The 72,089-nt window shown below is 37.3% G+C and overlaps 1 pseudogene; it reads left to right on the top strand.

Moving 5' to 3' along the window:
• The first annotated feature begins 31,119 nt into the window (after positions 1-31,119).
• Positions 31,120-52,697, top strand: LOC149237098 (uncharacterized; annotated as a pseudogene).
• Positions 52,698-72,089: the final 19,392 nt, after the last annotated feature.

The raw sequence follows: 72,089 nt of genomic DNA, 5'->3' as shown, positions 1-72,089 counted from the left end.
ATTAAAGTATATGTAAATATTTTTAATTAATTTTTTTTGGATTTTTTCAATAGAATCAAATTTAATTTGTTATTAGGATTTGATTTTGTTATATATAAGTTTAATAAATTTATTAAATAATTTTAAATTAGAAAAAATTAATATACTTAATAATAATTATAATTATTATTAATATACCTAGGTGGAAAAAAAATAAATTATAATTATTATTTTTATAAAGTAATTAAAAACAGATTTGTACTTCATTTGTAAAAATTGTCAAACGGTATATTAACATTTGTAAAAATTGTCAAACGGTATATTAACTTAATTAAACATTGTATGTTTACTTATTGATATGCTATGTAGAAATAGATTCGTGGCCTGCGTCATTAAATTAACCCTATTCTGCAATTGTATTATCTACAAATGGACTAGTACTGCAATTGTATTATCTACAAATGGACTAGTAGCCTCCGTGCTTAAATTAATGGTTACTTCACCATGTTTTTGAGAATGGGAATTTTATTTTATTTTATTTTTATTTTTATTTTTATTATATTCATATTCATTTTCAACTAAATCACTTCAATCGACTCCGATCATAATATAATATTTTATTTGATTGGTTGGTTTCTAAAAAATATTGAATTTAAAATTAAAATAAATAATTTTATTTGTTATTGAAAAAATTATTGTTTATTTATAATATTTATATTAATAATTTTTTAAAAGTATTTTATTTAAATTAAAATTATATCTATGTAGATTAAAAAATGGTTTTGAGAAATATTATAAAATATTATTGTTTTTTTTAAATTATTTTTTTGTATAAATCATATTGATATTTTTTTGTTTACTTGTTTCTAACCATCTAGTGTAGTTCATCGTCATAATTAAGATGAAAAGTTTGATTTGAGTTATAGGTTAAATAACAAAAGAGATGTACAAAGAATTGAGTCAAACAGTTGAAATCAAACGGTTCATTAAAAAGAATACATACATGAGGAAAAAAAACTCATCCAAATTAATTCAAAAAATAACAAACTAAAATTATTGAAAAATATAAATATAAAATAAAACAAATAAATAAATAAATAAATAAAAATAAAACAAATAAATAAATTAAACATATAAGTATTGGAAAAATTAATTAAAATAATAAAATAAAAATAAAAGAGGGACCATCAAGGTAAAAGTCAAACATATTAAGAAGAAAAAAAGAAAAAAAGAATTCAAGTTAAGTATAAAATAAAATGAAACTAAAACTTTAAATAACTAATTTATAAAAATACATAAAGATACCAAATATACCAAATAAAGATATTAAATGAAGTATAGTGAAAATAAAATGATAATAGAAATTATGATATAGTAAAATAAAATAAATAAATAAGTAAATACCATATCTATATATATATATAAGCTAGTAAGCTAAAGCCCCTTGGTTGGATACAGTGATTTTTCAAAGACTCTTAATCTTTTGTCAATGAGTTAAAGGGATTAAATTTTGATTCTTAGAATATTCTTATTAGTTTTGACATAGTCTCACTATACACCAATATCCATATTAATGAATCTATTCAGGTTATCAATCACATCACAAGTCCATATACAACTAGGTTGGTTGAGATTTGTCTTACCTCAACTTTCTTTAGCTTTGAAGGGGAATTCTATGAGCAAACTTGTGGCATGGCCATGGGTTCTCCTCTCTCCCCGATCGTGGCTAACCTGTTTATGGAGGAATTTGAATCCAAAGCATTAGCCTCAACCCAGTTGAAGCCAAAGCTTTGCAAAAGCTTTGTGGATGGCACCTCTATCATTTGGCCTCATCGACAGGAAAAGTTGGATCAATTTTTTCAACATCTTAACAACCAATCTAGCTCTATCAAGTTTTGTATGGATTGTGAAATCAATGGTAGCCTTCCATTCTTTGACGGTCTTATATCAAAGAAGGATGATGGTTCTTTCTTGCAGCAAGTGTTTTGAAAGAAGACCCACAGTGAGAAGTATCTTCATGTTAAGTCCCATCATTATCCTGCTAAAAAATTGGGAGTTCCTAACACTTTAATTACTCGTGTTTTAAGAGTTTCTAATGATAATAATTTTGATGATGAGAAGACCCATCTCCTTGAAGTTTAAAAAAACAATGGCTATTGTAGACATTAGTGTCTCAAAGCTTTCCCTAAAGCACGCAAAGGTCCTAGGATATTAAGTTGAACAAAAATGCGATAATCTGGAGTTCACGCTCCCTTTATCTAAGGAACAACTAACAAGATTTCTAGGATCCATAGCAAGCATGATGTTCCTTCAACCTTTAGGCCCCTTAACACAATTAGGAGCTCCCTAACGTCAATGAAATACCCTGTGGACCTTAAGAATATGAAAGGTGTTTATATAATCCCATGTTCCTGTGGGACCCCCTACATTGGTGAAATTGATCACTCAATAAATCAGAGTATCCATGAGCATGTTTCCAACATCAAACATGGGAGGACCGCTCCTCGGCATTGGTGGAACATACATAAAAGATAAAACACCACATTTGTATAGAAGAGACTAAGGTGATTGCTAAGATTGATCATTTTCATCATCGAAAGTTTAGGGAGGCCATAGAGATTGAAGGAAGGTCAGGTAATCTTAGTAAAGACGATGGATGGAAGATCAGTAGTTGTTGGATCCCGACCATTTCTTCTTAATTGTTTTATTTTTCCATCATTTTAGTATTTCTTCCTCTTATATATATATATATATGAAATAATTTTATTTATTTATATTAGGCATGGAAATTTATATTTAATAGTCTACTATTTCTTGTTTATATATATAAATAATGAGTTATTATCATGAAATTGTAACAACTTTCTCACATTGTAAATATGCATTTCAAGATTTTTTAATTCTTTTTTTATTTTCAACATAAAACTGTTCATACTTTTCAGAGTTCAATAATAATTATTAAATATTCATTTTTATTAATTTAATATAAAAAAAAAGAAACATATAAATTAACTCACGTTTTAAATTATGTTGAATTTTTTATAATTACTAATCTAATTCAATATATGATATTTGCTTCATTCAGAAATTCAACATCTCCTTGCCTTGAACCCATATACAACCAATTAACTGCAACATGCTTGCCACGTAAAACCCCGTGCACATCAATGCAATTGAAACTTATGTTTATTCTCCATTATGTTCAATTGGAGCTGTTATTTTCAGATATCTATTTCAAAGCAATGGTCCTACATGCTGACTTTGAAGATGAATCCAAAACCTCCCTCGCCGATCTCGTTCATGGCGTTAAAATTGGAAGTATATTCCCTCAGAATATCGTACTTGAAAATGAATTTTGAATTCGGATTCGATATGGTGAGCGGTATGATATATTCTCCTTTTTCACTTGCACAAATAATTACAAGGCTTCCTTATATCTGGCCAAAGAAATACGTGAACAACTCAGAAGAGACAAGCTAATCATCATATCTGTGATCCTTAACCTGGATATTTAGCTACAAATTCAGGATCCAGGGTTCTATAATTCTTGTCACATCCTCAGGTTCTAAAGTAATTATTGATCATTTTACTGTTATGGACAAAGTAAATTGTTAATAATTAGTTATTGTGTTGGTTGAGATCGTAAAATAGTAACTTTGACAAAGTAATAAATACATTAAACAATGTCCCTAAGGGAGATTTAGGAATTCACAGATGAACCTCAATAACTTTCTTTTTCCACATACAATTATCATTTAGGAGTAGTTATTTTTGGGTTGTGTTATATTCTATCCACGACTAGCCCCAGTATTTAAGCTGGGGGGTTAGAGGGGGGGTGGCAGCCCCCCTGTTGGGGGGGGTGGTAACCCCCCTCTATGGGGTCTCGGGAAACGCCCCGAGATTTCTATTTTTTGGACCCTGTAATAGGTGGGAAGACCTACCTATGGTTTTGTGCATGGATTTCACACATGGTTTTGGGTGCGATGGTTTTCGGTCCATGGTATTTTGTAGATACGATCAAGGGAACTACAATTATGTTCCAATCCAGGGTTAATGGATTGGGGTTTATGGATGCTTCAGTATGTATATATATGTATTGTAGCATTGAAAGAAACATAATGAAAAATCAATTTGGTAGTCACAGTTTTGGGATCCAGGGGAAAATCTCTGTGTATATTTGTTTTATGTGTTATGCTCTCGCCATTGATTATTTTCTATTTTTAGAATTTGTATGTAGGTAGTTTTTGTACAGAGAAAAACCTACATGTATCATAGTTTTTTTGGCTTCATGGGGACATCTTTGCTGCTGAGGGGTTTTACTGGGGCCTGTGGTAGACCCCGTTCAGTGGGAGATCTGCAGGATCAGTTCTTGTGGTGAAAGAAGATGACGAGCAGTGGAAATATAGAGATCAAGAAATTTAATGGTTAGAGTTTTGAGTTGTGTAAACTCAAGATGGAGGATCTGTTGGTGGATAAAGATTAGTGGATCACAATAGATCCGGGTACTAAACCAGCAACAATGTTCGATAAAGACTGGAATAAGTTGGATCGAAAGGCAAAAAACACAATACGATTGTGTGTCTCAGATTCAGTATTGCTAAATGTATCAGGGGAAGCTATGACGAAGGCTTTGTGGGGAAAGTTAGCGACTTTGTACCAATCTAAGTCTTTGGTGAATAAACTATTCCTATGGAAAAAGTTGTATAACCTGAGGATGAAATATGGAGACTCGGTGACAGATCATCTGAACGCATTTAATATTGTGGTAAGCTAGTTATTATCTATTGATATTAAAATTTTAGATGAAGATAAGTGCATCAGTTTGTTGTGTTCTCTACTAGATTCATGGGATAGTCTGGTTGTTGCAATAGGTAGCAATGCAACTGCCTTGCAATTTGATGAAACAGTCTCATCCTTACTGACGAAGGAGATGAGATGGAAGAATATGGAGAGCCAGAATGGTGATGCCTTGTCTGTATGTGGATAGTCCCAGAACAGAAACAAAAATAAGTCCTTGACTGGGAGATCTAAATCTCCAGGAAAACATGTAAAGGTGTGCTGGAAACGCGGAAAGGAAGGGCACTACAAAAGGGACTATAAATATAAAGCTCCTAAGAAAGGAAAGGGATCTGATGATTCTCCTTTTGTAAAGGCAAAAACCGCCTAAGATGAAGGTGGGGATGTGTACTTGGCTTCTTGTTCAAGTACACATGTAGATTATGAGGCATGGTTGATTGACTCAGGTGCATCTGGTGAGCTCCAGTATTGTAGCAATAATGCTATAACTCCTGGGGCTTCCTGTCTCTTAATTTTATCAACCCGATAGTTCGTACAAACTTGGAAGCGACGGTGCTGTATGCACAAGTACTAGCTCTTGTCGCAGCTGTCACTTGGTCAGCTGGCACAAGTCCGCTAGGGCTCAAGCCAACTTCTATATGCTCTCAGAAGAAGCTTGCTAAATGATGGACGAAAGCTAGCTCAAAGAAAACTAATCTACTTGGCAAAAATGAACTCGAAACAAACCAAAGCATGGAAACCCTAGGAAACCCTAATCTGACTAGTTTAACCTCTATGATGCAATAATGAGAGTGCGGATGTCTAAGAATGATGCCATTACCTCTAGTTATGTGAAATGCATGAACTCAAACTACTTTCATGAAGAAGGATATTGTTTTTATGTTTTTGCTTTAATGGTTGGATTGATTGTGATTTTGTTCTTATTAGGGTGTGGTTGTGCAGAGGTGGTGCAGAAGGAAGGAAAGCTTGGGAAAGGTTGGGGAGGCTAGGAGAGGTCCCCAGGGATCCTTAGCATCAGTCCACAGAGAGCATCTCAGCAACCGAGTGTGTGGGCTCCTACAGGATGTCTGCAGGGGATCCTACAGGAAACTCAGGGATTTCTACAGGAAGGCTATTAATTTCTACAGGATGTCCTACCGTGGGTGTTTTGGGTGATGGTGAAGTGATGGAATGGTATGGGGAGGTATGTAGGGTGGAGATGAAGCTGGTGAGGGCTCAGGAGTAGATAAATATGGTGGAGGAAGAGTGCATGAAGAGGTTGGTGGATAGAAGGATGGGATCAACGAAAGGTCAAGACAATGAAGCTACGTGGACAATGAAAGAGTTGGAAAGTGAACGAACTGAACAGAGTTCGAGTAGATGGCTTTAGGAGAGGTTAAGAGGAAGAAAAAGGAAGTAGAAGGAGATGGAGCAGTGTTAATGAAACAAATTGCTTATGAATGTCACCAAAAACGAGAACTCATTAACCTATGCTACCTATGATGTAAAATCAATGAACAGCAATGTAACTTGTGAAGGAAACTCGTGCATGGATGTGAAATGAAGAAGTAATGCTTAAGATCAGGGTGCATGGATGGATCTATGATTAAGGTGACTCTGTTGAAGCTTGCAAACAACTAAAAACACTTAAACCATAAACGAATCCTACTTCAATCACATAAAACAAATCAAATCAGCAGGCTGGAAATTCTAAATGCATGACAAAACAGAGGAAATAAAGTGCTGCAAGGAAAAAGAAATAACATTACAAGGAGGAAGAGGTCTATTGCTCTCTTAAAGACTCAGATTTGGATCAAAAGCTGCCTATCTTTATTGAATAGTCATGAATCTAATGACATGCCAAAACTGGCTTACAAGGAGCAAAAACCGAGCTACAACATGACTAACCAAATTGACTAACTAGCTAACCCCAAATTGACTAACTAGCTACACAAAATGACTACCCACTAGCTAACCAAAATGAGGCCCCAAGCCTTCTTATTTATACAATTTGAGGACCCAACAGTCCTCCTAAAAGTTAGGGACTTGGCTGCCCAAGACTTGGAGTTAACAGCAGTCCAACTTGACTTGCTTGGCTGCCCTTGAGCTGATTGATTCGGTGGCCCTTGAACTCCGAGCTGATGGTGGAGAATTCGAGGTAAGGGCCCATAATTGAGGGGGACACCTTCCTACAAATCCTCTAGCTTGTTCTCCCACGAATTTGGCTGCCAAGTACTCATTAAGACCTTCAAATTTGTCTCCAAGTTGACCAAAAAGGCTACACAAAGCACCCATTAGACTTGTTGGCATAATGACTAACCGAATTCACTCTATTAACATAAGAATAATAAAAAACATGCAATAAACAAATGAGAATGGTGGACTAAGCCAAATTAGGAGGTTGAATGAGCCCAAATAATTGTACATTTTTGGGGCTCATCATCACCCCCCTACTGAAAGTGTTGCTCATCCTCTGAGCAACAAAATCTCTCCCCTTGTCTTTGATGGCCCTGGTGACTTCCTTGGCTAGCATCTCAGCCGATTTCTCCTTTGGCTTCCTGCTTTCCAAACTTTCCTGTAGAAACTGTTCGCTGGCTTCCTGTAGAAACTGTCTTCTCTTTTCCTGTAGAAACAGTCCTGTAGCTGAATTTTGGCTTCCTGTAGAAACAGTCAGCACCACTATATCCTGCCAGATGGGCTGTGTCAGCCTTCATCTTCTCCTCCTTTCTGCTCTTCTTTCTTACTTTCTGCTGCTTTTCTTAGTGAATCCTCAGCCTTGTTATGAGTGCACAAGTTTATGCAATCATATGGAAGAAATGGTGCCCTCTTCTCTGTCAAAGACAATTTACCAGCATTTTGTGTGAAAGCAAATATACCATCAAACTATCACCTCTCAGCTCCAAAGTAAGACCTTCACAGAAATCACCAAAGATGAACATCTTGCCAACAATTCCTCAAATGCTAAGTTGGACCAGTTAGCAGAATGAAGCCATCACCAAATCACCCCACTTTTCAAAGGCTTTGGTAAGCAGGTTATTGTGCTTAAGCATATTAGTAAATGGAATAAGTAGCAATATATGAACACACCCAAGTCCCAAGTTGAAAACACCTTCCTCTTTTATAAATTTCACAAACATCAGTGAAATAAGGAGACACAAGACAATCAATCAGAACCAAGCCAAAATAGTGTTTTCAGGACTTCCTGTAGAAAGTCTTGTAGCTGATTTCTGGCTTCCTGTAGAAGCCGTTTTTTACACTTCCTGATTTGGCTTGCATGGCTGGGGGTGTCTTCTTCTTTAATTTTGCTGTGGTTGCCTTGGTTTTGTCTTCACTTGGTTGGCCTTTTTCAGTCTTCTCTGCTCGTGCTTGCAACCATTTCTCCCTTGGTGTTTGCGTTTTTACTCCACCCACAGCTTTGGCCTCAGCAGCTTGTCGTTTTTCTTGCTTTTCCTCTAGCTTTTCTTGTTCCTTTACCTGTGGCTTTTCCTTTGGTGGTCTGTCTGGTTATATTGCTGCTGCTGCCCCAAAACTTGACGGTTAAAATGAAATATGGCTCTCACAAACAGAGTGCAGAGCTTAATTTTCACACCAACCATGTAACAATTGCAAAACAGAGATTGGACATGTGCATAGGTGAGTGTTACAATGGTTTATCGCTTCCAACAGAGGAATTTCTTAATAGGAACCATGGAAGAGAATTTGACGCAGAATCAGTTGAAAATTCCGCGCACACATAGGAGAACTACTATTATGGATTCAAATGCAAGTGCAAATTAATCAGTGGATGGTGAGGGCATTTCACGGTTGCGTTCAATTGGCTGTTTATGGAAGCTTCCACTGATGGAGGGTGAGCTGGCGAAGTGCACGTTGGCCCCATGCAAACTGTAGTTCTACAATGGCATAAGAGTTTTCTGTAGCAATCTTGATGGCGGCTGCTCTTGTGCTAATAAAAATTACCAAAAAAAATCCACACTTCCAGCTGTGTGCAAGTTGACTAACAGCTGAGCGCTCATTCTGCGTGATTTTTGGAGTGAGGTGGCACATACGTGCGTTGGCCCATGCAAACTTTGGATCTCCATTGCAGTGTTTAACTATCTGTTCCCTGTTTGTGATCACATCCATCAATCACGCTGCAGTTTAAACGGTCACCACCACCTGATTTCAATTTTCTTCTTGAGATGGCGGAGCGCACGTGTCTCATTCACCCACCGAGTGCTATTGAACTAGATGTGGGTGGCTAGTTAGCTGGCCACCGATTTTTTAATCCTAACCATCTCATTCATTCATGCAATGCTCAGATTAGATTCATGCAAACAGAGGAATCGGTTTTGTCACGTACCTGAAGCCAAACGGCTGCTTGTGAAGCTTCTTGCTGCATGCATGTGTTGATCTTCATTTGCTGCATGTATGGTAGCTTGATTGATGATTTATGTCTGTTTTCTCTTGTGCAGGTGTCCTTTGGACAGATCTAAGCTCCAGGAGTTCATTTCCACGTTCAACTCTGCCCGTTCAAGCTGTTGTTGCTGCATCTTCACCGAACCAGAACTTGTTTTTGACATTTCTCGCAAACGACAAAGCGGATCGATCTGGAACTTGCTGAGCATGTTTCTATCATCATTATGCATCTCCCATAGCAAATTCGTGATCAATGGATGCACGGATTTCGAAAAAAACGGAAAATGGCTGAAGATTTCAGAGCTCAATTTCTTGGAAACCGTGCATCGGAATCGGCTGAAACTGCTTGGGTAGGTTACCATCACTCACATGCATATCCCCATGAAACAGGTTTCGAAACGGATGCACAGTTATGGAGAAAATGCAAAAATGGCTGATGGTGATGGAGGCTGATTTCTTGGAAACCGTGCACCGGAATTGCATGAAACTGCTCAGGCATGTTCTCATCAACCTTGTACAATTCCCCACAAAACGGTTTGTCAAATGGATGCATGGTTTTCAAGTTATGGAAAAAACAAATTTGGTTCTATGGATTTTTGCCTCAAGGCTTTTTGCATGTGCTTGCATGGGATGACAAAATGAATTTTGTTTGTGATGCAGGTATGGAGATGATGGAGGAGGAGTTGGAAGATTGCATGAGGGCTTCTGAACCCTTGAGGAAGCTACCATGCTTGCCAAACCACTTTTTGAAATGCATGCCTAGTTTCCCACAATTTCTACAGGAAGTTCCTGTAGAAGCACAATGAGAAGCAAAAGGAGGTGGAAAAAGTGATGGATGAAGGCGAGGGATGGACACACAAGTGCTTGCAGGCCTAACCAATAGACTCCCACCATCAGATTCACTTTTGAAATTGGATTTGGCTCGTCCAAAGGTTCTACAGGATGTTTCCTGTAGAAATATAGAGCTTCCTGTAGAAGACACAGTTTTGAGGAAAGAAGCATAATGACATGAAAAAAATGATGGAAAAGGGGTGAGGAATGGAAACATGGATGTGGGTAGGCCTCATGGACATATTCCAAGCCTTCAGGTCCTCCTCGGAGATCAATTTGGCTTTTTTGTAAGCTTCCTGTAGAAGATACGAAACTTCCTGTAGAAGGCACAAAAACTCCTTTGTCTTTGATTTGAGTGCTCCTCCTGTCATGAAACGTCCTTCTTTAACCTGCAATGTCATTGCTGCAACATGAAATTATTCAATGGAGATTAGCTTTTTATTTTTCTTTTTCTTTTTCTCTTTTTTTTTGAAAAAACAACTAGGGCGCCTCATGGAGGTTTTCACCCTAATTGCCTGCCTTGGGCGCCTCCAAGGGAGGTTTTCACCCAAAGATCTTATCCCATTTTTATTTTCTCTTTTTTCCAACCCATTGACCGCCTCATGGAGGTTTTCAATCAATGAGCCAATCTAAGGCGCCTCCAAGGAGGTTTTCACCTTAGATTTTTATTTTTCTCTTATTTTCATTTTTTTTCTTTTTTTTCTTCTTCTACCCTACCCTACTTGAAAAACAAAATCATTTTCAAGTATAAGAATACTTCCAATGGAGCCATGTGCACATCGAGATTAGATACAAAATGATGTGAAGGCTTGGAATGCATGCTTGGACAACTATCCAACTTTCCGAGACAAAATGATTTGACTTTGAGAGTACAAAACATAGCTGAGGAGGAGAGTGCTGCTGCAACTTAGTGACCCTCTGAAACCATATCTCAATATAGCTTTGATATCCTTGGTCATTTTGCTGATTTGGATCATTCTTCATGTCACCTTCTATCATGACCTTCTGATCTTCCTCTTTTTGCTGATCTTTCTCTTGAGTACATGGAGGATTTGATGGTAACCATGAGGAAGCTTTCTCGATCTCTGATTTTGATCTCTTTTCCTCATTAAGTGCAGCCCATGGTTCTTTGATCTCATCTCTTGAATCTTCTTTTGCTTTTGGTCCTTCAATGTTGTCAATAGATTCTCTCTTTTGCAACACTCTACCTGAGCTTGGGTGAAGATCATTGAGCTCACGAGGAATCATTTGCACATGTTGTGCCTCAGATTTGCAATTGGGTTGAGCTGCTCCATGGTATGGCTTTGGAAATGGTACGGGTATTTGAGTGGAGGTGTGAAATTGAGATGGAGATGGATGGCATTGTGGTTGGGTAGGCATTTGGGGTTGCCTTGGTGGAGGAGGAGGCGATGGTTGTGGATGAGCAGGTGGTGGAGGAAAATGAGCAGGATGAGAGTTGTACTGGGGCCTCCACTCTTGATAAGGTGCATTCCACTGAGGCTGTGGCTGAGCATAAAAGTGAAACGAATGAGCAGCTGGTTGGGCATAATATGGATCTGTGAAGGAACAAGGAGGATATGACCAAGGAGGAGGTGTAGACCAGGAAGGATGAGCAGGGGGACCCCAAGAAGGCATGAAGGTGGCTTGGTAAGGGTCATAATAGGTCTCGGGTGTCCCTTGTAGTTCCTGCTGGTAGGGTACGGGTCCATGTGGCCTCCTTTGGTTCATATAACAGAGTGATTCAGTGGCTCCCTTGGCTCTTTGATATGTAGCTTTGATTCTGGGCAAGGAAGGGCACTGATCTGTAGGATGGTATTCTTCACAGATGAAACACACTTCTAGAGAGTGCATTGGACATTCATTCCAAGGATGCTTTCTAGTGCACCTAGGACAAAAAATGGCCAAAGCCCTCTTGGCTTCTTCTTGCTTCTTTTGGATCCGCAAGGTATCCAGTTGCATGGCAAGAAACTGCCTCATATCACTCTTGAAACCTTCGATCTGATTTTCAAATTCATCTTTGGACAAGGGACTGCTCCAATCATTTCTGCTTGTAGCCATTTGCTTCAGAGGAGTGTTTCTTTCTTCTTTCCCCTAGAGGTTCTTCAGATATGTCTTGATGTCCACCCAGGGGTTCTTTCATCACAGCCATCGAAGAAGAACGTTGGCTGTGTGAAGCAGTGGGGGGGTTGTGCAATCATTTTTCTAACTTATCTCTACTCTTACAAAGCATGAAATGCAATCTTTTTGGTTGTTTTTTTTCTTTTTTCCTAGTTCTACTTGCAAAACTGAAATAGATTGAACTGCAACTAACTATCTTGCTGAAATGAAAATGCGGAATTGAAATGAAAGCAGGAAAGGACTAATCTATTTTTCTCAAATGAAATTGCAGGAATGAAATGCTAGGCTACGCTTGCGAAATTGAAATGCTAATCTACGCTTGCAGAAATGAAATTGCGGAATTGAAATGCTAATCTACGCTTGCAGAAATGAAATTGCGGAATTGAAATGCTAATCTAGGAAAGCAGGAAATGCTAATCTATGAAAGCAGGAAAGGCTAATCTATGAAAGCAGGAAATGCTAATCTATGAAAGCAGGAAATGCTAATCTATGAAAGCAGGACATACTAATCTATGAAAGCAAGAAATGCTAATCTACTTTTGCATAAATGAAATTGCATAAGGGAAATGAAATAAACTACTTAGCAGAAGGTTGTAAAGGAAAATAGAAGAATAGCAACAATCACCAATACTCTGCCGCTTCCCCGGCAACGGCGCCAAAAAGATGGTGAGCTCCAGTATTGTAGCAATAATGCTACAACTCCTGGGGCTTCCTGTCTCTTAATTTTATCAACCCGGTAGTTCGTACAAACTTGGAAGCGACGATGCTGTATGCACAAGTACTAGCTCTTGTCGCAGCTATCACTTGGTCAGCTGGCACAAGTCCGCTAGGGCTCAAGCCAACTTCTATATGCTCTCAGAAGAAGCTTGCTAAATGATGGACGAAAGCTAGCTCAAAGAAAACTAATCTACTTGGCAAAAATGAACTGGAAACAAACCAAAGCATGGAAACCCTAGGAAACCCTAATCTGAGTAGTTTAACCTCTATGATGCAATAGTGAGAGTGCAGATGTCTAAGAATGATGCCATTACATCTAGTTATGTGAAATGCATGAACTCAAACTACTTTCATGAAGAAGGATATTGTTTTTATGTTTTTGCTTTAATGGTTGGATTGATTGTGATTTTGTTCTTATTAGGGTGTGGTTGTGCAGAGGTGGTGCAGAAGGAAGGAAAGCTTGGGAAAGGTTGGTGAGGCTAGGAGAGGTCCCCAGGGATCCTTAGCGTCAGTCCACAGAGGTTCCTCACGTTCAGCTGCTCAGCAACCGAGTGTGTGGGCTCCTACAGGATGTCTGCAGGGGATCCTACAGGAAACTCAGGGATTTCTACAGGAAGGCTATTAATTTCTACAGGATGTCCTACCGTGGGTGTTTTGGGTGATGGTGAAGTGATGGAATTGTATGGGGAGGTATGTAGGGTGGAGATGAAGCTGGTGAGGGCTCAGGAGTAGATAAATATGGTGGAGGAAGAGTGCATGAAGAGGTTGGTGGATAGAAGGATGGGATCAACGAAAGGTCAAGACAATGAAGCTACGTGGACAATGAAAGAGTTGGAAAGTGAACGAACTGAACAGAGGTCGAGTAGATGGCTTTAGGAGAGGTTAAGAGGAAGAAAAACGAAGTAGAAGGAGATGGAGCAGTGTTAATGAAACAAATTGCTTATGAATGTCACCAAAAACGAGAACTCATTAACCTATGCTACCTATGATGTAAAATCAATGAACAGCAATGTAACTTGTGAAGGAAACTCGTGCATGGACGTGAAATGAAGAAGTAATGCTTAAGATCAGGGTGCATGGATGGATCTATGATTAAGGTGACTCTGTTGAAGCTTGCAAACCACTAAAAACACTTAAACCATAAACGAATCCTACTTCATCACATAAAACAAATCAAATCAGCAGGCTGGAAATTCTAAATGCATGACAAAACAGAGGAAATAAAGTGCTGCAAGGAAAAAGAAATAACATTACAAGGAGGAAGAGGTCTATTGCTCTCTTAAAGACTCAGATTTGGATCAAAAGCTACCTGTCTTTATTGAATAGTCATGAATCTAATGACATGCCAAAACTGGCTTACAAGGAGCAAAAATCGAGCTACAACATGACTAACCAAATTGACTAACTAGCTAACCCCAAATTGACTAACTAGCTACACAAAATGACTACCCACTAGCTAACCAAAATGAGGCCCCAAGCCTTCTTATTTATACAATTTGAGGACCCAACAGTCCTCCTAAAAGTTAGGGACTTGGCTGCCTAAGACTTGGAGTTAACAGCAGTCCAACTTGACTTGCTTGGCTGCCCTTGAGCTGATTGATTCGGTGGCCCTTGAACTCCGAGCTGATGGTGGAGAATTCGAGGTAAGGGCCCATAATTGAGGGGGACACCTTCCTACAAATCCTCTAGCTTGTTCTCCCACGAATTTGGCTGCCAAGTGCTCATTAAGACCTTCAAATTTGTCTCCAAGTTGACCAAAAAGGCTACACAAAGCACCCATTAGACTTGTTGGCATAATGACTAACCGAATTCACTCTATTAACATAAGAATAATCAAAAACATGCAATAAACAAATGAGAATGGTGGACTAAGCCAAATTAGGAGGTTGAATGAGCCCAAATAATTGTACATTTTTGGGGCTCATCAGCATCCTTTCACTTCACTCCCCATAGAGAGTGGTTCTACAAGTATGATAAATATGATGGTGGTGATGTCTTCTTAGGGGATGACGGGAAGGCTAGAATCATTGGTTGTGGAAAATTAAAGTTGAAGTTGCAACATGGAAGGATTACAACACTTCTAGGTGTTCAGCATATTCCTACATTAGCCAGAAATCTGATTTCTGTAAGCAAGCTCGATGATGCAGGTGTAAAAACAGTGTTCGAGAAATATACCTACAAGATGGTTCGAGGAGCACTGGTATTGATGCGGGGAGTTCGGATTGGAACTCTATACAAGATTCAAGGTAGCAATGTTATTGATGGGTGCAATAGTTCTATGGTTCCTAAAAGTGGAGAAAAAAATCTAGTGGTCTCTAGAAGAAAGACCATGTTATGGCGTGAAAGGCTTGGACATATGGGAGAGAATGGCCTTCGAATACTTCATGGTAAAGGTATGGTACAAGGTAGGTCTAATATCTCTCTGGATTTTGATTTTTGTGAAAATTGTGTTTATGGGAAGCAGAATCGTGTGAGTTTCCCCTCTGGTGGTAAGAGGGTGAAACATATATTAGAGCTTGTGCACAATGATGTGTTTGGACCTGTGTCGGTTCCATCACTAGGTAAGTTAGTGTACTATGTATCATTTATAGATGACTTCTCAAGGAAAACATAGATATATTTCCTCAAGAAGAAATCTGAAGTCTTTGACAGGTTTAAAGCATTTAAGGCTCTAGTGGAAAACCAAACAAAGCAGAAGATAAAGGTGCTGAGGACAAATAACGGTGGAGAGTTTTGCAAGAATAAATTTGAAGAGTTTTGTAAGAAGTGTGGTATAGAACAATAGAAGACTACTCCATACACACTTGAGAAAAATGGAGTTGCAAAAAGAATGAACAAGATGTCGATGGAAAGGGAAAGAAACATGCTCAGTGGTGTCGGGTTAGGACATGAATTCTGGTCCGAGGCGATGGACACTGCATGTTACCTAGTCATTAGATCACCTTCATTAGCGTTGGAGGATAAGACCCCACAAGAGGTATGGAATGGTAAGAAAACTTCTCTTTCACATCTGAGGGTATTTGGATGTGATGCATATGTACATGTTCCAAAGGAGAAAATAACAAAGTTGGATAGTAAATCTGAAAAGTGCATCTTTATTGGGTATAAGGATGGTTTAAAAGGTTTTAAGCTTTAGAACCGAGTAACAAGGAAGGTTGTGTACATCCGAGATGTGGTATTTAGAGAGGTGAACGATGTTATTAAACATGAAGTCCTACCAAAAGAACCTGAGAAGATAGAGTTTGAGCTAAGGGAGGGAGAATCGGACTCTACAGTAGAAGAGGAATCAGAAGATGAAGAGCCACAAACTTCGGTTGTCAGAAGATCAGTTCGAGAAAGAAGGCAGCTAGAAAGGGATAGTCCATCTGCTTTCTGTTCAGAACTGTGAAGGAAACCATAAATTTAGAGGACGAAAAACTCTGGAAAGAGGCAATGGTTGATGAAATGGAATCTTTGCACAAAAATGAGGCTTGGGATATCGTGGAGTTGCTATTTGGAAGGAAACCCATTGGCAGCAAATGGGTGTTCAAGAAGAATATGAATGCAGAAGGAAAGGTGGAGAAATACAAAGCTCGATTGGTAGCAAAAGGTTATTCCCACGTGGCGAGAATTTATTTTGGTGTTATTTTTTCTCCTGTTGCCAAGGTAACTTCTATTAGATTACTTTTATTTGTTGATGCTGCTTTTGATTTTGAGGTAGAACAAATGGATGTGAAGACAACATTTCTTCACAGGGCTCTGGAATAAGAGATCTACATGAAACAACCTGAAGGCTTTGTGGTGAAGGGTAAGAAAGAACTGGTATGCAAGTTAAAAAGTCTATGTATGGTTTAAAACAATAACCAAGGATGTGTTATCACAAATTTGATACATTTATACGGGGACTGGGCTTCACCAGAAGAAAAGCATATTATTATGTGTATTTTAAATTAATTAGTGATCATGTTATTTATATGGTCTTGTATGTGGACGATATGTTTCTAGTTGGAAATGACAAAGAAATTATCTAGGATTTGAAGACCCAATTGTCCTCCAAATTCGACATGAAAGATCTTGGTGCTGCAAACTATATTTTGGGCACGGAAATTAAATGAGATCAGGCAAAGAGGAAGCTCTGGTTAAACTAGAGGAAGTATATCGAGACAATACTACAGAGGTTTAATATGTAGGATAATAAGCCGGTGAATGTTCCTATTCCTATAGGTGTAAAGTTATTTGTTGAACAGTGTCCCAGGACACAAGAAGAGGAAGAGGACATGTCCCGTGTTCCATATGCAAGTGCAATAGGTAGCTTGATTTATGTGATGGTTTGTACTAGACCAAACATTGCACATGCAATGAGAGAATTGAGAAGGTATATGTCAAAAACAAGGAAGGAGGATTGGACAACAGTGAAGCGGGTTTTTAGTTATTTACGTGGCACTAGTGATTATGGTTTGTGCTACCAAGAAAGACCAGGATTGGACAGAGTTTTGGACATATGTGTCTTTGTTGATGCAGACTAGGCTGGAGATCTAGATTAGAGAATATATACAAGTGGGTATGTGTTTAACCTATTTGGAGGTGCAGTTAGTTGGATGAGTAAGAGACAATCTGTAGTGGCACTTTCAACTATAGAGGCAAAATACATGGCAACAACTCATGTAAGTAAGGACACAGTTTGGTTGTAGAGATTGTGTTCAAGTATGGGGTTAGTACAACAAACTATAAGGATATACTGTGATAGCCAAAGTGCAATTTTCTTGGCAAAGAACCCTGCTTATCATTCAAAGACAAACCATATTGATGTTCAATATCACTTTGTGGGGGATATGGTAGAGGACATAAAGGTGTTGCTAGTAAAGGTGGACACTTTAAAGAATACTGCAGATGCATTGACAAAGTGTGTCAGCATTGAGAAGTTCCCTTCGTGTAGAGAAAAAATGGGCGTTGCAGGGCTGGATCAATGACTAAGCTCTCCTCTGGCCCCTTGTGGAAAGAAAACAATAAGTGGCAGAATGCTAGGTTGTGTTCTATAATTTCCACAACTAGCCCCAGTAGTTAAGTGGGGCATGAAAGGTGGGCCAGAGCCCCTCCTTCGTTGCGCCGAGAGTAGCAGGGGGTAGTAGGCCCCCTCTATGGGGTCTGGGCCAACGCCCCAAGTTTTCTTTTTTGGACCTTGTATTAGGTGGGCGGACCTACTTATGGTTTTGTGAATGGATTTTGCACATAATTTTTGGCGCGATGATTTTCGGTCCATGGCATTTTGTAGATCCGGTCAAGGGAACTACGATTATGTTATAATCCACAGTTAATGGATTGAGATTTATGGATTCTTCAACATGTATATCTATGTATTGTAACATTGAAAGGAACATAATGAAAACTCGATCTGGTAGTCCCAGTTTTCGGATCCAGGGGAAAATCTCTATGTATATTTGTTTTATGTGTTATGCTCATGCCATTGTTTATTTTTTGTTTTTAGAATTCATATGTAGGTAACTTGTGTACGGTGTTAAAACCTACAATTATCTCCTTGCCTCCTCCTTTTTCCAAGAAAAGGAGAGGGAAGGGAGATGAAGCTAGTTAGCCAAAAGGAATTTTTCCTTGAGCTGAAAAAGGTTTAGTGGGAAAAACCTCTGAATGTTATCTTCCCTACTGTAAGAAAAGGGATTGTAGGCTGGACTTGGAGTTCTGAGGCCAGAGCAACCAAAACATTGCTACCTTAGAAACTGCTCTAAAGGAATTGAGGAGCTTTGGGGGAGAATCTTGGACGTAATAACCGACTTCCCATTGGAAGGGTGGAGAGGTTTCACCTATGGGTTCCTGATCTTTCACTTTAACAGATAAGTATCTCAAATATGTATAAAAATGATTTTTTCCTTCTCGTAACTTGGAAGCAGTGAGAAAAATACAATAGAAAACTTTTACTATAGTGAGTTTGAGATCTGACCATTTGGATGGAAATTATTTCTCAATGTTGAAAAATAGTGAGTGAGGAAAACACATTTAGTAGTTTTTGTTGGGTGTAGAGCCTGATTATCTTCTTTATTCAAAGATATCACCACATTGGACCCCAGTTTCTAATGGGGCGGCAACGCCACCCGTAATATTTGTGCTGCCAAGGGGGGGTACAGGGGGAGCGACTGATAAAAATAGATGTAAAATTGCCTTGTAAAATGTTGTAATTTCATAGTCAATCTAGATCGTTCATTAGGCAAAGATATGACGGTAGAATTTATGTTTAATTTACGGTTTTTTCCCTAGAAGGAAACCCCTCGTTATATATGAGGAAATTGTATTGCGTCTATGTAGATCTATATTCTGAGTGAGGAAGGGAGAGGATATTGAGAGCGAATAGGGAATTACAATGAATCTGTTGTAGGTTATATCTCTTCAGTTTGCTGGATAATATAAAAGGAAGGATTTGTTGTTTCTCCATGGACGTAGCCCAAACTGGGTGAACCACGCATATCTATGTCTCTCTTGTTTTATGTGTTTTCTGTGTTTATATTTATCCAATATTTTATGTGTTCCATTGCTCTATAATATATAATTTTCTAACAATTGGTATCAGAGCCGAAAGCCTATTTGGCTGATAAACTCGCAGGAGAGAAGGGTTCCTGGTTCGAGTGGGAGCAATGGGGGAAGATGGTAGCTTCAGGGTCAAAAAATTTAACGGCCAAAACTACTAGTTGTGGAAGATGTAGATGGAAGATTATCTGTATCAGAGATATATGTACCAACCATTGAGTGGAGAGGAAAATAAGCCGACGAGTATGACAGACACAAAATGGGATATTCTTGACAGAAAGGCCCTTGGAAAATTATGGGTGTGCCTAGCGGCGTCGGTAGCATTTAATATTTCAAAGGAGACAACAATAGAGGTTTTAATGTCGACATTGGCCAAACTATATGAAAAACCCTCAGCCTCAAATAAGGTATTTCTTATGAAGTGTTTATTTAATATGAAAATGTTAGAAGGTGGATCTGTTGCTGATCATTTAAATGAATTTAATACAGTTACTAGTCAGTTAAGTTCTGTAGGGGTAACTTTTGATGATGAAGTTAGGGCTCTGTTATTTTTGTGCTCATTGCCAGAAAGTTGGAATAGTTTAGTTATGGCCATTAGTAACTCTGTCTCTAGATCTAGTACTTTAAAGTTTGATGATGTTGTCGGTGCAATCCTTAGCGAGGAAATGTGACATAAAAACTCCGGTGAGACATCAGGTAATGCGTGCAAAGACTAGGGGAAGAAAAATGGAAAGAGGAAAGTTCCCAGGATATCACAGTAAGTCAAGGAAAGGCAGATCCAAGTCCAGATCAGGGATAGTGTGCTCGAAATGCAGGAAGAAAGGACACCTAAACATAGACTGCAAGTCTTAGAAGGGAAAAGAAGGAGACGTGCAACAAGAAAACAATAATGAAGCGAATGTGACAGGTGATGTGTTACAAGATGCTTTGATTCTTTCTTTAAAAAATATTATTGATGCTTGGGTGGTAGATTCAGGGGCCTCATTCCATGCCACACCTACTAGGAAATATTTTCATAATTATGTTTAAGGAGATTTTGGATAGGTTCGATTGGGTGATGATAAATGCTGTAAAATCATTGGAATGGGTACAATTTTCATAAAACATCAGAATGGAAATCAATGGTTATTGAAGGAGGTAAGGCATGTTCCAGATTTTAAGAAAAATCTTATTTCAACAAAGAAGTTTGGAGGTGAAGGATGTGTGACTAATTTTATAGATAAAACTTGGAAGGTCACTAAAGGATCCCTGGTAATAGAAAAAGGAGAAAAGGTTGGTACATTGTATTTAGGCAATGGTATTTCTAATTATGTTAATGTTTTAACCTGTACAGGAGAAGATATGGCATTGTGGCATCATAGGCTCGGGCACATGAGCGGGAAGGGGATGTAGATTCTTCACTCAAGAAATTTGTTGCCAGGTTTGAAGCATGTTGATTTAAAATTATGTGAGAATTGTGTTTTTGGAAAACAGAAGAGAGTCAGATTCCTTAGAGTTGGGAAAGAAAAGAAGAGCAAAAAATTAGAGCTTGTGCATACATATGTATGGGGACTTGCTCATGTATCATCTCTTGGTGGCTCTCATTATTATCTTACCTTTATTGATGATGAAACCAGAAAAACCTGGATTTATTGTATTTGAAATAAATATGATGTATTTGATACTTTCAAGAAATGGAAAGCTTTGGTTGAAAACGAGACAGGAAACACGTTGAAGTGTCTTAGATCAGACAATGGAGGTGAATATTGCAGCAAAGAGTTTGATAGATACTGATCAGAGAATGGAATTCGCAGAGAGAAGACAATTCTAGGAACATCACAAGAAAATGGTGTGTCATAAAGGATGAACATGACAATCATGGAGCATGCAAGGTGCATGAGATTTCATGTAGGATTGCCTTTACAATTTTGGGCAGATTCTGTAATAATGTTGTTTATCTAATAAACATAGGGCCTTCAAGTTCCTTGGATGGTGGTATTCCAGAGGAAGCATGGACAGGTAAAAAGGTAAACTACTCATTTTTAAAAACTTTTGGTTGTGAAGCCTTTGTCCACATTAATAAAGAAAATAGAACAAAGCTTGAGGCAAAATCAAAGAAATGTACTTTTATTGGATATAACATTAATGATTTTGGTTATCGCTTTTATGATTATGAAAAACAAAAATTCATTAGGAGCAGAGATGTCATATTCAAAGAAAAGGTTTTGTATAAGGATCAACTGCAAGAAAAGAAACAAGAAAAAGAAAATAGAGAATGCACAGTTCTTGATGAGATCACAAAAAAAGTGATGGTGCCTGAAAATCATAATGACCAACGGCCAGAACAACAACCACAATAACAACAAGCACCTCAAACACCTGAAAGTGGTGTTAGAAGATCCACCCGCATAAGTAGACCCCCTCAACGATACTCTCCTTCATTATATTATGTACTGTTGACTGATTCTGGTGAACCAGAATGTTATGAAGAAGCAGTGTAGGTAGAAACCAGGAAGAAGTGGGAGTAAGCAATGAAAGAAGAGATGGACTCCTTAGCACATAACCATACTTGGGACTTAGTTAGGTTGCCTGCAGCTAAAACAACATTGAAAAATAAATGGGTTTACAAGTTGAAGGAAGAAGATGGAGGTAGAAAAAGGTATAAACCTAGACTTGCAGTGAAAGGGTTTGGACAGAAAAAGGGTATAGACTTTGATGAGATATTTTCTCGTATGTTAAAATGACTTCAATCAGAACTATTTTAAGTCTAGTAGCGGCTGAAGATTTACATCTTGAGCAGTTAGATGTAAAGGCAACATTTCTCCATGGGGATTTGGAGGAAGAGATATATATGCAGCAGCCACAAGGATATGAGGTAAAAGGGAAGGATATACTAGTGTGTAGGTTGAAGAAGAGCTTGAATGGCTTAAAACAGGCGCCAAGGCAGTGGTATCTAAAATTTGACAGGTTTATGTCTGAACAAGGTTATACTATATGTCACTTTGATCATTGTGTTTATCTCAAAAGGAAAAATGATGGAAGCTATATTATATTGCTATTGTATGTAGATGACATGCTTATTGCGGGTTCTAACATGCAGGAAATAAATGTGCTCAAAATAAAATTGGTGAACTCATTTGCAATGAAGGATTTGGGTGCTGCAAAACAAATCCTTGGTATGAGAATAACTAGAGATAGGAAGAATCACAAATTAACATTGTCTCAAAGTGAGTACATAGAAAAGGTGTTGAAAAGGTTTAATATGAAGAATGAAAAACTAGTTAGTATACCTTTGGCTAGCCATTTCAAATTAAGTAAGGAGGAGTGTCCCAAGACACAGGAAGAAATGGCTCATATGTCTAAAGTTCCATATGCATTAGCAGTTTGAAGCTTAATGTATGCAATGGTCTGCACAAGGCCTGATATTGCACATGCAGTAGGAGTTGTAAGCAGGTATATGAAAAAGATAGGAAAAGAACATTAGATTGCGGTGAAGTGGATTCTCAGGTATTTGAGAGGTACCACAAATCAAGCATTATGCTTTGGTGGTTCAAACATTGCTCTACAAGGATATGTTGATGGAGATATGGTAGGTGATAGAGATAACAGGAGGAGCACCACAGGGTATGTGTTTACTGTAGGTGGAACAACTATTAGTTGGGTCTCAAAACTGTAAAGTGTTGTTGCACTCTCAACAACGGAAGAAAAGTATGTTGCTACTACAAAGGATAGTAAAGAAATGATTTGGTTACAAAGGTTTCTAGATGAATTGGGTAAGAAGCAAGAGTTGGGCAGGTTATACAGTGACAGCCAGAGTGTCATACATCTTGCAAAGAACTCTGCATTTCATTCCAAGAATAAACATATACAGCTCAAGTACCATTTCATACAATCAGCATTAGAAGATTGACAGTTGAAGCTGGAAAAGATACACACTAGCCAGAATCCTGTAGATATGTTAACAAAAGTTGTAACCAAGGAGAAACTGAGAGTCTTCTCAGTCTCAATTGGTCTTCAAGTATGATGAAGAAGATGAGAAAGATCTAGGTCCAGAGTGTAGTCATTGTCTAGCAAATGAAGAAGCGGTGGAGTTGCTATAATCAGTCTCCAAGTGGGAGATTGTTGGGTGTAGAGCCTGATTATCTTCTTTTTTCAGAGGTATCATTGCATTGGACCACAGTTCGTAATGGGGCGGAAACACCGCTCGTAATATTTGCGCTACAAGGGGGGTCCATGGGGGGTGGCTGTGAAAAATAGATGTAAAATTGGCTTGTAAAATGTTCTAATTTCGTAGTCAATCTAGGCCATTCATTAGGCGGAGATTTGATGGTAGAAGTTATGTTTAATTTAGGGTTTTTTCCCTAAAAGGCAACCCCTCGATATATATGAGGGAATTGTATTGCGTCTATGTAGATCTGTATTCTGAGTGAGGAAGAGAGAGGAGATTGAGAGCGAAGAGGGAACTATAGCGGATCTGTTGTAGGTTGTATCTCTTCAGTTTTCTGGATAATATAAAAGGAAGGACTGGTCATTTCTTCGTGGACATAGCCCAAACTAGGTGAACCATGTATATATGTGTCTCTCTTGTTTTATGCGTTTTCTGTGTTTATATTTCTGCAATATTTTATGTGTTTCATTTCTCTGTAATATATAATTTTCTAACAATGTTTTGCTGAAAATCAATGGATATAGGTTATGTATCGCATGGACTAACGCATATAGGTGAATTATACTGATAAAGGAAAATGGTTGATATTGGAATGTTTTTAGAAAAGTAAAAGAAATAAGATTGTGATGAATTCCATAAATATAAATAAGGAAAACAGTAAATTGCACCCCAGTGGTCTAGTTCTAGTCTGTAACCGTGAAATTATAAACACAATATTTGAACTACAAATAAACATAGAAGTGCTTGTAAGAATGGAAAATACTAGGTTCAATGCATCTATATATATATATATATATATATATATCAGATAACAGTTATGCATGAAGAAAATTGCATAATCGTTTCCTAACGGAAACCAAATAAAATGATAGAATAGTCCACAACTTTTCATTTGTAAAACAACAAACCAGATTAAGTCCCACGACCAATCATGAGGTCAGCCGTGGTGACAGTTCTGATATGGACTGTACGTATCTAAACTTGACTACAACCCCTAGAAATTTCCTTCAGAATTAATGACCCTACGAGGGTAATTCGGAAATACTCTGAGCTAAATTACAACATAACAAAAGATTTGAGAGAGGAAGCCAACGCTATCAGTTAGCCACCAAAATATTGATAATATTCAAATAGCGTTCACCATAGAAAACAAAACTGCATTTAGTTATTTAACTCGTTGTTGGTCTGCGTTTGGATAGAAATTGGGGTTGTAATATTATGTTGAACCCTTCTAAAAAGGAAATTACAGTCTTGTGTAAGTTAAAATTAAAAGAAGAGTGAATGCTCAGACCATCAAATGGTTCGTAAGACTGCAACTGGTGGGATGCATAGATACCACCCAACCAAACTATATTATTTAAAAAAAAAACCGCTAGTGGAATGTAGCCATGACCATATAACTTAAGATCTTGTTTTGACTATTTTGGTAATGAAGCAGTACAGGAAAAGAACCTGGGGAAAAAAAGTTATGTGTTAGAGGGAATCCATGACCTAGTCCATTAATGTACCCTGAATTTGAGTATGGTAACCCTTACCTGCAGCAAACAACGAAGATGCATTAAAACTCCTGAACCATGGAATAGAAGGACCAAGCTCAGAAAGAGGGTTTAAGGGTCGAGCCTTACCTGTTGCTGTAAGAGGGAACATGGCTCCCACCCAATGAGGGATGATTGTAGTCAACATCGTTGTAGTTTGTGGGTTGGGTTTCCATTAAGCAGTAGAAGAAATAACAACAAATTCATAATAATTATAAACCCTTACCTTAGCACTTCATAACTGGTGGACATTGCTCTTACCATGTAGTCATGGAGACTGCAGGCAAAGTTGAGGCAAGTGAAACCCCTCTTGCAAAATTAAAACCGTAAGGAACCCCTTTCCAGACTTAATTCCTTCTCCGGATGAGAGGGGAAGTCTGAAAAACCTGATTACACCTTGAACTGAACTGATGGACACACCTTTTAATGGTGTTAAGAGTCACCTGCACCATTAATAAGGGGTGCATCAGGTTGAATGATTATTGTATACCAACAAATTGTAGAAAACAAGAAAAATTTCAAAGTGTTACTTGTTATGAGTTTGGAAAAACATCCTCCCGGCAGGATGACAACCAGAGTCCACGAAGGAAGCTGCGGAGCTTCGGGGAGCAAAAGTCGTAGGCATAATGAAAACCTCGGCTCATGCGAAGCGAGAAGAGTAGTTACGAATTTTCCTCGATCAATCTAAGCAGTCAGATCTAGGGTATGGGAGCACACAATGTAGAAGAGGCCAGATGGTTCTAGATCCGCTAGATCGAGATTTGGAATGGGTGACATTCATTACTGATAGGATTAAATCTCAGAGGAGCACAAATATGAGATAGAAATTCAAGTATATTATAATCAAACAGTATCAAAGAATTTAAAAGTTGAGTATGATGCCTTAGTGGTATATCATGGAGTCGAAACCTAGGGTGGGGTCACCTTGGATTAGGCTAGCCAACCTAAATTGAAGAATAACAACCAGATCCTTTTAAAAACATTCATATTCCATTGACAACAAGAAGAAGGGTAACTTACCCATTAAAGTTTAAATGCACCTGTTTTAACTAAGAAATTTTAGAGGCATATTGTGATGAGTAAATCCTGTTTAACTCTAAGATTTATTGTCCATGAAGATTTATATATATGCGTGTGTACATTTTATTATTATTATTATTATTTATATGGTTAGTGTGGGTTACAAATGGTATGAGAGCACTCAGGTTACTACACTAAGGCCTAAATGGAGGATTATTGAATAACAAACTAATTATGATGCATAGAGGGGAAGTTGTTTCAAAATGAGGCGAGGGGTAGGACTTACAAGATCAGGAGGGACAACAGGACACAACACATAAATGTGGGTACATTTAAGTGAGACAAATCAGAATGCAAATATTGCGTTACTGGAAAGAGTCCAACAACTACGAACAAAGATGTTGAGCTTAAGGGTAGACAATGAAAGATTACGATTGGAACAAGAAAAGATCATAAAGAGTTTGTCGCACAAGCAAAATCAAAGAAAACCTAATCCCAACCAGGGTGACAAAAACATAACAACATCACAGAGACAACAAGAGGAATGTCTGCAATTGGAGGGAGGACAGACATGTTATGAAGAGGAATATGATAATGTCTCTAATAAGAAAGGATTTAAGAGGCAAAAAACTAAATTTAAAGGGAGTTCAAAAAGATCAAGCCACCCATATATAATGGAGAAGTTGAAGAAGTAGCAGAGGCTTGGCTATTTAATATGAAAAAATATTTTCAAATATATGAATATGATGACAATTTTAAAGCAAGATTAGCAATATCACAGTTGCAAGGAAAGACCACCCTATGGTGGGAGGAAATTAAGACAGTCCAGAAAATTGATGAATAAGAAATTACGTGGAAACAATTTCAGAAACATTTGAAGGATAGATATTCGACCAAGAGGTTCTACGATGATAAGGCGAAGGAGTTTCAAGATTTAAAATTGGGCCAAAAGAATATGGATGAATTCCTAGCTAGTTTTGCTTCCCTACTAAGATATGTCCCCTATATTCGCGAGGAGAAGGCTAAAGTTCAACGCTTTATTAGCATTATACCCATCTATATGAAAGAGAAGTTCGAAAGGCTCAGATCTATTATCAGCAAAGTAGAAAAGTGAGAGTACCAAAAATTGGACAAGTAAGCAGGGGAATAAAAATATCCCAACCAGCAAAAACATGAAAAACGCTGACACTAGGTATCCAGGTCGAAAGGGACAAAAAAGATCTACAAATAGGAATCATCAAAAGTACATACCTCCAAATGATGTAAAACAAATTGAAGCATCTAACAAGTTGGAATCTAGTCAAGTTTGTAAACATCCCTTGCAGTGTTGGGGTTGTGGGTAACCCCATTACTATAAAAATTGTCCCCATAGAATAATATCAGAACCAATGAAAAACATTCAAGAAGCTTATACTATCAGAGATATGGTAAGGAATATACCCAGGATTAATGCAACATTGGAGGATCGTCAGGCAAAATATCAACTAGCGATGGTGGAGCTTGAAGGTAAAATATCAAACCACCCTGTTTCCATTTTAATATATCCAAGGGCAAGCTTAAGCTATGTTAGCTCCTCAATAGTTTATTTATGCCACTTGACAAGTGTAAAGTTTAAGAGCCCTTGGCTGGTCCAGTTAGCCACTAGAGCTAAAAGGAGAGTTAGTATAAAGGTAGAAAACTGTGTAATGGAATCAATTGGACAATAGATTAAAACAAATTTAAATATGATGCCACTAGGCTCCTATGACATATTGATAGGGATGGATTGGCTGGAACAACATTGGACCATAGTGAACTATAATAATAAGACAATTAACTTCCTGTCTGATGATGGTAGCAGAATAGAGGTCCACGGTATTAGAAGAGAAGTTAAGCTATGCCCCATTACAACCCACCGGTTAGGGAAGTGTATTCGTAAAGGTTTCCAAATTTATGCAGTTCAAGTGGGATACAATAGCTCTAAGGATTAAATCTCTATCCTGGACCAGATACTAATTGTCCAAGAATTTAAGGTTGCCTTTCCAGAGGATATGCCTAGTTTTCCACCCAAAAGGAACCTTGATTTCACTATAGAATTAATCCCTGGAGCTGTCCCAGTTTCCAAGGCTCCTTATAGAATGAGTGTCCCTGGGCTAAGAGAGTTAAAAATGTAGCTTCAAGCATTGTTGGATAAGGGGTATATTCGACCCAGTGTGTCTCCTTGGGGAACCCTGGTCTTATTTGTGAGGAAAAATGATGGTACCTTGCGGTTGTGCATAGATTATAGACAACAAAATAAGTTAACCATAAAAAATAAGTACCCCTTACCTCAATTGATGATCTATTTGATCAAGTGAAGGGTAGTGTGGTATTTTCAAAAATTGATTTATAGTTGGGATATCACTAGATTCACATTAAAGATGAAGATATATACAAAACAACATTTATAACACGATATGGTCATTATGAGTTCATGGTTTTACCATTTGGACTCACTAATGCTCTGACCACCTTCATGAGTATGATGAATGGGGTTTTTCACCCTTTCCTCGATAAATTCATTTTTATTTTTATTGATGACATCTTGGTGTACTCTGAGAGTGAGGAAGAGCATAAAGAACATATTTGAATAGTATTGCAGACCCTGAGAGAAAATCAGCTTTATGCTAAGTTCAACAAGTGTGACTTTTCAAGGATAAAATTCAGTACTTAGGACATATTATTTCCTCTGTCGATATAGCGGTTGATCTGGAGAAAATCAAAGTCATCATGAATTGGCCTGTCCTAGCTAATGTGGCGGATATACGCTCCTTTATGGGTCTTTCTGGTTATTACATGCGATTCAGAAAGGGGTTTTATAAAGTCACGTAACCAATCACTTCCTTGCAGAAAAAGGGAACAAGTTTTAAATGGTCTAGGGAATGTCAAGAAAGTTTTGAAAAATTGAAGCATTTACTCATCACCACACCTGTATTAAAAATTGTAGAGCCAAAGGAAGATTTTATAGTCTATACTAATGCATGTAATGAAGGTGTAGGTATATTTTTAATGTAGAGGGATAAAGTAATTACTTACGAATCTCGTCAGTTAGAATATCACGAGCAGAAATATGGTAACCCTTACCTGCGACAAAGAACGGAGATGGGTTAAAACTCCTGAACCATGTAATAGAAAGCCCAAGTTTGACAAGAGGGTTTGAGGGTCGAGCCTTACTTGTTGCTGCAAGAGGGATCGTCGCTTTCACCCAAGGAGGGATGACTGTAATCAACATCACCGCAGTTTGTGAGTTGGGTCACCATTACACAGTCAAAGAAATAACAACAAATTCATAATAATGACAAACCCTTACCATAGCACTTCGTAACCAATGGACATTGCTCCGACCATGCAATTCTGGAGATTGCAGGTGAAATTGAGACAAGTGAAATCCCTGTTGCAAAAGTAAAACTATAAGGAACCCCTTTCTAGACTTAATTCCTTCTCTGGACGAGAGGGGAAGTCTGTAAAACCTGAGTACACTTTCAGCTGAATTGATGGTCACACATTTCATGGTGTTAAGAGTCACCTGCGCCATTAAGAAGGGGTGCATTAGGCTTAATGAATATTATGTGCCAACAAATTGTAGAAAAAAAAGATAAATTTCAAAGTGTTACATGTTGCGAGTCTCGAAGAACGCCCTCCCTGTAGAATGATAACCAGAGTCCACCAACGAAGTTGCAGACCTCCGGGGAGCAAAAATCATAGGCGCAATGAAAACCTCGGCTCGCGCGAAGCGATAAGAGTAGTTACGAAACTGCCTTGATCAATCCAAGTCGTGGGATCTAGGGTATGGGATCACATGTGTAGAACAAGCCAGATGGTTCCAGATCCGCCAGATCGAGGTTTGGAATGGGTGACATACATTACTAATACGATTAAAGCTCAGAGGAGGATAACTACGAGACAGACAGTCAAGTATATTGTAATCAAACAGTATCAAGCCATTTAAAAGTTGAGTACGATGCCCTGGTGGTATATCGTAGAGCAAACACGTGGGGTGGGGTCACCTTGGATTATGCTAGCTAACCTGAACCGAAGAATAAGAACCAAATCCTTTTAAAAACATTCGTATGCCATTCACAACAAGAAGAAGGGTAACTTACCCATTAAAGTTTAAATGCACCTATTTTATCTAAGGACATTTAGAGGCATATTGTGATGAAGAAATCATGTTTAACTCTAAATGCACCTATTTTATCTAAGGACATTTAGAGGCATATTGTGAAGAAGAAATCATGTTTAACTCTAAGATTTATTATCCACAAAGATTTATATATATGTGTACATTTTAATTAATTAATTAATTTATATGGTTAGTGTAGGTTGAAATTCTCTTCTGTACATTTGAGACAAGAGAATAAATACAACCTCAAAATCATTTTTTCGCAATCAATCCGCATCCGCATCGCCAACCACTACGCCCACACTTGTTTTTGTTCAGTGTGTTGGTATTGTATTAATAAAAACTAGTACATATGTGCATATTGCGAGCACCATCCAATAATGTGCATCATCCAAATAAAAAAACATATCATAAGTCATCCAACCCCATATCAAGCATGTTCTACCTATTGGCCATACTATACCCATACGTATCACAAACACGGTACTTCTTTTTCGTTTTACAAATTTTCTCAAATATTCTCAGTGGGTTTTTATGTTAGTTCCCCAGGGTTAAACCACTATATTTGTACTTACCATCATAGATCGATCTTATACTTGTCATTATAGATCCATTTTAAATAAGGATTTAACATGACTGGAGAAAAGATCTTATTTTTAGATCGTAATTTTTTTTAATGAGTAGACAATTTTTTTTTTAATTTATTTTGGCCGACCTAACAAAATTTCAAAATAACAAAATTTATTTTAATGAGGCACGTCCCACATTTATATATTTTAGACATATATACATATTTGATAAACCGTATGTCGAACGAAGAAAAAACGATCCATGCGGTTACGAGTAACGGCCAGGGTTTATACATGAACACTGCTTGTAACCCTATGTTTCTGTTTCTCTTCAGATTCTGATATTATTCTCAACTTCCCGGAGTTCGACAGTCCTTGCGAAAGCATCCATGAAGACAGAAAAAATGAAACCAAAAAGAAATCCCAGGGTTTTTATGGATATTTTAGTTGATGGTGAGCCAGCAGGACCCATTGTATTGGAGCTTTTTGCAGATATTGTGCCTAAAACTGCAGAAAATTTTAGAGCACTCTGTACAGGAGAGAAAGGTATTGGTAAAACAACCAAAAAGCCTCTGCATTACAAAGGATCCACTTTTCATCGAATAATTGAAGGATTTGTGGCTCAAGGAGGCGACTTTTCAAAGAAAGATGGTACTGGAGGAGAAAGTATATATGGTGGAAAATTTGCGGATGAAAATTTTCAGTTACGTCATGATGGCCCCGGTATTCTATCTATGGCCAATGCTGGTCCGCACACCAATGCTTCTCAGTTTTTTATTACTTTTGCAGCTGCACCTCATCTTGATGGCAAGCATGTTGTCTTTGGAAGAGTTGTGGAAGGAATGGATGTTATGAAGAAAATTGAGCGGTTACCTACTGCAGATCGAGACAGACCTGTTGTTCCAGTTAAGATTTCCAATTGTGGTGAAGTTTCTCCCCGCAAAGATAATGGTATAGTTTCTATTGATGAAGATAAAAAGAAAGGAGAGAAACTGAAGGCCACAAAAGAAGCAGTGTCAAGTGATGATGATAGTCGGAAAACGCGTAAAAGGAAAAAGCATGGGAGGGTGCGCAAGGACGGAAAAAAGAGGAGGCGTCGCCATTATTCTTCTGATTCAGACACCTCAGTGGACACCGATTCAGATTCAGACACCTCTGACAGTGAGTCTGATTCGTACTCTTCGTCAGATGATACTATCACTTCAAGTAAAGATGACAGGGTGAGAAGAAAGAAGAAATCATGTAGAAAAAGCAAGCATAGACATACAAAGCGACGGACGGATAAGCGGAGAGGGAAAAGACATGGTCGGAAAGTGAAGAGATCAAGACGAAAGTCTAAGGGGAGCTCAGATAGTGATTATAGCAGTAGCAGTGATACTGAGAGTGAGAATTCAAGTGAGAATGATACCGAAAGTGATAGTGAGAGTGATGTAGGTAAGAGAAGTGTGAAATCGAAGCCATACTCTCGTGGAGTTGAGAAGCCTCAAAATTCTGACAAGCAAGGCATTGAGGAAGAAAAAGGTATGGTGGTCAGAGATATTGTGTTAGAAGGTGAATTAGTGAAGGAGAATGAGGAAAAAACCAACGAGATGGATGTTGTTGAAGTTAAGGCAGACAGGAGTCCAAATTCTCGATCTCCTCAGAGTGATGCGCCTAGTGGTTCTAGGTTTGGTGGTTCAAATATTGGCATTAAGAATTATTTGCCAAGTAGCCCTCGGAAGAATTTGAGCAGAAGCCCAAAAAGGAGCTTGAGCAGGAGCCAGAGTGAGAGTCCTCGGAGGATCTTGAGCAGGAGCCTGAGTAGAAGCCCCAGAAGGGTATTGAGTAGAAGTCCTCGAATGAGATTGAGTAGGAGCCCAAGTGTGATAGCTCGCGGGCATTTAAGCAGAAGCCCAAGTGTGATCACTCGTAGGCCTTTAAGCGCGAGTCCACGAAGGAGCTTGAGTAGACATTCACAGCAAAACCTAGCCCAAAGTCCCCTGAAAAGTCGTAGTCCTGTTGTTGATAAGAATACAGTTCCCCCTCCTAATGAAAGTCAGATTACAGCAATAAGTCGTAGCCCAGAGGGCACAACTAAACGTGTGCGAAGAGGTCGTGGGTTTAGCCAGCGTTATTCTTACGCTCGTCGTTATCGTACTCCTTCTCCAGACCGCTCTCCCCCAAGGTCTCATCGCGTCAGTGAAAGGAGTATTTCTGAAAGGGACAGATATTCAAGTTATAGGAGTTACTCTGAGCGCTCTCCACCAAGGCATTACAGAAACCCACCAAGAGGTCGGACTCCTCCAAGGTACAGGAGGAGCAGGAGTCGAAGCATGCGCTATAGCCCTGTAGCCTATCGGAACCGGAGAAGAAATCGAAGTGTCAGCCGAAGTCGTAGTCCTGCAGATGAGCGTCCTCGTTTAAGTGATCAGTTGCGCTCTCGTCTTGGTCCACGAGATTCATTCGAAAGTAGAGGAAGGAGGGGTCGGTCCCCCTGAAGGAGTAGAGCTTTTCTATGTCTATGGCAAGATAGTCCGATAGCTTGCCTCGCGGTAATACAAATATCAGTTCTAACATCTGAATTAGCCACAAGAGCTCCACTTTGTCATGGAAATAAATTTGTACAAGAATCTTAAAGTGTGGCATTAAAAATGATTCTTTTGTTTCCCTCATTACACGGTTTAAAGGGTCATTACACGCTTTAAAGGGTGAGCAACTAAAAACCCTGTATTTCAAGGGATTTTGGCCCTCGTCCTCTTTCTTTAGAGATTAGGTCTATAAAAACGATACCCAAAATTTGGAGACGCTCTAGTCTTTCAGTGAAGCGAAGGTTATACCAAACCTCTTCGAATAGGTGGACATGTCCCTATTAAAAACGATAGGGGCATGTTATCTCAAAAGATATTTTCACCTATGCCCGCATGTATGTTGAAGTTAATCTTCATAATGGTTTGGTTGATAAGATAGAGCTCCAGTCGAGGGGAAATGTGTTTTCATAGCCCTCGGGCTATGAAACGTAGCTTTCTAGTGTAGGTTTTTCTAACAGGTTAGTCACTCTCAAAATGTATGTTCTTTCTATACTTCTATAAATTCTTTTCACATTTATGTAAATTTTTATTACAGATGGGTATGTGTGCCCCTTATACCTTTTTAATGGTTTATGATATTGTTAAGCATTTGTTTGAGTCCAAGAGATGCCATTTTTGTCTTTTTGTTGGAAGGTAATTCTCTATATGTGAATTGCATAGATTGTTCATGTGCATGCTTGTCTGTTTTAGGAACATTATTAGATATTCCATTGAATTTGTTTCTTGTATCATATGAATTGCTTCATTTTTTGATAACTAAGCCTTTGCCGCTTAGTTCGACCAATTTTTTGTAGATTAGATACTATCTCGATTTCAATGTTGTTATTGAAATGTATGTGAGAATATATGTTATCATTTTTTGTGTTTTGGATTATTTGATTCTATGAATGTACCATAAGAAACGGTGTCTTGTTTTTTTTCAATATATATTATATTATTTCATTTGTTTCATTCACGTATTTGTTTTATCAATTTATGATAATTTTATTACAATTTATTATTTTGGTCCTGCGCACACCTCTCTAGAATGGATGTCAAATTTCTCATTAGCAACTGCATATTTTGTCACTAAACCATATTGCATAATGACCTTGTTATTATTTTATTTTCATGTCATTGGCTCATAATGGATGTGTAATGTATGTGTTTTGAATGACATGGCATTAACCACTCTATCACACCTCGAAAGAACAAATCTATAATTGATAAAGTTATTAGTGAGAAAGGACGATTGTTGGATGTTCATTGCCATATTTATGAGGTACTGTTGCTAGTTCTTACTCATTGTATCTTTATGACATCAATTTTGAAACATTGTAATGCTTGTTGATTTCTATGCATAAGTGTATTGCATAAAGATTGGACAATGAATTGAAAGATTGTGCATTGAATTTTGTTGCTACTAAATAGAAAATTACATTGAAAATATTGTCACTGCAATTAGATGTTTTTTTCTATTGTTAACTAATTTAAATGCATATTATGTACAATATGAATCCAATGGTTTTGAATATCATATTGGAAACTTCTAGTAAAGCATGGTTTATAATGACCACTAAAAGGATTTGTGTAATGGAACAAGATGCAATATGGACCAAAACCAAATTGATATATTTATCCATTTAGCTAACCAACATATGTGTAATCGCTACGACAAAGACCCTCCAAAATTTTTCATATACTCAAATTTTGGAGCATACTGTGGATCTTGAGATCAGTCGTTCCATAGTCACTTCTTGGCTAGTTGATGCTTGTGAGCTCCCTGCTTGGATAGAAGTGTCAAAGTCACTTGCTCACACATGCTCAAGTTGCAACATATTCATGAGCACATCCTTTTATGCAAGCCTGAACAATCATAGAATGTTCTATCAAGACTGTGCTAGTGTGATTTCCAATCCATGTCAACACTTATTCTAGTTGTGTTTATTCTTCTATTTTGGTGATTTTTGCAAACTTTCACCTTCGTGCACCTTTGTTTTCGCGAGTGTCATTTTCATGTTTTCGATTTTGACTTTCACTTCCCTTCACTCTAATTAGTGTCATTTTCATGTTATATTTTCTCTGGCATGTGTTACTTTCACTGTCATTCAGAACTTGCAAGAGTCATTCACACTTTAGCAATTGGCGTCTTTTCACATGTTAGTTGTTGCACAATGTATGGATGCTTGTTTGGGTGGTTTCAAGGGGTTATCTTTGTGTGAATGAGGTTGTCTAACCATGTAAACATCAGTCACAATTATTTCCAATGTTTTAAGCACTATCGCACAAGTGTCGTCACGGTCGTCACAAAGTGCATCAAGTGTGTGATCACAATCAAGTCATATCACTATTCACAACATTCTCTTGAGTCCCACACAACGAAATTTCAAAAATATCCTGGAAACCTAGCCTCATCCAACCCTTCAAAACTGCTCATTTTGTAACTTTAATGCTTAAACCCATAACTGCACATTTCGCAACCTCAGTGCTCAAGCCTAGAACTCAACATTTCACAACTTCAGTTCTTAAGCCTAGAACTATGCATTTCACAAATTTAGCGCTCAATCTTGACCTTGCCTCCCAGAATTGAACAATTCATCCCCCTGGCCTGGCCTCAACAATGAATTTCACAATCTCTAGCCTCAAGCTCATCCCTTGAGATCCTAATCTACATAATTTCATAGTGGCCTAACCTCCATTGTCTCTTGAAACTATGTAGTGTGTTCACTCAATGTCCATCCCCTCATCTTACTTCCCTGGCTCCCAGAACTGTGTTTTTTCCTCCCTTATTCTAGCTTAACCTGTGCATTGTGCAGTCTCAAGGCTCAAACCTCATCGTTAAGCTCTTGAAATGTGAAATTTCGCAATCACCTGGGCTCATCTTTCCTCTAGAACTACTTAATAGGCTGATACAATCCCTATCCCATTAACTTGTCATCTTGATCTCATAGACTGTGCAGTTTTCTTCCTCAACCCTGCCTGAACTACGCATTGTGAAGTCTCAAGACTCAAGCCTCACCCCTGACTACCTAAGTGGCACACTTGCGCAGTTACTGAGTCTCTTTCCCAGCCTATCACTCGGTTCTGGCTTAGTTAGTGGATCAATGTGCATGATCTTAGATTAGGGCTTTATCAGACTGATGTCATCTTGTCATGAGTGAATTGACGATACATGAACTCTATCATGTTATGGCGAGATGATGAAGGAGATGGAGAAGGAGAACATTTTAGAAGACACATATGGACATAAAGAGATAAGATTATCAACAGGTGAGAAGATGAAGGAACATAAAACTCTAACAAAATATGAAGATGAAGATCACATGGAAGAATCCTAGTCTTCATGTCATAAGGAGGAGGAGGAAACAGAACATGTACCCTTTGTTCAAGAATACACAAAAAAAGAAGTAGTAAGGACATCTTGGAATTGTCACATCATCATGTAGTCCATGTCATTTGTTTCATGCCATGTCTTGTCACAAGTCATCATATGCCACATCATTATTGTGGATTATGTAACTACCTATTTGAGATATATTGTAAAGTGGAAGTCCAAAGGACACACATGGAATATGAAGAGTCATGTAAGTAAAAAATTCATAGGAAGTCAAACAATCATTAGGGTAGTCAAAGAGTCACAAGGAGGGTGAAGCATCACCCCTTGGTTATATATACACCCTCATTGTCTGAGCAAAGGACTTTTGACCTTGGATCCTCCCAAAAGGAATCAAAGAGATAATATAGTGGTTTTGAGGAGCAAGGAGTGGCTCCAACGCTCCACTATTGGAGGTAGTGGTGTTCATTGTATACATGCATCTTGGAACTTTTACTTAATATCAAAAGCCATATGGGGCAACATGTTCTTCATGCATAGATTATGGATATTTGCAAGACTATTTTGTGAATGTTTGTAATTCATGTTTGCTTTCATCTGTGCTAAAGTAGTTTAACTAATTTGGTTATTTTGGTACTTATCATATTGAGAATGTGTTGTGATTTCTATTAGCGTTGTCAAATCCTTGTGGACTATTCCACTAGATATTAGACAAATCTTCCTCTTTATATTGGTTTCAATGACCGTCACATTTATGTGGACTATTCTTCTTGATGTTGTACAAACCCTTGTTATTCATGTTGGTCTCTACTAGGGTGGTAATACTACCTCTCTTATAGGATCACGTTTCCTCCCCTCCAGAGTAAAAGAATTTTGAAACACATACGATTGAAAACTCACTAGGAACACCCCCCTTGTTTTTCGAAGGCACCACGCATTCCGCTCTTTTGCTGAGAGTTAGAGCTAAGGAAAATCTATAAGAATACATGGCAACTAGCCTGATATTCTATATGGGGCTTCTATTCCAAATGGTGTGAGGTCTAATTGGTACTTTACATCGGAGAGAGCCCTGGGTTAATGGATTTCCAAAACCATCAATAGTGGCACTAGAAGGAGCTCCAAATGACAAGTTGAGCCCATTGAATCTAGTTTGAACCTCTTATCTAAAATGGCTCATCCTCAAATCTTACTCCCTGGTTGTTTCTATGATTTTTCCATTTATTAATTTTTAATCCATGATGAGCCTCTTTATCACTTGTCCCAGTTAAATTTTTATGGTGAGGATAAAACATCCATAATCGAGCACATTTATGGTTTTTTCAAATTTTGTGAATCTTACGAAAATAATGATGAAGAGTTTACTTGTGTGTTTTTCTTCCTCTCCCTTGAAGATCATGTTAATCGATGGTGCCATACCCTGCCACCTGCATCCATTCATTCCCTTCATCATTTCCTCAAGGAGCTTCATCAAGCATTTGATAGGAATAATTATCGAGATGTTTGTAAAAGAATCAATCTCTTAAGAATGAAGCCTAATGAATTAGTTGAGGATTTTTCTAATCGATTTGGAAAAGGACATGAATGAGGATTTCTTGAAACAAGAGTTTGAGCGCTTGGTTCGTATTGTTTACACGATGAACCTGAACCCCATGATTTTCCTACATCCACAACTCTTGTGAATCATGAGACACCTCTAATTTCGGAGGAGTCATTTACTGCTCCTTTTGTTCCTTTTCCTCCTCCTTTTCCAGTTCTGATCAAGGTGCCTTTGTGTGACAGTAATAAAGTTGAAAAATCCACAAATCAAATTCCTAATCCATCTTATCATTCTTCTTCCATTTCTCCTGACTCAGATACTGTTGGGTCCCTATAATAATAGTGATTACCCCATTACTATTGTAGTTATACCCCTCATTTATATTGTTGTGCCCCATTACCCCCATATTGTTATTAATGTGCCCATAGAATCCCTCTATTGTTATTTTTGTGGCTTTATATTATTATTGTTAGGTCGGCTAGATTATATTGTGACTCCATAGACTCCTATATATAGAAAGGAGGTTTTGTCATTTGTATCATCCAAGAATTGTTCATTTATGTAATGTAAAGGAGGTTGCCCCCTCGAAGAGGCTGAATTCTAAGGCGTTGATCTATCTTTTCTATTTTTTCTTGAGCTGGTTTCATAACATTTGGTATCAGAGCTTTGGATTCTAGGGTTTCGCTGCTCCAAACAGGTCATCGTGGAATTTTCGCTATAACTTTTTTTCTGTGACGTTTCAGAAGTCGCAAAAAAAACCCATTTGAGAAGAAATCGCGCTGAACCTTGGGTCTGAATTTAAGAGCTTTTCGCGCGATATTTTTGGAGATATGATCTCAGGAAAATTGTCATAACTTTCTTTCTGGGCATCGAATTGAAATTTTGTAAGAAGGTACAGAAAGAGGACGGACTTTAGTTTTCTTTTATATATTTTTCAAAGTCAAAGGTTGAAACAGTGACACGTGGCACTTCATACAAGTTCGCTCTACTGAACTAGTCTATAATCAGGTCACTGCGGGAGATTGTGCATAACTCTTTCTTGGAGAATCCAATTTGGTTCAGACTAGTGGCATTGGAAAGAGGACATAGAAGGCTACTACAGGTCACAATTTCAGAACTGGATGATTTGAAATTACAGAGATACATCAGATTCAATATCAGGCTTCTACAAAGTAAAAAAGGTGTGTAGTTTTTATTTTTTATTTTTGCATAAGCTTGGTTTGAAGGAATTCAAAGGGCATAGTAAAGCATTATTATCGGTAACTGATGCCCCAAGGAAAGAAAATGCAAACACCTAGTAAGGAACCTGAAAGCTCTAGCATGACTCATGAAGAAGAGGAAGAAATGCTACATGATATATCAAAATTACAAGAACAAGTGCAACAAATGTCACGCTCACAAAAGCTAACAGATGCTAAGATAAATGGCGTGGAATCTAAGATAAAGGGCATGGAAGCTAAGATGGATGATCTGAAGACAGATTTGAGGACAGATTTGAAGACAGACATGGCAGATTTGAAGACAGATTTGACAAATTTTCTACAAGAAATACTTACTAATGGTGAAAAGGTTGTAAAGGAAACTCATGATGTGAACAAAAGAAATGTTAATCATGATTCCATAGATGCTAATGTTGGATCAAAGACCCACCATATTCCAAAAATCGATATGAGGAAGTTTGATGGCAAGGATCCCGCCACATGGATATTACAGATGGAGCAATTCTTCGATCTCAATAATGTGCAAAACACACAAAAGGTACGTATGGCAACTTTATATTTGGAACCAAATCAGTTTGTATGGTATCAATGGCTTTGCTCTCGTAAACAATTTATCACTTGGGCAATTTTTACGGAAGAATTGATAGCACATTATGAGGATACAAAAAGCAACACTTTTTTTAGCCAATTGATAAGTCTCAAACAAAAGGGTTCAATAATGGAGCACATTGAGGAGTTCCAAAAATTGAACATAAGGGTAAAAGATATTCCAGAGGAGCATAGGATTGATGTGTTCATAGGGTCTTTAAAGGATAATATCCAACATGATGTTTGCCTTTGGGAACCTGATTCATTAGAGAAGGCATTCAGGTTAGCAAGAAAAATGGAAAGCAAAATTATGGCAACCAGGAAGCATACCACTCACAACTATAAAGACGGAAGTGTTGTTGCCCCTAGTCTTCCACAACCTATAAGGTTGACACCACAACAATTGGAAGAAAAAAGAGCAAAAGGGCTTTGTTACAGTTGTGATAGCAAATACACTAAAGGTCATAAGTGTGCTGAGAAGAAATTATTCTACATAGATTGTGAAGAGGAAGAAGAAAAGGAGCAAGAAAGGTCAAAAGAAGAGGATATACTCCAGGAACAAAGCCTAGATGAAGAAAAAATAAATCCGACCATATCTTGTAATGCATTGGCGGGAATTACCACTCCTCAAACCATCAAGATAGAAGGATAAATCAAGAAGAATTGAATTTCTTCCTATATCCAGCACCAGAGTGTCAAGTGATGATTGCAAATGGAGGAACAATAAATTGCTCTGGAAAGTGCCATAATATCAAGCTATCCATGGGAGAATATGTATTGACTAGCCCAATGCTTTCCATTCCAATGGGAGGTGCTGATGTTGTACTAGGAGTCCAATGGCTACAATCCTTGGGTACAATAGCTTTTAATTTTCAAGAACTTTTCATCAAATTTTCTGTGGAAGGAAAGGAAGTTGAATTAAGGGGTATTGCAGGGAAACCAGGAAAGATAATCAGCTCTAATGGTATGACAAAGCTTCTAAAAAAGGAGCAAAGAGGTGTAATTGCACAATTATGTTCGCTAGATGTTTCCACATTGGAATCATCTATTTCTCCAGATCTCCAAAAAGTCCTGGACAATCATTCCAAGGTATTTGAGACTCCCAAAGGTCTCCCACCTATGCGTGATCATGATCATGCTATTCATCTGATTCCAGGAAGTGTTCCTCCAAACATCAGGCCGTACAGATATCCCTATGTCCAAAAAAGTGAAATTGAACGTATGGTTGCAGAAATGCTAGAGGCTGGTATAATTCAACCGAGTCAAAGTTCTTTCTCTGCTCCAGTAGTATTGGTGCACAAGAAGGATGGATCATGGCGCATGTGTCCAGATTATAGGGAGCTCAACAAGCTCACTATTAAAGATAAGTTCCCCATTCCTGTCATTGATGAATTACTGGATGAATTGCATGGATCAATTTACTTCACCAAGTTGGATCTTCGTTCAGGATATCATCAAATCAGAATGAAGATTGAAGACATTCCGAAAACGACATTTAGAACTCATGAGGGTCATTATGAATTTTTGGTCATGCCTTTTGGCCTTACCAATGCACCTTCAACATTTCAAGGTTTGATGAATTCAATTTTCAAACCATTCCTTAGAAAATTTGTGTTAGTATTTTTTGATGATATACTAATCTACAGCAAGTCTTGGAAGGATCATGTTGAACATGTTGACAGGGTGCTACAACTATTGGAGGAGAAACAATTATATGCAAAAAGATCCAAATGTTTCTTTGGAGTCCAGGAGGTGGAATATTTGGGTCATATTGTATCTCATGAAGGAGTTAAGGTAGACCCTAGCAAAATTAAAGCCATTAAGGAATGGAAAATCCCCACATCCATAAAGCATCTGCGAGGATTTCTTGGGTTGACAGGGTATTATCGCAAGTTTGTTAAGAATTATGGGAGAATAGCAGCACCTCTAACAACATTATTGAAGAAAGATGCATTTTCATGGACTCCGGAAGCAACAAAGGCCTTTGAACATCTTAAAGAGGCAATGTGCCAAGCACCGGTCTTAGCTACACCGGACTTCACAAAAACCTTTATTGTGGAATGTGATGCTTCAGGAAATGGAATTGGTGCTGTTCTAATGCAAGATGAAAGACCCATTGCTTTTGAAAGTCGTCCAATCAAGGGAAAGTTTTTAAGCAAAGCTATTTATGAGAAGGAAATGTTGGCAATACTCCATGCACTTAAGAAATGGCGACCCTACCTAATGGGAAGACACTTCAAGGTAAAAACGGATCATGATAGCCTTAAATACTTTTTAGAACAAAGATTATCCTCTGAAGAGCAACAAAAGTGGGTCACAAAGATGTTGGGTTATGACTTTGAAATCATCTACAAAAAAGGGAAGCAAAATGTGGTGGCAGATGCACTCTCAAGAAAGGATGAGGATGTGGAAGCATTGTTGTGCGCCATTTCTATTATCCAACCAGATTGGATAAATGAAGCAAGGGAGGAATGGAAGAATGACGAAGAAGTGTGGGCACTTATTCGAAAGCTACAACAAGATTCCAGTACGTCTGATACATTTAGCTGGAAAAATGATTCGTTATGGTACAAAGATCGCTTATACCTCTGTAAGAATTCCCAGCTAAAACAAAAGATTCTTATGGAATTGCACACTTCTCCCTTAGGAGGGCACTCAGGATTTTTAAAAACTTACCACAGGGTTAAGAAGGAATTTTTTTTGGATGGCCTTAAATCAGATATTCAAAAGTTTGTGGCGGAATGTTTGGTTTGCCAACAAAATAAAGTTGAAACAATTAAGACACCGGGTCTATTACAACCTTTATCCATTCCAAGCCAACGTTGGGAGGAGGTTTCAATGGATTTTATCACAGGTTTACCCAAGTCTGAGGGAAAGAGTGTCATCATGGTGGTAGTTGACAGACTTACCAAGTATGCACACTTTTGTGCATTATCACATCCATTTAAAGCCAGTACAGTTTCTACTGCATTTATGGAAACAATTCAAAAGCTACATGGAAACCCAAAGATTATTGTAAGTGACAGAGATCCCATTTTCACTGGAAATTTTTGGACAGAATTATTTTCTTGTCTTGGTACTCAGTTAGCTCATAGCTCATCTTATCATCCTCAATCTGATGGGAAAACTGAGATAGTAAACAAATGTTTGGAAGGATATCTTCGTTGCTTTGTATCTGATAAACAGACACAATGGGTCAAATGGTTGCCTCTGGCTGAATGGTGGTATAACACTTCCTTCCATACAGCAACAAAAATGACCCCATTTATGGCACTTTATGGGTATCAACCACCATCCATCACATCATATTTAAGAGAAAATTCTAAGGTTCAGGCAGTGGAACATCACATCGAACATCAACAACAAGTCCTCCAACTCTTAAAGGATAACCTCGTGTTGGCACAGAATAGAATGAAACAACAGGCAGATCAACATCGCAGTGAAAGAAGTTTTGATGTAGGTGATTGGGTATTCCTACGGCTACAACCATATAAGCAAATGTCCCTCAAGCAAGCTAAGAAGGATAATAAATTATCACCAAAGTATTATGGTCCGTACAAGGTGTTGCAAAAGATTGGTACTATGGCATACAAATTGGAGCTTCCTGCAGCTTCTCGATTGCACCCAGTTTTCCATGTTTCATGTTTAAAGAAGGTTATAGGCGACAAGCTCCCAATTCAAACAATATTGCCAGAACTTGACGAGGAAGGAAAAATTATATTGGAACCGGAAGCAGTCACAGAAACAAGAACTCGACAGCTACGAAATCGATCAATTTCAGAGTATCTTATCAAGTGGAAGAACTTATCCGCTGAAGATTCCACATGGGAGGATGAGAATTTTATGCAGAAGTATCCAGAACTACTCAAGCGTTGAGGACAACACTTTTTTGAAGGAGAGGGGCATGTTGGGTCCCTATAATACTAGTGATTACCCCATTACTATTGTAGTTATACCCCTTATTTATATTGTTGTGCCCCCATTACCCCCATATTGTTATTAATGTGCCCATAGAATCCCTCTATTGTTATTTTTGTGGCTTTATATTATTATTGTTAGGTCGGCTGGATTATATTGTGACTCCATAGACTCCTATATATAGAAAGGAGGTTTTGTCATTTGTATCATCCAAGAATTGTTCATTTATGTAATGTAAAGGAGGTTGCCCCCTCGAAGAGGCTGAATTCTAAGGCGTTGATCTATCTTTTCTATCTTTTCTTGAGCTGGTTACATAACAGATTCAATGGAGGAAATCCTAGAATGGCATATGAAGCCCATGGGCAAGAGTAACTTCCCCATTCTACAACATGATGTTATCATTCATAACTCTAACCTCTAATGTGATCTAAATTTCAGTGATCCTCTATCATCTACATGCCATGGCTCTTTGTATTTTGATCTGCCGATCAATCTGCTCCACCAACTAGTCTTTCACACTCTTTTGATTTTTGCATTGTTGGTTCAAATTTCCATGAGGTACAAGGGATTCAATTTACATAGGCAAAGGAGTAGGAAGGTGAAGATGCTTTCAATCTTTCTTATTTTTTTCAAGATCCTCCATGTCAAGATGACACACTTCCATTCTTGGATGATTATCAATCTGCTAATGTCGGTAGTGAATAAAATGCAGTCAACTCCTTCGATCAATTTGTAGCCTTGGGAAACAATCATTCTGATGATGATGACTCTATTCATGTATGCGATCATGAATTCCCATGTACATTATTTGATTTTTTGGATCCTACAAAAAATGTTGATCTGACCAAATTAGATATGGAATCTGATCCAGCCAAAGAAAATTTCTGTATCGAAACTTCCTCTTCATCTAACAATCCCTTGTGGTCTACCCTTTATGATACGTCTACCTACCATGGAGATACTTCATGCTCTTCAAGTTCTTCATTCGTTGAGTTAACTTCTCAATTGATACAAGGTGGTGAGAAAAAGCATGATGAAAATGAACACAACCAAATCATTGAGTACTCTTTCCATCCCTGATCATCTCTTCTCTTGCATGGAGACAACTCTCCAAACTAGATTTCTCATGACATTTTCCCATTTCATACATTTTGAGATTTTCAATCATATGAATATTTTAACTTGAGTAATCTGGTTGTTGAAGTTGAAAAATCTTATCAACTCAGTGAAAGAGATGGCTGCAACCTGGTTAATAGTGATATCATCAATATCAGAGAAATAAATTATCCTCACACTTTGCACGATCTGGTTCAATCTTTAGGATGCTCTTTTACAATTGTTTAAAGTTCTAGGACTTTCTAGGGAGTCGAGGCACTTCAAATTTCGTTTCATATGGTTATGTCAGGATCTTGCAGCTCTGGTAAGACCCTTGAACTATGATAGCTCTATTTTTCCTCACAAAAATATTCTTTCCCCATGGTTTCACTCGATCTAAATTCTTTCTTGAAATATATTTGGCATTGCAGATATGATCTCTCAAACTTTCAAGATCTGATTCCTGATTGGTTCCAAGATGATTTTTGTTCATGAAAGTATCCTATATCAAACTTGAGTTTGTAATGTGTATCCCTCATAGAATCATCAAATTATGAATTTTATTATTGTAAATATTATCTCTGGCATAAGGAGTCATACCTATGACACTCTTCTGAAAAAAATCAGCTCCTAATCCTTCTTGTGAATATTCTGATGCTAGTCCTTTTCTTCATTGCACCTGAAATCCTTTTGAGCGTCGCTAAATGCATGGATAATTTAATCCATCAAATTCTTCCTCAATTGTTTTACTCTAACTGGTTTCATGTGTTTGTTATACTAGAATTCCCTTTTATCTCTTTCAATGATTACAATGCTAGTGCAATATGTACCCAATAATAAGAAAATATATTGTTACACTCGTCATGCGAGGAAGATGATTCTACTATGTAGAGATTTTCCACAACTATCCAAATTGATTTATCTTTATTGACTACAAACTGGGAATTTAATGCTTTAATCAACCCATCTGATCATTATTTTGTCTCTGATGACTATCATTCAACTTAAAAATTTCCAATCAGCACATCCAATGACATTTTTTTTACATCCTACGATCTTCATCGTTCAACATCTCACTATTCGGATTTTTGTAGAGCGGTTGATGCACTTCAGCCTTGGATGATGGTTATGTCAGGTCCTCACTGTCTTAAAATCACTGTTGAATATGATCATATCAATTTTCCCTCGCAAGTTTCTCATCATAATCCCATGCCTCTAATTGAAAATTCATCTTTTGAAAGAGCTCGAGATTTTCAAGAGGATTGTCACGAATTGTATGATCCAATCAGTGAATGGTTGGGACAGTCTTACCTGGAAAGCTCCGTGATAAATAACAAGTTGCAATCTTTTCTTACGGTTGCTAAGAAGTTTAGTGCAGATGGAGACACATTCAGGAGAAAATTTTGAGGTTTCCCTGATTATGCTTTTCGTTAGAGAGGTAAGAATGTGAATTAGATGAAAGTAGTGGTTTTGACACATCTTTCTACCCACATGAAAGACTTTCATTTTTTTGCGAAAATTATTCAGGTTTTCATCTTTTCTGTTGCACATTACTTTATATCTGTTTTAATTTTTCGTATCTTCATTGATGCAGGTCGGGAATAGCTACGATGGCTTCACTAGAAATTTCATTATATGTGACCCCAACCTTCTAGCTATTAGGTTAGGAGTAGGACTAGATGCATTCTAGTTTTCCCTCTCTTACATTCACGCTGTGGTTATTCTCTTTAGTCTCTCTTGTATTTTTTTACTTCTACCTTGCATTATGCTTTGGTTTAGATTCTTTTTCTTCTCCTTTGGTTTTGCTTTCTTGTTGTGTTATGTCTTTCCATTTTGTTCCATTAATAAGATCTTGCATGAATATTCTATTCTAGCTCAAAAGGGAATGTGGAAAAATAGAAAAGGACTTTGTAACACTAAAACATTTGGCTATTTCCCTATCCTTTTTACTCATTTGTGTTGAATCTTTTGGTTGATGATGTTCCGATGGAAAATAAGATCCTTGCATTAAGAAAGCATTGTGTCGAAGCATGACCTCCATGTCTATTCTAGAAACATCATGCCTACACTTGGGATTTATGTTTCAATGTTTTCAAGCTAATCAAATCAAGTAGAGAAATACAAGGGGAAAATCTAAATGAGAAAACCAATATCAGAGGTCTTATATATGATTTTCTGAAGGGACCTCTTCTTCTCTCAATAATTCGGGATACCTATTCCACCAATAAAGAAATAAGTGTCGATGCACAATCCTCTTTAAATAAATAAAGGCAAAATAAGATAAAGGTTTCCTGTGGAGAGAGGTGAAGCATGCAACTTCACCAAGGTAATGTCCAGGCTCACTAGCAACAGAGAAATTTTTTTTTTCCTGTGGCAACACCAAAGATGAAAAACTATACTCTTAAAATCTAAAGCTCGTGAACTTCATTACCCTATACTGATTTGAAACATTGTGTGATCGTTGATCTCTTTTTGTGTTTAACCGAGTAAAGGATTGAAGGGGTCTATGTTTATGCATGGAATAAGTGGGGAAGCCACGATAATATCAATGATGAATCAATACTCCCTTAGGAACTAGACCCTTCATGAAAGAGTTGACCAAGGCAAAGAAGCTAAAGTTCTACCAATGTGTTGTCAAGTGTTTTTCGTTGTGACAAACACCCTCCAAACTTATGCATACACTCGAATTTTGGAGCCTACTATGGATATTGTGATTAGTTTTTCCATAGTCAATTCTTGTTTGGCTAATGGTTTTGAGCTCCCTTCTTGGATTGGAAGTGTCAAAGTCACTTTCTCACACATGCTCAGTCTACAACAAGTTCATGAGCACATCCTTTTATGCAAGCTTGGACAAGCATAACAGGTTCCGTCAAGACTGTGCCAGTGAAATTTCAAATCCATGTCAACAGTTAGTGTGCACTGACAATGACAATTTCTCACATTATTTCTACGTTAGTTATTCCATTTCAGTGATTTTTGCAAATTGTCTCCTTCATGCACCTTTGTTCTCGTGAGTATCATTTTCATGTTTTCGGTTGTTCATTTCGCTTGCCTTCACTCTAACTAGTGTTGTTTTCATGTTATCTTTTCTCTGGCATGTTTTACTTTCATTGTCGTTCACATATCACAAGAGTCATTTGCACTTTAGCAATTGGTGTATTTTCACGTGTTATATGTCGCACAATGTATGCATGCTCATTCTAGTTGTTTCAAGGGGTTATCTATGTTTGAATGATTCTTTTTAACCATGTAAACATTAATCACACCGATTCCCAAAGTTTTAAGAATTGTCACATAAGTTATGTCACGGTTGTCACAAAGTGTATCTTTAGTGTCGCACTTGTCGTTAAATTGTCACAAAGTTGTCGCATTGAGGGAAATATGTTGTTAACCTATTACTAATGATCTATGTAGTTATTTTTTCAAAGTGTCTCAAGTGTTTTATCACATTGAAGTCATATCACTATTCACAACATTCTCTTTGGTCCGACACAACCAAATTTCAAAAAATTCCTGGCAACCTAGCCACATCCAACCCTCCAAAACTGTGCATTTCGCAACTTCAGTGCTTAAGCCAATAACTACGCATTTCACAACCTCAATTCTCAAGCCTAGAAATCTTCATTTCACAACTTCAATTCTCAAGCCTAGAATTGTGCATTTTGAAAATTTAGTTCTCAAGCCCAACCTTGCCTCCAAAATTACGCAATTCATCCTCCCAGCCTCGCCTCAACTGTGCACTTCGTAATAACTAGCCTCAAGCTCATTCCTTGAGGTCTTGATCTGCGTAATTGTGTAGTGGCCTAACCTCCCTTGTCTCTCTGAATTATGTAGTGTGTTCACTTAGTCTTAAGGCTCAAGCCTCAGCCCCAAGCTCTTGAACTATCCAATTGCATAGTCACCTAGGCTCATTTGTCTTCCAAAACTACACAATAGTTTGATCCAATGCCTATCCCCTTAGCCTGTCATCCTGAGCTCACAGACTGCACAATTTTCTTCCTCAACCTTGCGTGAACTATTCATTACACTATCTCAAGGCTCAAGCTTCACCCGTGACTACCTGATCTACACAATTATGTAGCTACTAAGCCTCTTTCCCATCCTGTCACTCGGTTCTGGCTCAGTCAGTGGATCAATGTGCACCATCTTAGACTAGAAATTTATCAGACTGATGTCACCTTTTCATGAGTGAATTGCAGATACAGGAACTCGATAATGCTTTGGAAAGAAGATGAAGAAAAATATGGAGAAAGATAACATGCTATAAGACACATATGGAACTAAATAGCTCAAATGATTAGTAGGCGAGAAGACGAAGGAACATCGAAAACAGAAGATGAAGATCAAGATCACATGGAAAACTCCTCATCTTCAAGTCATAAGGAGGATGAGGAAGAATAACATGTACCATCTGTTCAAGAAGACACAAAGAAAGAAGTAGTAAGAAGGATAGCTTTGCACTGTCACATCATCATGAAGTCCATGTCATCAATGCCATTCCATGTCTTGTCATAAGTCATCATATGCCACTTCATTATTGTGGATTATGTAACTACCTATTCAAAATGTATTGTAAAGTGGAAGTCCAAAGGACACACATGGAATATGAAGAGTCATGTAAGTTGAAAAGTCATAGGAAGTCAAATAGTCATGACAATAGTCAAAGAGTCACAAGGACGCTGAAGCATTACCCTTTGGTTATATATACACCCTCATTGTATGAGCAAGGAAATTTTCAACTTGGATCGTCCCGCAAGGCATCAGAGAGATAAGCTAGTTCTTTTTAGGAGCAAGGAGTGGCTTCAATGCTCCACTATTGGTGCCAACGATGTTCATTTTATACATGTCTTGGAAATTTTACTTAATATAAGAAGCCATATGGGCTAGAACTTTCTTCATGCATGGATTATGGATATTTGTAAGACTATTATGTGAACGTTTTTGATTCATATTTTTTCATCTATGCTAAAGTAGTTCAAGTATTTTGGTTATATTAGATATCATTTTGGGATTCAACTGCGTTAAGTAAGTCATTCACGTATGACCATTTTCATGAGAGGTAGTCGTAACTAACTAATTTCACATGGTTTTTGAATAGTTCACTTAGCACTCATTGCATCGGGTGATGCTCACAGGGGTGAAGAAGTGAGATTGAAACTAGTGAAATGAATCACATAGAATCAATCATCACTTCCGGGGCTTGCACCCGGTAACCAGGACTTCCCAGGAGGTCACCCATCCCAGATCTCCTCGGGCTCAAGCGCGCTTAACTGTGGAGTTTTCCCCACAATCAAGCCCACTTAGCTTGCTACCCCATTTGCAAAACCTTAGCAAGTATTGTGCCTCATGAACCATTCAAGTAGAGATCCCTTCACTCTTTTTGAATTGAAGGGATCTCTACTTGAATGGTTCATGAGGCACAATACTTGCTAAGGTTTTGCAAATGGGGTAGCAAGCTAAGTGGGCTTGATTGTGGGGAAAACTCCACAGTTAAGCGCGCTTGAGCTAGAGGAGATCTAGGATGGGTGACCTCCTGGGAAGTCCTGGTTACCGGGTGCAAGCCCCGGAAGTGATGATTGATGCTATGTGATTCATTTCACTAGTTTCAATCTCACTTCTTCACCCCTGTGAGCATCACCCGATGCAATGAGTGCTAAGTGAACTATTCAAAAACCATGAGAAATTAGTCAGTTACGACTACCTCTCATGAAAATGGTCATACGTGAATGACTTACTTAACGCAGTTGAATCCCAAAATGATATCTAATATAATGCACTGCGTAAACCCCCATACTTATATTTTGGTTATTTTGGTACTTATCATATTGAGAATGTATTGCAATTACTATTATCATTGTCGTATCCTCGTGGACTATTTCGTTGGATATTAGACAAATCTTCCTCGTTATATTGGTTTCAATCACCATTGCATCTCTATGGAATATTCTGCTTGATGTTGTATGGAACCTTCTTGTTCGTGTGTGTCTCTACTAGGGTGTTACTACTACCTCTCTCTTAAAGGCTCACTTTTCCTCCCCTTCGCAGTGAAATAATTTTGACACAAATATGATTGAACACTTAGTAGGAAGAGCCCCCTTGTTTTTTGAAGGCATCACATGTTCCTATCTTTTGTTGATAGTTAGAGACAAGCAAAATCTATAAGAATACATGGCAACCAAGCCATTATTCTAGATCGGTCTCCTAATCCAAACATTTTGAGGTATAATTGGGACTTCACATTAGCGAGACCCCTTGGTTGACGGATTTCTAGCACCATCAACAATATGAAAATGTATCTCACCACAACATATTTTTAGACTCCTCTATATTTATAGATGTGAAACAACACATCCTATAAATATATGTATCAATATCATTAATTCTGTGTAACTCATACAAATAATCAAATGCTAGTTCATATTGATATGACTATTGCTTCAAAATTTCTATTGTTTAAACAAAATAGAAAATGTTCTATTAACCGATTTCGAAGCACATTTGAACTATAGACAAAATTTAGGAGGAATTGAAATGCATTAAAAAACAATGCCCCGCAGTATATGAAAATGAATTTTTTTTAAGATACCATTTCTTTTTAATACATGACCAATGTTGTTAGGTTCAACGATTTATAATTTCAATTCATAACTATCAACATCTATTATTTATTTCATCGTTTTCATTTTATGTTTCTTTGAGATGAACAATATGTTATGTATATGATCATATGCAATTGGAAAATAAGAAAAAAAACGCAATGATAGTATTTTGTACCTTCTTCCTTTGTACATGTCATCTCTAATTCTTGCTACTTTGTATCGATCAACCTTCAAATGCAAAATAGCAATATCTTTTTGTTTATGCTTATACAAAACACTAGTCTGTTCCCAAACTCTGAATGTAATTTACCTATGAAAATTATGATTGTACAATACGAAGCATATGTGATAGTCTATTTTAAAGTTCATATATTCCATCAAAAGAAATTCACATTTTAGAATAATGAGGTCACTTATGTAATTGGAGAAATCCCAAACAATTTTACTTAGATCATTGGTAAGCTTAGCTGAGTCTTGAACATTTGAGTGAAGGTAGAATAGAGAGCTTATATGGCACAAATGTGAATGTTCCATTATGGGAGGAGAATCTATTCCACTATCTCATAGTGTTCTAAGAAATGTTATTTTTTAAAACAATGAACAATTCAATTTTCCACAATTGTTTTAAGTTACTGGCCCTTATGACAGGGCACAAAGTATAAAGGCATGAACCTTTTGACCTATTTGGAGTTGTGCCCAAGGGAGATATTATTGATTTTGTTGGACACCTAATCCTAAATGGGTTAGTGTGGAAGCCGAAAAGACTAAGCAGTCCAAGAGACCTTGGGATCTGAAACCCAAGAGTCATATGTTGTACTATAAATGTATATCTGATGTTAATAAAAAATATAAACTCACTGATTTATCTTTCCTATTCTTTGTTGTCCATGTGTGTTTAACATGGTATCAGAGCAGGCCTATTCCTGCCCTGCAAATTAATTTGAGCCATTTGTTTATGGCCTTTCTGTGCAGTGTATTTCTGCCATATTCCTTTATACAGACCTATGCATTGTCTGCCATTATGCTCCTGTACCTGAAAATCTGGTTGTTCTCTCTCCTGAGCTACCCAACGGCATAACTGTGCAGCAGCTGTCATCTTCCATAACTGCCCCTGCATGAAATCATTTGCTGTCCAAGCCGTTTCCTCAAGCTACGCCTACTTTAACGCTCTGAAATCTGCGCCTACTCCCTGGCTCCAGTGGATTCTGGAAACGCTTTCTGCCTCTGTCGTTCTGGCCACTGACATGCTGCGACTGTTCGACCTGCTGCAAACACTGTGTGAGTGTCATAGACGTTTTATATTCTCTGTAACTCCTATTTTCCTGCCACATATTCTGTGCTGAATCTTCTGGCTGCATTACTTCTCTGCGCTGAATTGAAGGCTCTGCATTAACCATCGCTGCTCCCGCGCTCTCTGTTTCTCTTGACCTATCAAAACTTTGCTATTCTAAACCCATAATTATTCGAGTCACTGTATTATTCTTTGTGATGAATAGTCGGTTTCTCAGCTTTCTCGGCTTCAGAAAGACGTTATGACTCTTTGCAAGCTACTGTATCAGATTTTTTAAGTATTCTATCACTGAAATACCATGAGCTGTGGGTCTCAGAGTTTGATAAAATCCTTCACCTGCAATGGCTCCATTACCCACTTTCGTATCTCGTTCTAGCGGGTAAAGGCTTCTGTCCAGCAAAATTTTATTTTCACTGGGGTGCTCTCAAATCAAAATTTCCAAACTGTCCCAGTACTGGAATTCCTTGAAATTCACGCCATTGCTGATTCCGGATATCTAAGAAATTACACAGAGATTTTCCATCCTTTCTATGCGTATATTGGACGGTGACATTGTATTGAAGGAGGGCGGAACTACTGATGCTACTTTCATCGATATGCCGAAAAACACAGCTGCTCCTTTGATTTCAAGGCTGCCGGTTGTGAGGCCATTGCCAAAGCCAACCCTATCGTGAAGACTACCAAGATTGATAAACTCTGACTGGATTTTAAATGCTTTTAGATTCTATTTGACAAAAGGCCACGACATCATGAAGAACCGGATTGATTCTTGGGTGGAGTTCAGATCCTTGAACCGCCTCACATCTTTTCGTTATTAATTGGCTTTCAGTGTCTTTTGGTTTCGTTTAATGACAAAATGCTGGTCTCTGCATCAAAGATATGAAAATCTATATATCTCAAGGCCACTTCGGGCTGAGGTTGTGGTTGAACTGACTCTGTCATATCTTTCTAATCAAATTTCTTATTTATTCGAAAATCTGCACTCCCTTCATTGAGATTCGTTGAAAATTTGTTTCGGGATTAGACGCGTGCACCTTCCGAGCAGAATGATATTGTTGTTGTCGAGTGAAATTTTTGAGAGCAAATCGCAGAGAACTCTCAAAATTCCAGCGGTGGATACCAATTTTATTTAAAATGTGTACAAATGTGGTCAATACGCGGTAGAATGTTCGCGGTGGCGTTTACCATATGGGTGACACGGGTCCAATAAATCTTTGACGACACTAAAAACTGGACGAAGCAAAATTTCGTGACTTGAGAGTCGCAAATGTAATCTCCAATCATTATTATTATTATATCTGAGAATGGGGGCTCCAGCATTGGCGTTTTAATTTGCTTACAGCTACATTCCATCTCCAGACAGGTCGTGTATCCAATCTCAGCAAGGAGCTTGATTTATTCTCAATGGTTGGGCCGAAATTAAAGATCCAAGGATGTGCAAATAAGGAGCCTGTTTTAGATTTATTTATGCTCAGAATTTCAAGGTATCATGGCCGCATTGATTAGGAAGTCGTAGAGATTAAAGAGTCGGAGCATTGAGGTATGGTTTCTCATTGTACCCAAGGTTGTTTTGTGCATTTTTCAGAGAATATTAAGGCTGAACCAGGTGCCAGAGAAAGATCTATCTTTGTTGTGGAGGAGAGCCAAATTATTTATAAGAAGATGGGACAAATTTCCTAAGTACCAAGCACAAAACCGAACTGGATAAATGTACAATGATCCTATGTTTCAAATGAATGAAGAGGGACAACAAATCTGATATCAAGGAGACCATCGTCGTATATATAGGTTCACATGCACCAGATTTGAGTATTCTGCCATAATTCTGTAGCAGACTGCCTATACAGAAGATTTTGTTTATTTCAATGGCGTATGCAATCAACTTGTTCAATTTCTTAATAGAAGGAGCCTATACCAGGTGTACTCCTCCAATAGCCTTGTAACTTCCAGGCCTAAAGCAATCTTTCTAAAGTTGGTTCGTGACCTGCATAGGCCAACTTTGTATTTTCTACAGCGACTTCCATAAAGAATGATCTAGCCCCAAGGCTACAAACTTGTATTTTCTGTGGTTGTTTCAGTTGAGCAGCATATCACTGTACCTGTGCTTGAAATCTTAATGAGTATAGACTATTGGAAGTGATGTTTGGTGATGTACCTCTGCTATAGAGGATCTCAAACTTCCTCATCTCCTTGGATGTGTGGCTGTGAATATATTGAAGACACTCCATATTTATTTCCCTGTCTTGGAGCTGAATACGTTGCATATATTATCACTGTGGTGTTTTCTCTGTAATGATGGAGCTTCTTTGATGTTATAACACTTATCTACAGCCACTGTTCTTCCTAACATTTGCTGGTATATTCTACTTCAGATCTCTGTTATTATTAGAGTTGATATATCAGAGGTATATGTAATCCATTCCTGTAGTTGAAGTTCGCATTTCAAAGAAGGAAGAAGTCATTTAGTTGTGCATCCATACAAAGCGTATCTTGGTATACCTGAGCATTTTAAGGGTGAAACATATCTATTGTATCTGTGTTGGAAGGACTTTGAGCCTCTCATTCTTGCTGGACACAAATTTGTTTGTGGTTGGCTAAATTCTTAGCTGGAATTAGTTGAGTGTTCATTTCTTTGTTGAGACAATGGCTAGATTTGATGATGCATTAAAGTTACTGAATATCCTAATTCATTCCACTCCTGATGGGACAGTCAAAATCAGTAAGGATTTTCTCTTAGAAATTCAGACATGCTTATATAATGCACAAGAAAAGATCGATTTTTTGCAGCTTGAATCACAGCTACAGCAAGAAGAGCTACACCAAAATAGAAATCATTCTGAACCTGTTTTTGTTCAGAACAATGATACAACTACCCATTAGCAGCATGTTAATAATGTTACAGTTCATTCAAATAAAGCAGCAGTTGTATATACAGATGCAGAAACTCAGTCTGCACTTCCCAAGCCCATCATCAGACCTTGGGAACAGCTTGTCCACAACAAGCACAGAACTGGTCTTGGATATGACAAGGACTTGTCCTTTCATATTCTAGACTATGCCAAGCCCATTCAGTTTCAGAGTGCTGGATTTATTCATGACAGTTCACCTGCTCCTCATGACAGTTCAGCTTCAGCTGTTCCAGACTCTGCCCCTCTTCCACAGCAACAACAGCAACAACAACAAAAACAACAGATCGTGAAATGCCAACACTGTGACCGAGTTGGCCATTTGAAAGATCACTGTTTTGATCTTCACCCATGTAAGCACTGTCATAAAACCAGCCATTCTTCACACAGATGCTTCAAAAACAAACATCCTGCAAGAACAAAGATTCATCTTGGATGGATCACTTCTTGGCAATGGGCATCAACAGCCAAGAAGATATTCCAAACACATGTCAGAACTTGTTCCAGAATATTGAACAGTCTTGCAGTTGAGTTTTCTCCATCATCTCACCTTGTATCTGACAGGGGGGAAATGATGGTCATCTACAAGCTTCAAAGTCACATCAAGCGAGCCTGAGCCACAACCTGCCACACCAGTTTCAGAGTTGTAGCCAGCGACAAAGATGCCTAAACATGCCTTTAGTTGGCAATCTGAGACACTTCCTCTAGCAGAAGACTCCAGCTTCTTGCCAGTTTTGGAAGAGTTCCAGGAATTACAGAGTTGTTGGTCATCCTTAAACCATCACATATTAAGAACACTTCCTCTAGCAGAAGAATCCAGCTTCTTGCCAGTTTTGGAAGAGTTCCAGGAATTGCATTAAGCATTCCAGAGTTGTTAGTCATCCTTAAACCATCACAGGTTGAGACTTCCCTTTTCAGGTTGAAGTTTTACCTTTTATGCGGGGTGAGACCTCCCTTTTTATGGTTGAAGGTTTCCCTCTTTAAAACAATAGGATCACTTCCTCTAGCAGAAAACTTCAGTTTCTTGCCAGTTTTGGAAGAGTTCCGGGAACTGCACTAAGCATTCCAGTGTTGGTGGTCATCCTTAAACCACCGCCCTTTATAACAACATTTCATAGAGCACATTCAGCCTAGTGCTGCCATGCATTTTTTGCACATTTTGTATTACAGCTCTCTTCTTGGGCTCATACATAACCCTTCGGATTAAGGGGGGGAATTTTGGACACCTAATCCTAAATGGGTTAGTGTGGAAGCCGAAAAGACTAAGCAGTCCAAGAGACCTTGGGATCTGAAACCCAATAGTCATATGTTGTACTATAAATGTATCTCTGATGTTAATAAAAAATATAAACTCACCGATTTATCTTTCCTATTCTTTGATGTCCATGTGTGTTTAACAGATTTTGTAGCGAAGGTAGTGTTGTTCTAGTAGTGATGATAACCATGGAATGTGCTAACATGCTAACAGGCACAATGAGACATTGTTTTAGTTACATGTAATCACCAAATGATAGAAAAATAAACCCAAACTAAAGAACCATGGCAGATGTATAACATGCCAATAGACACAATGAAACATCATTTCAGTTAATTGTAATAGCTAAATGATAGAAAAATAACACCAATGTTTTTTATACAGAAGAAAATAACATTTTATGTTATGAATTAATGTTATCTTCAAAGTTAGCATTAATGGATATCAATGGGATGGAATATGCTTAGATGATAGGTTGTATAATTTTATCTTTTCATTATCCTGCAACAATTTTAAAAAGGAGAGTCAACTCAAAACAATGTATTAACTTGTGCAACTTGAAAAAATTCTAAAACAATTTTACTTGAACCACTGTTAGCTTGGTTAAATCTAGAAAATTGAATGAAGGTACAAAAGGGAGTTTAGTTAATGCAATTACAATGGTATATCCAAATGAATATGGGTTATATTATACATATTAAGTTATGAATCTCTGTTAATTTTCAGAGACACTTTCGATTATATATTGAATTACAAATTTTGAGTAATGTAGGACTCTAACAGAGTTAATTTGAATGAAATTTTCATCAAAGACTCGATTTTGAAAACTAGGGATATAAAATAGCGTAGTTATTTTTTTAGAAATTTTTGATCAAAGTGGGGATTATCATAGCTACAGTTAATGAATATGCTCCTTTTCTCTAGTTTTTATATTTCTATAAATACATAATAAGGGACCTATTCTAAAACAATGAATGAACATATTTAGTAAATTGGAAAAAACACATACATATGTCTTTATATATACCACGAACACCATGTGAATATGTGTATATAAATGTTTATATATATATCTATATATGTTTATATATATCTAGATATATATATATATATATATATATATATATATATATATATATAAAGTTTATAATTTTTTTAAATAAAATTTTGACGCAATAAGCATCGCACACATTCTAAGAAGTGTCTGCCCTCTTGATTGGAATCGACAATGGGAAAGAAATTTAGACCCCCTCTAACCCTTCAAACTTTAATGTTGGTGGGGAGGGGGCAGGGTTCAAATTTTTTTGTTAGTGCTATATATATTACGATATGTGGCAGATGATAAAGTGCATTGTCCCCTCATTGATCCCATTTCTTGACATGACCATTGAACCCAAGCAATGTCACTATATTGACATGTCAATTAATAAAGAGTTGGAAAATAAGGTGATGACACTTGTCTTCAAATGATTATATGATTCCATAAAGGGGGAAAATGAATTTCTTGTCTTATTCTTATAATTTCAAAACACAAGATATGACATTCCAGACATTCCTTTGCATGCCATGACTTCTAAATTCTACCCTTCATCTAGTACAATACCTTCAATCATTCTATGTAACTTCAACCACCATTTTGTTACTAAATTGATACTTTTCTATTTGAAATGAAGGTTAAAGCAGTTAAAACCTTGACTACAAAATATTCCCACCCTATCAATTTTGATGATTTGTCATTAATAGAAAACGAAGCTGATGACCATGAAACCCAATGTGAATTCTAGTTGTATGAGCTTAGTGAATTGGCATATCAATGCATCCAAGACCTCGATTATATATCTTTTTCTTTGGAATCCTATCTATCCCAATTTATCATCCCTAAAACTCATCCTTTTCCAAATTTTTTTCCATGGTGCTCCAAGTAATACCTCCCAAGTAAGGAGGCCATTTCATAAAAAAGTAGAGAAATGTTATTCTACATCAATTCTAGAAATGTGAAACATTGTAATTCCTGATCAATTCCAACCCTTAAATGAAGATATGTTGATTCGGTTATACAATTATCTAACCCCTAAAGAAAAGACTACAATTCCCTAGTCTTATTTTCCTATAAACTCTCAAAAACCATAAAGTAATCCACCTTATTCGTCCAACATTTTTCCTGAAATATCTAGGAAAATTATTCCTATGATTTGTTGTTTGTTAGGGCATGATGATGACCAGTTAGTATATTATACCATTTTAGGGATTTTAACATCCTTGTCACCAGTGAATAAGTCTTTTTCCTTTTTTTCATTTAAGTCAATATCTAGCTGATGTAATAAATGACCAATTACCCAATATTAGTTTTACAAAGTCATTCAGATAATAATCAATCCTGGTTTATATATTCCTTTACCTTCAAGTAGAATTTTTTTTCCAATTTATAATTGCAAAAGAGAAGTTGAAATGGTAATGTTCTCTCTTTAATTCATTGGACATCAATGGTGAGAAAACTTTCTCTAGAATTTTTCTTCTTCAATTTTGCCAATTAGTTGTTATTAGTCTATTTTAATCTATTATATGATATGTTGGCTCCAAGGATATTGCTAGAAATCAAAGGGATATTATAACTCAATGAGGGGGCTAAAGTTGGATATTGGTGTTTCTATAAACATTTCATAGAAATCAGTGTATGGCTAAGAGATTCCCCCTTATATGCTTCCTATCTTCCTAACAATGATAATTTTTTCACTTGACTTCATAAGACAAATCTGTAAGTTTGATTAGATTAATTTTACATAAAAAAATTCATACTGGCATCTTCAAATTGAAGGTGGAAGTGTGTTGGGTCCCTATAATACTAGTGATTACCACATTACTATTGTAGTTATACCCCTTATTTATATTGTTGTGCCCCTATTACCCCCATATTGTTATTTCTGTGCCCCATAGAATCCCTCTATTGTTATTTTTGTGGCTTTATATTATTATTGTTAGGTTGGCTGGATTATATTGTGACTCCTTAGACTCCTATATATAGAAAGGAGGTTTTGTCATTTGTATCATCAAAGAATTGTTCATTTATGTAATGTAAAGGAGGTTGCCCCCTCGAAGAGGCTGAATTCTAAGGCGTTGATCTATCTTTTCTATCTTTTCTTGAGCTGGTTTCATAACATTTGGTATCAGAGCTTTGGATTCTAGGGTTTCGCTGCTCCAAACAGGTCATCGTGGCATTTTCGCTATAAATTTTTTTCTGTGATGTTTCAGAAGTCGCAAAAAAAAACCCATTTGAGAAGAAATCGCACTGAACCTTGGGTCCAAATTTCAGAGCTTTTCGCGCGATATTTGCGGAGATATGATCTGAGGAAGTTGGTCCTTTTGCAGACTCTGAATTACATTCAAAACAGGTGACCTGGGGAAAATCGTCATAACTTTCTCTCTGGGGATCGGATTGAAATTTCGTAAGAAGGTACAGAAAGAGGACGGACTGTAGTTTCTTGTGTGTGTGTTTTAGATTCAAAGGTTGAAACAGTGACTCGTGGCACGTCGTACAAGTTCGCTCTACTGAACCAGTCTAAAAGCAAGTCACTGTGGGAGATTTCACATAACTCTTCCTTGGAGAATCCAATTTGGCTCAGACTTGTGGCATTGGAAAGAGGACGCAAAAGGCTACTACAGGTAGTAATTTCAGAACTAGATGATTGGAAATTACAGAGATACATCAGATTCAATATCAGGCTTCTATAAAGTGAAAAAAGGTGTGTAGTTTTTTTTTAAATTTTTGTGTAAGCTTGGTTTAACGGAATTCAAAGGGCATAGTAAAGCATTATTATCGGTAACTGATGCCCCGAGGAAAGAAAATGCAAACACCTAGTAAGGAACCTGAAAGCTCTAGCATGACTCATGAAGAAGAGGAAGAAATGCTACATGATATATCAAAATTACAAGAACAAGTGCAACAAATGTCACTCTCACAAAAGTTAACAGATGCTAAGATAAATGGCGTGGAAGCTAAGATAAGTGGCGTGGAATCTAAGATAAATGGTGTGGAATCTAAGATAAAGGGCATGGAAGCTAAGATGGATGATTCGAAGACAGATTTGAAGAGAGACATGGCAGATTTGAAGATAGATTTGAAGACAGACATGGAAGAATTGAAGAAGTTGCTACAAGAAAGGGTCACTAATGGTGAAAAGGTAGTAAAGGAAACTCATGATGAGAACAAAAGAAATGTTAATCATGATTCCATAGATGCTAATGTTGGATCGAAGAATCACCATATTCCAAAAATCGATATGAGGAAGTTTGATGGCAAGGATCCCGCCACATGGATATTACAGATGGAGCAATTCTTCGATCTCAATAATGTGCAAAACACACAAAAGGTACGTATGGCAACTGTATATTTGGAACCAAATCAGTTTGTATGGTATCAATGGCTTTGTTCTCGTAAACAATTTATCACTTGGGCAATTTTTACGGAAGAATTGATAGCACATTATGAAGATACAAAAAGCAACACTTTTTTTAGCCAATTGATAAGTCTCAAACAAAAGGGTTCAGTAATGGAGCACATTGAGGAGTTCCAAAAATTGAACATAAGGGTAAAAGATATTCCAGAGGAGCATAGGATTGATGTGTTCATAGGGTCTTTAAAGGATAATATCCAACATGATGTTCGCCTTTGGGAACCTGATTCATTAGAGAAGGCATTCAGGTTAGCAAGAAAAATGGAAAGCAAAATTATGGCAACCAGGAAGCATACCACTCACAACTATAAAGACGGAAGTGTTGTTGCCCCTAGTCTTCCACAACCTATAAGGTTGACACCACAACAATTGGAAGAAAAAAGAGCAAAAGGGCTTTGTTACAGTTGTGATAGCAAATACACTAAAGGTCATAAGTGTGCTGAGAAGAAATTATTCTACATAGATTGTGAAGAGGAAGAAGAAAAGGAGCAAGAAAGGTCAAAAGAAGAAGATATACTCCAGGAACAAAGCCTAGATGAAGAACAAATAAATCCGACCATATCTTGTAATGCATTGGCGGGAATTACCACTCCTCAAACCATCAAGATAGAAGGACAAATCAAGAAGAAAAAGGTAATAGTGTTGATTGATTCAGGAAGCACCCACAATTTTATTCATTGTAGGGTAGCAAAAGAATTGAATTGCTTCCTATATCCAGCACCAGAGTGTCAAGTGATGATTGCAAATGGAGGAACAATAAATTGCTCTGGAAAGTGCCATAATATCAAGCTATCCATGGGAGAATATGTATTGACTAGCCCAATGCTTTCCATTCCAATGGGAGGTGCTGATGTTGTACTAGGAGTCCAATGGCTACAATCCTTGGGTACAATAGCTTTTAATTTTCAAGAACTTTTCATCAAATTTTCTATGGAAGGAAAGGAAGTTGAATTAAGGGGTATTGCAGGGAAACCAGGAAAGATAATCAGCTCTAATGGCATGACAAAGCTTCTAAAAAAGGAGCAAAGAGGTGTAATTGCACAATTATGTTCGCTAGATGTTTCCACATTGGAATCATCTATTTCTCCAGATCTCCAAAAAGTCTTGGACAATCATTCCAAGGTATTTGAGACTCCCAAGGTCTCCCACCTATGCGTGATCATGATCATGCTATTCATCTGATTCCAGGAAGTGTTCCTCCAAACATCAGGCCGTACAGATATCCCTATGTCCAAAAAAGTGAAATTGAACGTATGGTTGCAGAAATGCTAGAGGCTGGTATAATTCAACCGAGTCAAAGTTCTTTCTCAGCTCCAGTAGTATTGGTGCACAAGAAGGATGGATCATGGCGCATGTGTCCGGATTATAGGGAGCTCAACAAGCTCACTATTAAAGATAAGTTCCCCATTCCTGTTATTGATGAATTACTGGATGAATTGCATGGATCAATTTACTTCACCAAGTTGGATCTTCGTTCGGGATATCATCAAATCAGAATGAAGATTGAAGACATTCCGAAAACGACATTTAGAACTCATGAGGGTCATTATGAATTTTTGGTCATGCCTTTTGGCCTTACCAATGCACCTTCAACATTTCAAGGTTTGATGAATTCAATTTTCAAACCATTCCTTAGAAAATTTGTGTTAGTATTTTTTGATGATATACTAATCTACAACAAGTCTTGGAAGGATCATGTTGAACATGTTGACAGGGTGCTACAACTATTGGAGGAGAAACAATTATATGCAAAAAGATCCAAATGTTTCTTTGGAGTCCAGGAGGTGGAATATTTGGGTCATATTGTATCTCATGAAGGAGTTAAGGTAGACCCTAGCAAAATTAAAGCCATTAAGGAATGGAAAATCCCCACATCCATAAAGCATCTGCGAGGATTTCTTGGGTTGACAGGGTATTATCGCAAGTTTGTTAAGAATTATGGGAGAATAGCAGCACCTCTAACAACATTATTGAAGAAAGATTCATTTTCATGGACTCCGGAAGCAACAAAGGCCTTTGAACATCTTAAAGAGGCAATGTGCCAAGCACCGGTCTTAGCTACACCGGACTTCACAAAAACCTTTATTGTGGAATGTGATGCTTCAGGAAATGGAATTGGTGCTGTTCTAATGCAAGATGAAAGACCCATTGCTTTTGAAAGTCGTCCAATCAAGGGAAAGTTTTTAAGCAAAGCTATTTATGAGAAGGAAATGTTGGCAATACTCCATGCACTTAAGAAATGGCGACCCTACCTAATGGGAAGACACTTCAAGGTAAAAACGGATCATGATAGCCTTAAATACTTTTTAGAACAAAGATTATCCTCTGAAGAGCAACAAAAGTGGGTCACAAAGATGTTGGGTTATGACTTTGAAATCATCTACAAAAAAGGGAAGCAAAATGTGGTGGCAGATGCACTCTCAAGAAAGGATGAGGATGTGGAAGCATTGTTGTGTGCCATTTCTATTATCCAACCAGATTGGATAAACGAAGCAAGGGAGGAATGGAAGAATGACGAAGAAGTGTGGGCACTTATTCGAAAGCTACAACAAGATTCCAGTACTTCTGATACATTTAGCTGGCAAAATGATTCGTTATGGTACAAAGATCGCTTATACCTCTGTAAGAATTCCCAGCTAAAACAAAAGATTCTTATGGAATTGCACACTTCTCCCTTAGGAGGGCACTCAGGATTTTTAAAAACTTACCACAGGGTTAAGAAGGAATTTTTTTGGGATGGCCTTAAATCAGATATTCAAAAGTTTGTGGCGGAATGTTTGGTTTGCCAACAAAATAAAGTTGAAACAATTAAGACACCGGGTCTATTACAACCTTTATCCATTCCAAGCCAACGTTGGGAGGAGGTTTCAATGGATTTTATCACAGGTTTACCCAAGTCTGAGGGAAAGAGTGTCATCATGGTGGTAGTTGACAGACTTACCAAGTATGCACACTTTTGTGCATTATCACATCCATTTAAAGCCAGTACAGTTTCTACTGCATTTATGGAAACAGTTCAAAAGCTACATGGAAACCCAAAGATTATTGTAAGTGACAGAGATCCCATTTTCACTGGAAATTTTTGGACAGAATTATTTTCTTGTCTTGGTACTCAGTTAGCTCATAGCTCATCTTATCATCCTCAATCTGATGGGCAAACTGAGATAGTAAACAAATGTTTGGAAGGATATCTTCGTTGCTTTGTATCTGATAAACAGACACAATGGGTCAAATGGTTGCCTCTGGCTGAATGGTGGTATAACACTTCCTTCCATACAGCAACAAAAATGACCCCATTTATGGCACTTTATGGGTATCAACCACCATCCATCACATCATATTTAAGAGAAAATTCTAAGGTTCAGGCAGTGGAACATCACATCGAACATCAACAACAAGTCCTCCAACTCTTAAAGGATAACCTCGTGTTGGCACAAAATAGAATGAAACAACAGGCAGATCAACATCGCAGTGAAAGAAGTTTTGATGTAGGTGATTGGGTATTCCTACGGCTACAACCATATAAGCAAATGTCCCTAAAGCAAGCTAAGAAGGATAATAAATTATCACCAAAGTATTATGGTCCGTACAAGGTGTTGCAAAAGATTGGTACTATGGCATACAAATTGGAGCTTCCTGCAGCTTCTCGATTGCACCCAGTTTTCCATGTTTCATGTTTAAAGAAGGTTATAGGTGACAAGCTCCCAATTCAAACAATATTGCCAGAACTTGACGAGGAAGGAAAAATTATATTGGAACGGGAAGCAGTCACAGAAACAAGAACTCGACAGCTACGAAATCGATCAATTTCAGAGTATCTTATCAAGTGGAAGAACTTATCCGCTGAAGATTCCACATGGGAGGATGAGAATTTTATGCAGAAGTATCCAGAACTACTCAAGCGTTGAGGACAACACTTTTTTGAAGGAGAGGGGCATGTTGGGTCCCTATAATACTAGTGATTACCCCATTACTATTGTAGTTATACCCCTTATTTATATTGTTGTGCCCCTATTACCCCCATATTGTTATTTCTGTGCCCCATAGAATCCCTCTATTGTTATTTTTGTGGCTTTATATTATTATTGTTAGGTCGGTTGGATTATATTGTGACTCCTTAGACTCCTATATATAGAAAGGAGGTTTTGTCATTTGTATCATCAAAGAATTGTTCATTTATGTAATGTAAAGGAGGTTTCCCCCTCGAAGAGGCTGAATTCTAAGGCGTTGATCTATCTTTTCTATCTTTTCTTGAGCTGGTTTCATAACAAAGTGGGACCATTTTTAGTTGATACAAAACCAACAAGTCAAAAGATTGTGGAAATGTTGAAAGAAATGATGTTTTCATAGGGAGAAATTTAGAACTATGATACCCACATAATTATATCCAACAAAAGAGTAGAGAAAATTGTAGCTCCTTATAAGCATGTGCGAAGACTTGGAATTGAGTAGTTTGTCAACAAACAGGCTTTGGGAACAAGACCCCACACCAATTATACAAGTACATAGTTAAATGGGCGATTCTTCAAAGTTAGTCGTTATTGAAACTCTACAATAAAGGTGATAATAACTTAAAAGACTATTTCAGAGATGCGTTTATGCATGAATTTGGGATATACTTTTTGGATAGTGAGGGTGAATTTTGGGTGAAGAACAACAACTCATTCGAGATACCTTAAGCACTCAATCGAGCAATCTTTGAGTCCTTGATAAGTTGTTTGAGGGCTTAAAGATAGCTCGATCGAGTGTTAAAACAAACCCTAAATTAAGCTCTTACATATCTCAAGGTTATTTAGTTGATCGATGAAGAAATGGCCTTGATTGAGCTATTGGCTTTATCGAGCCATGTTTTTGAAATTTCTCGCCATTGAAACCTAGGCGTGGAATTAAAAAAGGGTAGCTCATTCAAGCCCTAAAGCTAGATTGAGCTATAGGTTAGATCGATCCTCTATTTAACCACGTTAAGGGCTCGATTGAGGGTTTCTTAAACTATCTCTAAAGCTATTTTGAATTTTATCTCAAGTGCTCGATCAAGTGTTTTGAGTGCTCAGTCGAGTTGCTAAGGGCCTAAAAAAATAGAGTTTCAGCTCTCCTTCTATAGATATCTTTGCAACACCATTTTGTACCCTAGTGGACTTAAGGAAGAGTTTGTCCTTAGGTGGTGGAATTGATCATGTTGGATTTGTGAAGGAGTCCTCTATCCAATGGCACATGAGTTTGAAATTTTCGAATTCATATGATATTTTTCATTTAATTCCTTTTAAACATAATGATTGAAATCATTTTGGAAAATTTGAAAGGGGCTAAATCAAACATAAATAGAGTAAAATTTACACAACGAAAAAAATTCAAAAAATACCACTATCTTCATTTACAAGTCCTATTCAAAAGGGTACCCTTGGTTTTTGAATTTATTTAACTATTTGAAAAACAATTATGTGAGCACATGCTTCTTCAAAATGCAATTGGAATATTACTTCGCCAACTTCGAAAAATAATAAAAATATATAATTTTGTATAAAATAATAAATTTTATATATGGATAACTTAGTTCTCTATGTGTGTTTGATTCTCATATATATATATATATATATATATATATATATATATATATATATATTACACATTTAGACTAAGTTATGTTATGTGAACACACACATACGTCTTAAGATGTGTGGAAATTTGCAAGGACAGGCATTTCATTTAATAGAAAATTGAGAGATTGTACAACACCATTTTTTTTTTTTTTGCAAAAAATATCATTAGGAAAACAACATAATTCTCCAAAATTTTAAATTTTATTGCAAACAAAATATCATAATTATTATTTGAATTTTGAGAGATTCAATTTGAAAAAAGAGTAAATTTTTTAAATTTCATCGCAACATTTGTCCAAAAGTGTAACCCATATTTATGCATTCATCTCGACACAACAATCAACATCAACTTTAGAGTCAGAGAATGTATATTATAGAATACATAAAAGGAAGAGGTTGAGAAGAAACATAGGCTTCAATCACTAAATTGAATATTGAAGAGATTACATCAAGAGAGAATGTTTTCAATCTGGAGCTTTTATCATCAGCTTCCCTTTCACAAGAAACATCAACTTCTAGCTTTTCACCTACTATAGTTGCTAAGTAGGATAATATTTTCTCGCAATTCATGGAAATAAAGAATAAGAATTTGAAGTTAAAATGGGATGCCTATAGCGAACTATGGAAGTAGGGCTCAGGATCACATATAATATTACTCTTAGCCCTATATTATGAAAATGAAATTTTAGAACCTAAGACTTTGGTTATTAAAACTACAAAAAATTACAAAGTAGCCAGTTTCACTATTGATTTGAGACAAATTGACCTACTTGATCAAGTGGATCTTCATAGGAAGACAAGGGAAATGTTATGCAAGAACTTAGCTAATACAAAAACAATTAATTCAAATTAGAATACATGTTAACTAAAGTAACCACTCCATTGAAATAGGAGAAAATTTCCACCAGAATAAAACAAATGAAAATTGATAATTTGGAGTAGATGATAATCAAATTGGGTGCATATCCAAAAGATTCCTCTTCAATACAATCCTTGGTTAAATGAAGAGACACATATATTTAGGTGATGAGAAGAAAGCTTAAAATTACAACTATGGAACATGTGCAAATACAAGAGTTAGAAACAATTTAGAAAGAGAAGGATCAATTTTTATCCTTGAGAAAAATAAACTCATTGAAAACAAGAGAAATGAATTGAATTCTTATTAAAGGAGAAGAGTGACCATGTAAGTGCAACAACTATATCTCATGTAGCAATTATAGGTGTGGATCACTCAAAAAAAACTATTTCAGAGAATGTCAAGACTTAGTACATTACGGATTAGGAGATCGAAAAACTCAAAGAGTTACTTTAGGTGAGGAATAATGAAATAAGGAATATCAAAGAGGAATTGGATGATAGAAATACACCTGCTAGTATAGATCAGAAGATTAAAGCAACTTTACTAATTCAAGTAGATTGGTATAAAAGGCAGTTAATTGGATCTCATCCTTTAATTTATGCAAGAAGGTTTTTATGGAAGGAAATAATTACATTTGTTTTAGAGTTATGTGAATCATTTGTAGTGATTGGAGGAGAAGAAAAGTTTCCAGGAAATATTGAATAAGCAATTGATTAAATTTTTCATGAATTAAGAAACAAGCCACAAGTTGTAGCTAATATAATTAAATTTCTTAATTCCAAAACTAGAGAAAAAACTCAAACAAATGGGAGTTAATTACAAAGATAATTGGTAATGGAAACTAGTAAATTTACCATTAAAAGGAATTTTGTACAACGAGTGCAGGATAAATATAGATCGTTCAAAAAGGAGGTGGACTCATTCAATAATAAGTTTGATGATTTAAAGGGTATGGTAATGCCTTCATGCTAGGATAAAAATGTAAAATTGTTACCTATTGATGTGTACAAATAATTGTTATTAAAAGCCACAAAATATGATAGCAGTTTTTCTGACACGAGTGGAGAATTAAATATAGTTCAAGTATTGGTTGATAAGTTTATGGATGATTTATATATTCACTTCCAAGTTAGAATGTTATTTCCCTATACACCAACATATGATAAACACATCGAGTTGGATGAAAATTATAGAAATATGGTTTCATATAATTGTCCAACCAGATATGAATGGGAATGGTTGACTAAGTTTGCCACATAAATTTCTCAAATTCTGTAATAGAATCCATATAAAAGAGGACAAATGATAACTCATGATTGGACCATGGAACACATTTTATACATTAATGATTAGATCCTATTTTGTTTTGAACCAATAAGTTGTTTTTGTAATTTTATATAAAATCTTGAAAGGAACTCGTGTAGAGGGTTCACTTTTGGAGAAGAAAATTCTTGTATTTTGTATTCAAAGGCGTTAACTTTATAAAATTTTAATTAAAAGATTATTCCTTTAACATACATAAATTTGTTCTACTTGTAAATGTTTATTTCGAGTATTTTTCATACTCTATTTCCTGTAAACATTTTGGAGTTATATGAAACATCTGAGAGTTTAATATGAAGATCAACTTCCCTTATATCCCCTAAAAAAATAATATTTTTCATTAAGACTATGATACGATCATGTTGTTTGTATCATACCTCTATATACTTAGATTGTTGCCTTGATTTTATGTGACTAAATTATGTTTTGTTGTTAAAACCATTAGAATATCATTTTGTGTGTTTTCTTCTATGTGAGATAGCTCATATTTGCACGTGAATATTGAAGAAATATGTTACATTTCTTTATTCTTCTTTCATTACTTTCATCTCACTTAGTATCAGTCATATTTGGAAGTTAGACTTTTTGTTGAAAATTTGGAGGGGGTTATCTTTTACATCTAAGGAAAGATTATAATAAATAGGAACACTCCTATTAAAAAAACACACATTATGGTGCCTTGGTATAGTTTCAAAGCCATAGACTATCTTCAAAGGACAACATGTGATAAGGAAAGGAATAATGCCCTAGGGGATCGTGTGTAAGAGAATATATAATGAGGTCCAAATGGGGACTTATAGACCTATTGTGAAGGTGCTAAGGTAATATGAAATATCCCAATGGAATAGTGAATTGGTGCCCTAGGAATGATGTTGATAAAGGAAAAGGTAGGGTCCAAAGAGTGGATGGGGTTGGGGATAGAGCTTTACCTAAACTAAGCCTTATGTTCCACCCATAAACCATGTCAAACCCTTTGTTAAACTCACATGGATAGGAAAACAATAGGAAAGATAAATCAGTGAGTACGATTTTTATTAACAAAAGATGTACATTTATAGTACAATAGGTGACTCTTGGGATTCAGATCCCAAGGTCTCTTGGACTGCTTTGTCCATTCAACTTCCACGCTAACCCTTTAGGATTAGGTGTCCAACATTCCCCCCCTTAATCCGAAGGGTTATGTATGAGTCCAAGAAGAGAGCTGTAATACAAAATGTGCAAAAAATGCATGGCAGCACTAGGCTGAATGTGCTCTATGAAATGTTGGTAAAAAAGGGCGGTGGTTTAAGGATGACCACCAACACTGGAACGCTTAGTGCAGTTCCCGGAACTCTTCCAATACTGGCAAGAAACTGAAGTTTTCTGCTAGAGGAAGTGTTCTCAATCTGTGATGGTTTAAGGATGACCAACAACTCTGGAATGCTTAATGCAATTCCTGGAACTCTTCCAATACTGGCAAGAAGCTGGTGTCTTCTGCTAGAGGAAGTGTTCTCAATCTGTGATGGTTTAAGGATGACCAACAACTCTGTAATTCCTGGAACTCTTCCAAAACTGGCAAGAAGATGGAGTCTTCTGCTAGAGGAAGTGTCCCAGATTACCAACTGAAGGCATGTTCAGGCATCTTTGTCTCTGGCTGCAACTCTGAAACTGGTGTGGCAGGTTGTGGCTCAGGCTCGCTTGATGTGACTTTGAAGCTTGTAGATGACCATCATTTCCCCCCCTGTCAGATACAAGGTGAGAAGATGGAGAAAACTCAACTGCAAGACTGTTCAATACTCTAGAACAAGTTCTAACATGCGTTTGGAATATCTTCTTGGCTGTTGATGCCCATTGCCAAGAAGCGATCCATCCAAGATGAATCTTTGTTCTTGCAGGACGTTTATTTCTGAAGCATCTGTGTGAAGAATGGTTGGTTTTATGACAGTGCTCACATGGATGAAGATCAAAACAGTGATCTTTCAGATGGCCAACTCGATCACAGTGTTGGCATTTCACGATCTGTTGTTGTTGTTGCTGTGGAACAGGGGCAGAGTCTGGAATAGCTGAAGCTGAACTGTCATGAGGAGCAGGTGAACTGTCATGAATGAATCCAGCACTCTGAAACTGAATGGGCTTGGCATAGTTTGGAATATGAAAGGACAAGTCCTTGTCATATCCAAGACCAGTTCAGTGCTTGTTGTGGACAAGCTGTTCCCAAGGTCTGATGATGGGCTTGGGAAGTGCAGACTGAGTTTCTGCATCTGCATGTACAGCTGCTGCTTTATTGGGTACTGGATCTGCATGAACTTGAACAATATTGACTTGCTGTTTATGGGAGTCTGCTTTATTGTTCTGAACAGAAACAGGTTCAGAATGACTCCTTCGTTTTAATTCTTCTTGCTGCAATTGTGATTCAAGCTGTAAAAAATCGATCTTTTCCTGTGCATTTTGTAGACATGTCTGAATTTCTGAGAGAGATCCTTTGCTGATTTGTAATGTGTCATCAACAGTAGATAATATCAGAGTTTTAAGGAACTGTAATACTTCACTGGTTCTGGCCATTTTTTTCTTCAATGTCTGATTTAAAAATCGATCACAACCAGCAATATTCTTTATAAATATGCAGCAAATGATTAGTGTGCAACCATGTACAGTTTTCAACCATGTACAGTTTTCAACATATAACTATTGCAGAAGGACCATTTAACATTGTATTCACACCATTCACCGCAGTCACAAACTGTGGTAATGAACCAGTCATTCAACTCACTGAGCTATTAACACCAACACATGAATCAATACACAATGCAAGGGTCTGACTTGAGAGAACACCAAGCTCAGGCAACA

Source organism: Pinus tabuliformis, chromosome 8 (assembly GCF_031772625.1).
Source record: "Pinus tabuliformis cultivar Carrire ecotype Pingquan chromosome 8, CPIR1, whole genome shotgun sequence".
NCBI classification, from domain to species: domain Eukaryota; kingdom Viridiplantae; phylum Streptophyta; class Pinopsida; order Pinales; family Pinaceae; genus Pinus; species Pinus tabuliformis.
Note: the sequence above shows the minus strand (reverse complement) of the source record. Positions and strands in the feature narration are given on the sequence as shown.